This window comes from Toxorhynchites rutilus, chromosome 3, assembly GCF_029784135.1.
Source record: "Toxorhynchites rutilus septentrionalis strain SRP chromosome 3, ASM2978413v1, whole genome shotgun sequence".
Taxonomy (NCBI): domain Eukaryota; kingdom Metazoa; phylum Arthropoda; class Insecta; order Diptera; family Culicidae; genus Toxorhynchites; species Toxorhynchites rutilus.
Genome location: NC_073746.1, coordinates 6,681,326 through 6,736,229, shown reverse-complemented (window position 1 = coordinate 6,736,229; position 54,904 = coordinate 6,681,326). Strand labels below are relative to the sequence as shown.

Genomic DNA, 54,904 nt, shown 5'->3' with positions numbered 1-54,904 from the left:
AACGTTGCCACGTTTGTTTTCTTTGTAATGAAATGAGCAATAATGGTTACGAATAGGCAAACCAACAGAAATAACGAGAATTCTAAACGCATTCATATTACACCGTTCAAGAATAAGCGAGGTAAAATGCCCATATGCGTGTCCAAAACGCACCACAACTACGAGTCAAAATGTCAAACAATATCGAAACGTTTATTTTGGATAACTCTTGATTCGCTGCTTATACCTTTCACTTCCATTACGTTCCTACCAGTTAGAATCATCATATGATTTCGAATTTTCGAGGCATTTTTGTTATCAAACGCAGAAAACGCCACAGAATTTTTAATCCAATATTTTTGTTTACAAGCGTAAGGTAAATGATTTTGGTTTGTCTAGGCGAAAATATGATCATGGTTTGCCCACACTTTTGAATTCTCTAATTCAGTGCTCCCTGTATCAAATAAGGGATTCGAATGTTTCAAAACATATAAATCAAATTATCTTTTTCATGATTTACAGCAGTTTTATAGTTAACTAGCTAACCCGGCAAACTTCGTCCCGCCCATTTACTTGATTAATTCTCGAGTAATGCAGAAATTTGTGTTTTATTTGTATGGCAGCCACCCCTAAGAGAGGGGGGAGGGGTATCTAACCACCATAGAAACATTCATTGCACCCTAAAGTTTCCATATGCCTAATTTGGTTTAATTTGCTTGATTAATTCTCGGGTAATGCAAAAATTTGTGTTTCATTTGTACGGCAGCCCCCTCTAAGAGAGAGGGAAGGAGTATCTTAACACCATAGAAACATTTATTGCATCCTAAAACCTCCACATGCCAAATTTGGTTTCATTTGCTTGATTAATTCTCGAGTAATGCAGAAATTTGTGTTTCATTTGTATGGCAGCCCCTCCTTAGAGAGGGGGGAGGGGTCTCAAAATATCACGAAAACCTTCCCCGGCCCCAAAAACCCCTACATACCAATTTTCATGTCGATCGGTTCCGTAGTTTCCGAGTCTATAAGAATCAGACAGACAGACAGACATCACTCCATTTTTATATATATAGATTTTTACGGAATCGCATGTTTTAAAGGATTATAAAATACACCTTCTATTTGTGTCAATGCACCCCTCATTCGAGCCAACATTTAATCGATCACCAGATGATTATTTGGCACGTATTCAGACATTTCCTGGATTATAATACTTACGAATATTGTAAACATCATGCTTACACCCCATTTGTATCAGATTTACATAGCTAAACCAATAAATCAACGCATTTTGATGAACTCAATTCTGATCATGAGTTGTCCAATTCAATAATGTTATGTTGTCCACATGATTTCTACGGCAACCGCTGGGCTCACTGCAGATTGTTTTTTGTGTCCTTCGCACAAAGCAGAAATAAAGTTTCTCTGTGTTGAGTGTGTTGAGGGTAACATTTTTAAAATGCCCAAGAAAAAGCAATATTCTGAAGAAAGCCTAAATTATGAATGGATCAATATGATGACAGTAAACTCAAGCAATGATAAATGCAACATCTACTTGTGAATTCGAATGTTTTCATTCAAAAATGGTGATTTCTAAAACCGGACAAACCATGATCATTTTTGCCCAACCCATGATCGGAGGTGGTCAAACCAAGATCATAATTCCTCTTTAAGGAAAATCGTTAAAAAACATAAATATTTGAATAATTTCAACACCTTATGGAAGTACAAGCAACTAGAGATTTGGGGCTTTTCAACAAACCCAAACTCGTGTCGATTATGTGTGATTTTCATGAAGAAAAATCGATTTGCATTTACTAGTTGCGTAAAAACGCTCCAATTCGAACAAACCAAGATCATTTACCCAAACTCAATTGATAGATCTGGTAACGTTTGAGAATGTATTGGAGTTTGCAAAATTTAAATAAGTTTTAAGTTGAAAGGAGCGAACCAAAAATGCAGGTTTTCGTGACAGTCAAGACTATTTTGGAATCGAATTCACAAACAGAAGTGCATGGAAAAAACATTCTTCCGTACATTGAAGCTTATAATGGACATGAAAAGTTTTGGTCTGATTTGGCAAGCTGCCACGGAAAATTACGTGCTGTATTGGTATCGAGACAAGGGCGATAATTTCTTCCAAAAGAACATCAATCCACCAATTCCGCCCAATTTAGAAATATAGGACAAATGTTAAACCTAGGTTGAGAAAGAGTGAAAAGGTGACTCAGGATGCGACAGAGATCAACAAACAAGGATGCTCAGCTTTGCTAACAGAATATCCCAAATATGATTTTATAAGAAGTTATTTTAGTGTCCTTATCATCCTGCAAGTATCTCTTGAAATCCCTTAAAAACAGTATGAACGCTTTAGCACAAGAACACCTTCATTTGCTTTATTACGGCTTCTTTGGCCGGCCTTGGAAAGTCCCCTCGGCGAGAGCAGTGGACCATTTGGATGGGCCATCATGATAAACAGTGGTAAGGAAATTCGGAAACAATAGGAAGGAATTAAATATCAAAATAATTAATCAAAAGTAAATAAGCTTAAATAAAGAAATTATATGAAAGCGAATTTATTGGGAAACTGTAAAACATAAAAATCAATTATCTCTTTTGCTACTATATCGACTATAAATAGTCTAAATTACGTATAATTGAGCGATTGAATTAATTAAATTAAAAAAGAGAAATTAAGGTCATAAAAGGAAGAAATTGTTGGTTAGATAGAACGGATACGAAGTATGAGTAGACAGAGGTTAGATCGTAAAAGAATTATTAAATGAAGAATAAATTGATAGCCTTCAGATGTGCCCAACAAAGTATTGTGAGCTGCTAAAAAGATCCTGAAAATCTCGCCAACATGCTTCTTGATAAATATGTGCAAAGGGATAGAAGTAGTAAAGGACTCCCACGACATTTCGTACGATTGGTAACGGTTTGTCTCATATTCCGAACAGTCTCAAATTCCAAACACTTCATTTTTAAATGTTAATTTACTAAACTTTTATGTTATAAATAAATGAATAATGAAAACACAGACTTTATTTGAGGTATAGGCTTCATTTTGACATTATTTACAGGTATCAATACAGCCTAAAATTTATAATATTAGACATTTACATAAAAATGACAGTCAAAACCAAAGATAAAATGTTTGCGTTAGCAAATTCCGTAAAAAACAAGCATCGTTCATTTTACAGTTTTTGTAGTTGTTTGAACTATTTTGTTTGTCGTTTCTATGTGCTGGAGAATGTATGAGCCTACAACAAATGGGTGGAAAAAATAGTATTTTATGCAGAAGTCTTCATTAAAATTGATATTGAAGTAGTGTTCGGAATATGAATCAAGTTTCTGCGTATAACTCAAATTCCGAACACGTAATTTTCAAATGTAAATTTACTGAACATTAATGTTATAAAATAATTCAATATTCAAAACCCTGACATTCTTTGGGTTATACACTTCATTTCAACAATACTTACAGGTATCGATACCGATATAGCGCCCTTGGTCCCGAAACCATGTAACCTATAAGAAACAAATATAATCAATAATTACATAAACAAAATCCAATTCTTTTGCGAGCATAACATTTTTACAAATAAGACTAGCTAATTGTCTTTAATTTGATATATCGATCATATGAATCGGTCCAGTAGTTTAGAAGTCATGATTTAAAAAAAAAATGCATTTTTGCTGTTCGGAATTTGAGACAAAAGTGATTAAACATATTTTTAGTTTTTCACCATGAATTTTTCACCATATTTGCAAATCAATTTTATTGTAGTCAAATGAAAAAGAAGGCTCTATTGTATCCACAAATGAAATTGATTTCGCGGAAGAGTACCATTTTAAGTAATGAGACACTGTTTAATGGCCATCAAAGCTTAAGTGTTCGGAATATGAGACAACGTTATCCGCGGAATTGAGTGTTAAGTTTACCATGGATAACGAAAATTGCGGGTAATGCTATAAAAGACAATGGGGTACCAACTCGAAAAAAATATGTCAGCATGATTTTTTTTTATTAATACCGAACTCATTAAACTATCCATATGTAAGGTAACGTACACTAGTGATCAGATAATGTGAAAACCACGAGGAAGAGCCTTCTTCAGTTTCCGGGAAGACCTATAGAATTACTATGGAACTCGCTTTCGCGGATAATCGATCTTCTACTATTTTAAATTCGATCGCCACATTCCATTCATGTCAAACATAGACGTAGATTTTTTGAACATAGGAGTACAGATTTAATCGGCTCATCCTACAAATAGAATCAAGGAAAATTGTTTAGGGGGGGTTCATACTGGCTAATCCCATTAACGTTACTGCAAGCTACAACGAAGCTAGCTGACTACATTTCAATCGCTCCCTATCTTCATTTCAGAAAGCTCAATTGTTACGTTGAATGTTATCAGTGAATGTCATCCAATGTTTTATTTCCATCTCATCGTGGCTCCCACAGTAACAATTACCTGTATTTAAGTAAGCCATTGATTCTTGTCATTGAAAGTCAACATCCCAACACTACGCACTGATAACACCTATTTATAGTCACGTCATCCATCTATCAGATTACAATATAGAACATATAATGGAAGTAACAAGATGCATGAGTTTGAACAATTGGGCATGGAAACAGCTTTTGGATGGACAGGATCGTGGGGGATTTTATTTTTAAATATGTCAATCAAAGATGTCTGATTAACCCAATTATTTTCGGTTTGGGTCAGTTACAGATAACGTGAATACGTTTTCGAATACGCCACTTTTACAAGCCAGTAGCATGTCATTAGCGATTAACAGTCGGGGTTCTCAAATTTCACTAATGGTAAGATTCGCGGTTACTACTACTGAAAATACAGTAATGCCTCATAACACATGATCATACGGTCCGCTTCTTTGGATAATTAAGAGTCATCAGTACTATTCAACTCTATAATTTGCACGACAACATCCAGCCTAGAACATTGTGATCAATCGCAAATAAATTCGGAATTAATTTTCCTCGGATAGCCTTGAATGCGCCATCAGCCCATGATCTACAAAAGGGTAAACACCTGCTCTTGTTTACCATCATTCCTTGCGAACGTGCGCCACCTCTACTCGACACAAATAACGCTGCTTTTATGTACTCGTAGAAAATACAAAAATATTATCGCAAATACACTTCAATGAATATACAAGTGCTGATAAAAAATCAACATTTGCAATGCGTTTTCTTTTTCACGGTCTAACGAGGCTGAACCCACTTTTCATTGGCTTCGGTCGGGGTTCAACGGTCGGTTCGATCGGGTCCTATCAAACGAATAAGAGCACCCTTTTTCGTGACGCATTTTTATTATGAATCGTCATGCACATTCCAACTAGGGAAACAAAATTTGAACAAACATTGTTCATATAACATTATTTAGTTCATGTTGTTTCTATTTCGGAAAGTGAACCAGAGAAACGGGTGACCACATTTGAACAGCAGGGTTGGGAGTGGTATGAACCAGCGTCGCTTTCAAACACCATATACTGATAATGACATTAAAAAGACACACACTGTGTGTATGATAACAGAGTAGAATGTGTTTCCGTCTGGTCACTGAGCACGGGACTAACAGCTGATAGCAACGTTGCAAAATTTCGCATGGCGTCATTGACCTGAATTTGAAAACAAAGATTTCTCTGTAACTTGTATTCAGTATCAGCACTAGTGTTTTTCTAATATCCAATCGAAATATAGAATAGACTAGAATGAATCAATCGTAGATAGTGTAGATAGATTTCGAAAACTTCACAATGAAGTGAAACTATCATATTCGTCTAAAATTATAAAGGTGGTGCAGTTATAAAAAAACAATGCGTTCAGGTGTACTATTTGATATTTTAACTCCATAAACTTATATTTATTTGTGTTTCAATCATGAAATTCAAAGCAGTAGTTATTAGGTAGCATTAAACGAACAGTGAACACATATAATGGGAAATACCAATTCTAACCTAACCGGTACATTGTCTTATCAGATTGGGGTCATCGCAATAAAATGAAAACAACCAAACATACGTTATCATTTGTCTATACAGAAAAAATGTTTATTTGTGCTCGTGGTTTTATCACTTGGGTAATGGATCGAACTGAGCATTTTACGATACAGCTGGAAAAAAGTCAACTTGATGTAGTCCGATCACGATACTCAACTTTATCCGAGACGGTGATGTGCATTTCGAGGTACATTTACGTTGCTTGAGTTAATGAGAGAAATTCTAGCAATAAAAAATTTAAGAAATCAAACTGGAATAGAAATAAAACTATATGATCATTTTGTCTAATGTCATCTCACATTCATTTGGGTCAATTCCAGCGGCTCTGAGGTCTCATTAATTGCAACTAGTGGCCCATTGAACTCCTGTCCTGATCTGAATGGTTCGATTGGCGCAGTGGCTTCCAACCGATGGTTCACGGCCGATGGAGGGATGCGAGGGTCCTAATCTCCGGGAGCTGAGATTGTTGCAGGGGAAAAGAGAGCTATAATTCAACGATATTCACGAAGATGTGACCCCTTTGTGATCGAATATCTGCTCTCAGCCTCCAAAAATTTTTTACTGTGCAGGTCGTAAGTCTCAGCCACCACTATAACTATAATAGTCATAATAATACATTCTTCAACAATGTAACAGTTCACACTTTTCCAAACGAATCGTATCGCCTTGTCAGCCTGTGGACGAATCAAAACGATGCTCCTATGAATGAGAAAGAAGGTACTCAGTATAAACAAAAGATATGAACAACATTTGAGAAAGGACTTAACAGAAATTTTAAGTATTGCGGCGCTATTTAGATGTAAATAGCAAAGGTAAATGAAATCTTATTTAGATGTAAAATTTTAGAGTAAATGAAATCTAATGTTCCCAAAAAATAAATATTTTTTTGTTTATATTTGGTCGTTGTAAAGTCAGAGGGGACCAAGTCGCAAAAATTAAAATTTCGGTCTACCAGTCGCCCTAGATGCCCGCTAACTGTTCTAGGATATTGTCACTTCCAAACGCGATCTATGAAATATCGCTCACCTTTTGCCGTGATCCTTTTTTAAGGTGTTTATGCAAACTTAATCAAACATATTACACCCATACCTCGCTATACGGCCGCTCTTTATACGGCATTTCGCTATAACGGCCCTCTTCAATTCAGGCACATTTTCGATTTATGGCCTAAAATGTTTCGTTATAACGGCAAAAAAAATCGAGGATTGGTTCAAACACCACTTTTGTACAGAAGTGAAAAAATATTTGCGAGACAATAACTTATGCAACATATAAATTAGGTATGTATACATACACATATTCCATATAACATGAAGTTTTTTCATTTTTATTTAAAGATTATTGTTGGTTTTTATATATGTATGTTGTATGTATTGTATGTTTTTTGTTTATGTTATGTATGTGTTTTCTATTTACATGAATTTAATTTTTTATTAAAATGAAATAAAAATAAAAAGATAAAATGCATTTTGAATGAAAAACCATGTTACATATTTAACAAATTTGGAACCGATCTGATTGAATTTGTATGAATTTGTATTAGAATAATTGATTCCTTATACGGCTTTTCGCTTTGCGGCCGAATTTCGTGGAACGTAAGAGTAGGTATTTCATTAGATTTTCCGTTTGAATATTTTTATTCAGATTGTTAGTTATTTCATATATTTTTTCGATCATAACTTGTAAAAAAACAAAAAATTATCACCATGAACAATTTCAATAGTGTTTCACGTCATTCACGTTTTCTTACTATACGATATTACGGAAACATCAAATGGACTAACAGCACTTGTCACTATGTAATTATAGAACATATGGAAATTCGTCAATTTCGAATCTGCCCTTTTTCATTCAGAGTTTCCCGAAAATTTTCAATTGTCATGTTTGGTTTGAATATTTGTGGTTGAAATATGTGTAATATTTTTATGGGACCCCTCTCCATTCCAGAGGAGGGAGGGGAGTCATACCATCATAGAAACATTTCTCGTACCCAAAAACCCTCACATCCCAAATTGTGCTTGATTTGTTCTCGAGTTATGCAGAAATTTGTGTTTTATTTGTATGATAGCTCACCCTTAGAGAGCGGGACGAGTGTCCAACCACCATGGAAACTTTTATTGCATCCTGAAACCTCCACATGCTAAATTTGGTTTCGTTTGCTTGATTAATTCTCGAGTAATGCAGAAATTTGTGTTTCATTTGTATGCCAGCCCCCCTTAGAGAAGGGGGTGGAGAGTCTAACCACCATAGAATCATTTATTGCACTCTAAAACCTCCATATGCCAAATTTAGTTTCATTTGCTTGATTAATTCTCGAGTAATGTAGAAATTTGTGTTTAATTTTTATGGCAGACAAATGACCTATTTTTTTCCTTCAATTAACCCTTCTATATTAGCGCATACGCTCTCACAGACCGAGAATAAATAATTTCGTTTTGAGGAAGCTGAATTGAATAACTATTGAAACTGAATAAAGTTGAAGAAAATATACTGTCTGGAAGTTTTTTTATTTCATTATATATTATTACTTTGAATGAATACGAATAAGGGGCTGTCCATATACCGTTCGGAATCATATTTCGGACGCTTAAGGCATATGATGCAGAAAACAGATCTAAACTTTATGCACAGGTATTATTTGGTAGATATTTTTAATAAATTAGCTCAATATGCTTTTAAGCTTTCTACTTTGGTACCTATTTGATTGAAAACATAAGAAAATCATTCGAATAAAATGCTTTTCAAATGAAGCGAATAAGACAGATTGAATTCAAATTTCGGACACTTTGTTTTATAATTTTATGGACGAAAATTACATAACACTTGATTATATTTTATAATCAACTGCGAAACACTTACCAAGCAATCACAGTAAACTGTTAACGTCGATGAGAACTGATGAAACACGGAAGAAATTTATACATTTATGAACGGGTAAATTCTACGTGCTCACGCTGAGGAAACGTCAAACACAAACGATAATGAGTAGTGTTGTAAGATTTCTGCCAATTATGTTATAATTCTAATGTAGTTCTCATGTGAAATGATAGTGAAACCAAGGGATTACTCTAAAGAAACAATTGTGATATTAATTTGATAGTTATATCATCAGTGCATCAAGCATTTCAAGATATTAGAACAAAGTGTTCGAAATATGATGTTGTCCGAAATATGATTCAGAACGGTACCACGTGGACAGAAAAAGCATTATTTTAGATTCCCCTCCCCCCTCTGTGGGGGCATGGCCATTTACTATACCCCTCCCAGGTTGTCCACGTGGACATTCTTTATTTTTTTGTATAAAAAAAATCAAGTATGTTCAAAATCAAGAAATTAATTGGATTGCGCAATTCAATTTTGAGTCCCTTTTATTTCATAGCAAGGTACAGTTTTTGTCAAACAAATAAACTAAATGATAATGGACAGCAAATACTGATATCTAGTATTTCAATTCTTCTGTCGATGGAGAGTTTGCTCACTGAGAATATTTTTAATCACGGGGAAGAGCGGTTCATCGGCATTCTCGATTTTCGATTCTCCTTCCTCAACTGCGTCCTTTTCCATATTTCAGTTAGTATTTTGAAAAAATAAACATTACAAGACCTTATTGACCATTCGACCATTGACTATCTAGATGAGTTCTAAGATGCTCATGGAACAAAAATCATACCAGATAACTCAGTGGGGTCAACTTCTTCGAGGTGTTGCCTCATATTGCTTTGTTTTCAGGGCCCGTAACGTTATTCTAGGTTTGATCTGATTAAAATTTTAATCAAATGATTTATGAAAAATATCAATGATTAATTAATGTTATCAATATTTTGTGAAAAAGTGAAAAAAGAAGAATTTTATTCAAAAATTGGTCCTATCAGGAAACTTGTTTTTTCATTTCTTTGATTTTTCCTCAAACAGCGGCCGGGAATTCTTCAGTATCTTACAATTTTCTAAGAGTCTCGCCTAAATTACACGTTTTACGCTTACGTATATTAAAAATTCTAACTTTTTTGTAAATAATTTTTTGGGCATCACGATATGCATTTTTTAAAACTCGATATCATAAAAAATGTCACATGGCCTGGTTTATTATGTTACATGTCAATATAACTGCTCTTTCAAGTAAAAATAATTCCGACCAGTAAAGCAGTCATGTTCAGATTAACCGCAAAAAATACAATACGACCACACACGGTTGAAGAAGAGTTCTTTTCTGGGAGTACTGTCGAACCTGATGACATCAGGGCAAAAATCGATATATTTTTAAATCGAGTTGCTAACTATGGTAAAAATTCGCTGTAGTTAGTATTGACGGCGCTCGACATTTCAGTAAAAAGTTAATAAGTGTTCGGATATTCGTTAAAAAAAACTTGAAAATCTCGTAGCAGCTCATGGTTGTACAGCTCAAACTGCAATATGTGTTTTTATTATGAGCAAGTTTCCAATAAACAACTTAATTCTTATTACAAATTATAGTTTTTCTATACGATAGAACTTGTTTTGATTTTCAGCTGTGGCGTCTATGCAAGTCCTAATAAAGAATGTGCCTCTAGAATGATAATGCGCGTTTGACAGTTGTCAGTTTTAGCTGCATTGGCATCGTACCTTGTGCCCAGCGGTTTTAACAATAAACGTTATCATTGTATTTATGGTTAATCAATACGTTAACTACATCAAATCAAGAACTCTGAATACTCGTGTATTCAATGAACTTCTCAACGAAACAAATTCTGATCACGAAGCTCTTTTTTTCAGCACTCTAACGATAAAATATCATCATAATTATGTTTGATTGACAGAATTGGTCAGAATTATACGCTGTTGATGTTGGTTGACAACTGACAAAGCCATTTCTGGTGAACCTACTTCATATTAGTAAAAGTAGTATTTATTGAAGCATGCTAATGGCTATGAAGGGTCCTGAAGAATTTCTCATTTGTATCGATATAGATAATCATATGAAAAATCGATATGAAAAATGATTCTTCGGTTCTGATTTGGAAGATGGAAACAATTTGAAGGTTTTTCATGTATGAGTTATACTCCATAGTCACCTTGGAGATCTGTATTCCGCATAGTTCTCCTTTTTTCATCTCAAGATCAAGGAAAGGAGACTAAGAGCCTATTAGTATCTCAAATGCTAGTACAACAGTTGCATTGAATCAGTTGTTCCTCTTTATTCTGCGCGGCAAATGACGTAAGATACCAAGGTTTCTCGTTTTATTGTAGAAACCACCATATAAGTATTTTTACCCCCTAAAACATTTGCTTGATTAGCAAACGTTTGCAAACGTGAAAACCATATAAGTGGAAAGTATAACAGCAAAATTATAGCGAAGATCATTAAATGGGTGCCACAATTTAATTACGATCTCATCTGATCAGGGTAATTTCTACAGAAAAAATATTATCGCCGGTTTTGTGTAAACTCTCTTGACAGCATATCGCTTGAGGGATTCCATTTATTTAACGATCGGAATGACACTCATTTTTTGGGATTGTGCTAACGTAAGAACTAATGTACACAACACTATACGCGGGACGTGACAGGACACAACACTTATTGTTCTTACAAACGTAAAAAGGATGTTAAATTTACCTTTTTAGTCGACCGGTTTCGGGCTCGATGTTGCCCATCTACAGGACGAGGTCCGAGGGTCGGACATCATGTAAAATGATCATGGTTTGTACGGTTTTGGAAATCGCTGTTTTTGAATGAAAAAATTCGAATTTTCAAGTAGATGTTACATGTCTTATTGCTTGAGTTGACTGTCATCATATTGATCCATTAATAATTTAGGCTTTCTTCAGAATATTGCCTATTCTTGGGCCTTTAAAGGTGAACATAACTCAACACAGAAGAACTTTATTCATGCTACACACGAAGGACAACATAAACAAACTGCAGCGCTCCTAGCGACTGCCATAGTAACAACCCAGTTTCCTATATTTTCGAGCGGTTATAGGTACAAAGTGGACCGAGCGGCGGGAAGTGCTACAAAAGTGCTGGAACCGTACCCCGCCATGCCTCCCCACAGGCAGCACTGTCTACACTTTCAACTATAATTGTATGCGATTATTTATACTGAGCGAGAAGGCATCACTGCAGCGATAGCTTTTCTCTTACTTGTTGAACTGCCAAAACACGAAACATGAAAGTGTTAAAGAAACAGTCGCCAATATCAGCTGGTTTTAGAGATTCTATTCTCAATTGGAATACTTCTCGGTGCAGTAAAACAACATAAAGAAAACTTCCAATCGAAGTATGGACAGGTAACAGAAGTACTTTGTTTCATTGCTTTCGATCTACAGAACATTTTACCTCTATCTCATATTTTTCAGAAACACTTAAACGCTAAATGGCACAGCAATATTCCGTTGCAATCGATACGGACGATCGAAGGAAACTTTATGTGCAGTTTTCATCAAATTCTTCAAACGGCAGACATCATCTCGTAGAAGTGATGTGAGGACGGAGAAGGTGGTTTCGATGGAGACAAAAACTCGATCTGTGTCAATGCGGAAACATTATGCAGTAGCTGCAACCATCCATCCACTGAAATCCCAATGGGCGATGATGAATTCTCCTGTAGAGCACCAGATGCGACGAAAACAATTAAGCTGAGAGTGGATAATGATCCGAAGAAAATTCGCACCTGTCGGGGATTTGCTGGTGACAACATGAACGCTGCAAATGTTTGCTTTGAAGTTTAGTGGCATTGTATTAAGTTTGAAAGCATTGTATAAAAAATAAATGTTTGTAAACAACGCAATTTTTTTTTTATTCCTAGAAAACTTTAAACTTTCTTCAAAACAAATACCACCATGATAAGGTTCGAGCAGTTTTTCAATCGGTCGACACGGTGACAGATTGGCACAGGTTTGGCTCGTAATTGGTTGTCGAATATGAAGGGTAGGTCGACATAATTATTGCAAAATGGCACGATATCGGCACCGTTGTCGACACCACTTGTTGGGACCGATTTGGCACAACAATGTAGAGCATTGAAAGAACCATGATCAGAATGAAATGACAGCTTCTTTCCACTCTGGGAATTTCCATTTTTTCAATTTAATATTTATGAATTCAATCTCTGGACGGGTTTTCTCTAATGATAACATATCACATATCTTCATAATTATGTTCGATTTACAGTAGGGTAGGGCGGGGCTAGTTGGTTATTTTTGAATAAATTTGGCTATAACTTTGTAGTACGAAGTTTCGCGTTAGAATGTTATGTACCAAAATGAAGCTTACCTTTTACCCTTTCATTGAAAAATAACCAGAGGATCATTTATTTGCCATTATTCTTTTATTTAACGTCTTTATATTTGAGAATAAATTGACCAACTAACCCCAAACACGTCAATAATAGGCATGTTCTTTTTGAGCAAATGATACGCGGTTTTCCAATAGAATTTTCCTTCATTATAAATAAATTAATTAAAACAAAACAAAAACAGTTAACAAATATCATGTAGCAAGTGAAAAAACAAACTAATGAAAATTTAAAATTATCATCGTTGTTGGTAATTAGTCAGGCAATCTTTTCTAGCGATTTCGTCTCTCTTCCACTTTGTGGTGCACCAGAGATGCCAGGTTAGAAGATAAGACTTCATTTTGAAGACAGTATTCAGTACGATAGCGTACGTGGATTTTTAAAAGATATTATTTCCATTAAATTCTTACTATTGGCCGAAAATATCGGAAAAAAGTAGGGCTTTAGTCTCAGCTTACGAACGGTATCGTCTTTGGAAGACATTAGTTCATTTGCGCTCGAGAATTCGAATGATTGTGACATTGCATTACTATTATTTTGGGCCGATACTATACAATAGATTAACCTAGATCTTTCAAACGACCACTTCAAAAATCGAAGGTTTTCCGGTTACATACTGTTTATGATACACTATGCAAGCATTTGCATAGCCCATGCAGCAAATTAAAATCTCGCCCGATTAAGGGATAATAACCCACCCAGTCTGGCAACACTGCATTTTCGCCGCTGATTTGTATTGACGTTTTGTTGGAATAAACATTCAGTTCGCAAACAGATTCAACAGAATAGGACGTGTTTTGAAAGGAGAAATAAAACAGTGGAAAAAGGAAAAGTTTTTGTAATGGTTGGAAAGTGAACTAGAAAGAAAGTGAAGTGAGCGGAAAACAACAAAGAAGGACAACACAACGTAGGAAACGAAAGGTACGGATTCAACATATAAAAGTGGTGCCGTGACCAGGATCTTTCGGCTCAACGTGACTACGGGAGACGCCATCACGATACACTGGACGGTACGAGGACCTATTGGAGGCGCCATTGCTGTTCGGACATCGTGAGTCTGATTGTTCGAGAAGCTTCGAAAGCTTTTATTGATAGTTTCAAGGCTCGTTCAATCGGAAATCAGGTAATTACCTGTCCGATTTATTCTGCGTAGCCTCACAGGTACGCTTTAGATCTCCGTTTCTCTTTTTTGCATACTCTACGCGGTTCCTGGACATTCGGGGACAATCGATTACCGCCATCCTTGATTGGGGTACATCGCAACGGCCATCCGGCGCCATTTCGAGGTGCTAATTGTGTGTAGCACAATAAGGAGTTGTTCCTATTCAGCCCAGAGGAACTATTGAGGCATTCAGTCCCAAACCGAAACGCATCGGACGTTTTTTGTGCAGCTCAGGTCGAGCTTCGAGTATTTTTTGATTTTTTCAAGGCTCGCTTAGCCTTGGAATAGTTATACCATTCCTTTCTGCATGATGGCGGAAACGGACTCGACATCGAGGGTCAACGCGCCTGCTGGTGTCTCTAGTGGTGCTACCGGACAGAATAGCCGTACGCACCGAGTACTACTGACACGGAGGACCACACTCCTTGCAGCACTGGGTCGGGCCGAGGCATTTTTGGCGGACTACGATGCTGTGAGGGACGCGACGAAGGTGCAGGTGCGGCTGGACCACATCGAGAACGTTTGGAAGAACTTAGAGGAGGTGCAAACGGAATTGGAGTGTGCTGAGGAAAGTGAAGAAGGTATGGAATTGCATGAAGAAGCACGTGCCAGCTTTGAAGAACGATTGCTAATAATAAAAGCAGAATTAACATCCAAACTTCCTGTTATTCCTATTGACTCTCAAATCCTTCAAACTGTACACCCTACTTCCGCTCTCTCTGGTTTGAAACTGCCGACTATTTCTCTTGCTGAATTCGACGGGGACTATATGCAATGGTTGGGTTTCCATGACACGTTCTTAGCTCTGATTCATTCGAACACCGATGTGCCAGCGATTCAGAAGTTCCACTATCTGAAAGCAGCTTTGAAAGGGGAGGCTGCCCAGCTAATTGAATCGATTGCGATTAGCGCAGCAAATTATAATTTGGCTTGGGATGCTCTGGTGGGACGTTATGCGAATGATTATCTCTTGAAAAAGCGACACTTACAGGCTCTTTTCGACGTTCATCCAATGAAGAAGGAAACCGCAGTGACACTCCACGCGTTGGTGGACGAGTTTGAACGTCATGTGAAGACTCTGCAGCAGATGGGCGAACCGACGGCGCAGTGGAGCAGCATTCTTGAGCACCTACTGTGCACACGTCTACACGATGACACGCTCAAAGCGTGGGAGGACCATGCCTCCACCGTGGAGGATCCGAACTATTCGTGTCTCATCGATTTTCTCCAACGTCGGATGCGTGTTTTGGAATCAATTTCCGTCAATAACCATGCGTCTCCTTGCTATGGGAATTCGGCGAATAGTAACTTGAAAAGGTCAACTCAGTTTCGTCTTTCTTCGAATGCTGCCACTACTAATTCTGGCAGTAAGTGCCCTGCGTGCGGCCAGGAGCATTTCATCACCCGGTGTCAGAAATTCAACGGTTTTTCAGTTGCTCAGCGACGGCAACTGGTGTTCAAGAAGCGACTGTGTAACAACTGCTTGAAGGGTGATCACATGGCGAAGGATTGCACTTCAAATTTCAATTGTAGGCATTGCAATATGCGACACCATTCTTTCCTCCATTCTGCGTCGTACGAGGGTTCTCAGAGGTCCGCTCCCGAGACTCATTTCTCCAGTACCCCAGCTGTAGTGCAGATTGCTCCGCCCTTGGTGGGCAAGCCTAGTGTGCAATCGACGGTTGCAGCCACCGAAAACATCCTTGATTGTGAGGTGAGTGCTCCAGTGCAGCAGCCGCGGGGAAACGTTTTTCTTCAGACGGTACTGGTGAAGATTGTCGATGCTTTTGGGCAGGATCATCTAGCACGTGCTCTTCTCGACAGCGCATCGCAGCCCAACCTAATCACTGAGCGGCTGGCACGCCTGCTACGACTAAGAAGAAGCAACGTGAACGTGACTATCCATGGGGCCGGTCAGCTTCAGCAAACGGTGCGCAACTCTATCGTGGCCCAAGTCCAGTCGCGAGGCGGCAATTTCGATTTAGGGATCAGCTTTCTAGTGATAGACAAGGTCACTGCAGACCTTCCGGCGCAGGATATTACCATCGCGGACTGGCAGATTCCCGACGAACTTCCCCTGGCCGATCCTGCGTTCAACATGAGGCAACGCATTGACATGGTTCTGGGGGCGAAACATTACCATTCGTTCTTCCCCAGTGCAGCTCGCATTCAGCTCGGTGAGCAGCTCCCACATCTAATGAAGAGCGTGTTTGGATGGGTCGTAACAGGTTCCGCTTCACTACAACAGCTTACGCAACCGTCCACTTCCACTGTCAGTTCCTACAACACCGTAACTGTATCCATGATTTCGTTGGAGGACAGCATCGAGCGCTTTTGGAAGATCGAAGACTTGCAGATGAGTGATAACTATTCGGTCGAGGAACGTCACTGCGAATCTTTGTTCCAATCGACGGTGGCACGGACAGCTGATGGACGCTACATGGTCCGGCTGCCTCGAAAGCCAGATTTCGACGCCATGATGGGAGAATCCAGAGCCTCTTCGTCGGTACGAAATGCTTGAGCGCAGACTGGAAAGGAACTCAACGCTCAAGGAGGAGTATCACAAGTTCCTACAGGAGTACCTGTCCCTCGGCCATATGCGGCTGGTCGAGCCGGGCAGCAAAGTTACCGGCGCTGCTTATTATTTACCACATCATCCGGTTCTGAAGGAGTCAAGCACGACGACGAAACTTCGGGTGGTCTTCGACGGCTCTGCTAAAACGTCCACTGGTTATTCCCTCAATGAAGCGCTCTGTGTGGGACCGGTCGTTCAAGACGACTTGCTGTCCATTGTTTTACGGTTTCGTACCTACCAGGTTGCCTTCGTCGGAGACATCGCGAAGATGTATAGGCAGGTCCTGGTACACCCTGACTTTTCAACGATTAGTTTCATGAATATGGTTTAAGTTACAATCAAAACTTCAAAGCTGAAATAAATGAATAGAGTTATCACAGTTCCGTTTTTGTGTGAAGAACTCTCCTCCGATATTATTTGTTTTGATGACATTTGTACCGTTCGCCCCAAAGTATATAGAAATAACCTCCAGGTATGCTACATTACTCGATGAAGTATTGTGAGTTCTGATATTCAATGTGAGCGTTTATGATATTTAATGAAAAATATTGCAAATATTGCGAATATTGCAAGTGGTTTGTGAGGTGGTTGGTATCAGGTTGTCTCGTTTCAAATACACTGGGTTTAGCAGTAAAACATATGCTTTCTATATTTGTTTATAGCTGGCGTAATGAAACGCGGCATACCTGAAAATTCTATATGCGTTGCTCTCAAATGAGCAGTTTGTGTGACCAACTAGCCCCTCTATATATGAAAAAGAATATTATTGAAAATTCAATAAAAATTATTTTATAAGTGATTTCCATTAACATTTAAAAATAATACACACAATAAACTTTTGTTTTATGTTAGAACCGATTTTTTCGTGATTGTTTACTATTTTCAGAACCAATTTTATAATACGCAAACATTGAATGATTTTAGGAAAAATCGGCACCATGTTCGTATTTTTTAACCTACTTATTAAAAAGTTTTTCCAATTTGCTCATATTATTGCATCAGCAATTCGCTATTTTTCATCCATAGATCGCTAATGTTTGGACGCTCAGATTCCAAGATATCGTCACTGACCAACTTTCCCCTATGACCAATCAGCCCCGCCCTACCCTACTGGTTAGAATTATACGCTTTTGGTTGATATTGGTGACAACTGACAACATCAACAGCCGCGAAATTCAAAGACGCATAATCAATGCAAGTTGTGTACTATGGGTTCGTACAATCGAAAAGAAGCAAAATATTAAGAAGAGTGAAAAAAGAAAGCAAAAAGTTCAAGAACTGGAATACAAGTAAAAATTCTTAAGGATCCTTCATAACCATTAGCATGCATCAATAAATACTAATTTTTACTAATATGAAGTAGGTCTACCAGAAATGTCCTTCCTTTTTCTAGAATGAAACAAAATAATAAATTCTTCAAACTTTGAATGATCCGCTCAACGAATAATTTCAATTTAAAATGGTCATGATTGATTCAATTCAGCAAATCATATAATATTGAACATAAGGCCAAAATTACTCAGGAAGTTAGGATCGCACAAATTATGTTCAATGCTACTGCAGCAAATCATCAAGCTATCCTTCAGGCACTATCATTTCTTGAACGAGACTATCATTATATTGATAGTCCGATCGTCGGTTATTATCGACTGAACCTTGAGTTTGAGGCAGTTCGCACAAGTGGACACATAGTGAAGGTCAATCCGCTCCAAGAGGCCACACTACAGGGCATATAGCAAAACATTTTGTTTTCGTTACACAATTGCACGGAATATGCCTTTGCGAACGTTCCCTAGTGAATGAAACAGTAAATATATAAATGGCTGGAGTAAATTCGTATCCGATTACACACTCACTCAACTTCTCTTCGTTGTGCAGAAAATATGTTAACGAACAGTGAAGCTATTCGGGGCCGTTCGAATTTATCCTCATTCATATACAGTTGGAAAGAATTATTGATTCACTGTTGCGCTGTTAAACAACAAAAGTCGTTATTTTCAAGTGTTGGCACATAGGACTGTATTTGCCTGTAACCATTGGATTGTTATTCCTAATAAATTCACTTTCTACCACACCCCGAACGGTAATGTGTTTACAAGCAAGCCGACTAGTATTTACAATGTTTCATCAACCAATCGTCTGTAAAGTAAGATGCAGACGAATGCAGAAAGAATGGGACACGAACAACAACTATTCGCGTTTGAATGGGGATTAAATGTGATAAATGTGCTTATCAAATGCGGAGACATGCAAATGTCATTGGTTGAGAATCGCGCAAACGAATTCCTAATACGACTATTAACAATCGCCTTTGGCATCTCCATCCGGTGACGCTGTTATCGGTTGAGCGTGATAGAATCGGTGTTATTGTCAGTACATTGTATTGCAAAATAGAATTTGCATTCTAAACATCTTGTTTCTCCCCGCAATCGTGTATTTGAACTATGATCCCAACCCATACAGATAGTCGACTTGAACGCATTTCCCGCTTGCAGCAAACAAAAGCGAAAATGCTTTCACTCCTCCGTAATTTGCAACATATTTAATGACACTTCCAAGGCGTGCAGTTCATTATACCGCAAACTGGGGCCTCCCATCCAACCAACAGCATCGTAAAACTGCTCGCCAACACGCATATCGTAAATATTTGTTTCAGCGGAACTAACCTACCCCAAGGCCACCGCAGAGAAGCATACGTCAACTCATATCATCCGGCGATAACCCCGTCATCGGAAGCTTTCTGTGGCGCGATGCATCATAGTGTAAGCTTTCGTTGATTGGTTCGCTTAACAGCCCGCGTGCGCTATCTATAAGCTAGCACTTGAACTAGCCGCTCATTGGAAGCTTGTTTATGTATCTATGTCAAATGACAGATATGATATTAGGAACACGCAAAAATTAGTACTCATCTATCTTCTATCTATGTATATAAAAATTGATTTCTGTCTGTCTGTCTGTCTGATTCTTATGGACTCGGAAACTACTGAACCGATCGACATGAAAATTGTTTATGTTTTTGGCTTGTTGGGGTCGGGGAAGGTTCTTATTATAGTGTGAGACCCCTCCAACAAATTTCTGCGTTACTCGAGAATTAATCAAGCAAATGAAACGAAATTTGGCATATCGAGGTTTTAGGGTGCAATAAATGTTTCTATGGTGGATAGACACTCCACCCCCCCTTTAAGGGGGGGCTGCCATACAAATGAAACTCAAACTTCCGCATAACTCGAGAACTAATCAAGCAAATGGAGCCACACTTGAGATGAGAGAGTTTTTGGGTACGAGAAATGTTTCTATGATGGTATGACACTCCTTCCTCCTCTGGAAACGAAAAGGGGGTCCCATAAAAATAATGCACATCTCTCAAACAAACATATTGGAATATCAAACATGACAATTGAAAATTTTCGGAAAACTTCGAAGGAAAATGGGAAAATTCGAAAAACTCAATTCGCATGTGCTCTACAATTACATATTGACAAGCGTTGTTAGTTCGTTTGATGGTTGCGGTAACGAAATAGATCTTCGTTCGAAAGTGGAAATGATTTTTAATGGGATAAAACGCACTCCTATATCTTCTTCTATCTACGAGGGTCGTTCAAAAAATAAGTTTCAGTGCCTCAGAAATCGCGGAAAAATAAAGTTAGGACAAAAAACAAGGTGATTTTCGTAATCTACGTTTTATTTTCTATTTTTCTACATAATCGACGTAGCGTTCGAGGTATTTTTCAAAGCGTGGCACGAGTTTTTCTATTCCGAGCGCGAAGTGCGTAGCGTCCAACTTTTTGAAGTACGATGTAACTGCGTCACGAATTTCTTCAGTGTTATCGAATCGTTGACCGCCGAACGCCTGTTTCATTACCGTACTATTGTGAAGTTTTGGACCGATTAAGAACCGCGATTAAGAACAAAAGGCCAGATTTATTGACGAAAGGAGTGTTCCTCATCCACGGTAATGCGCGCATTCTGTTCGCGTAACTCAAGAGCAATTGAAAAAAATCAAATGGACTGTGTTCGAGCGTCCTCCTTACTCCCCAGACCTCGCCCCTAGCGACTATCACTTATTCCCGGTGATGAAACAGATGCTCGGCGGTCAACGATTCGATAACACTGACATGAAAACACATTGTTCAAAGAATACATATTTGAAGTTCATACCCATATCCAAATTTACCACGACCGCAAAGGATTAATAAAACTTGCTTCATTTTTGATATTTGTAATTCAACATATTCCATAGTATAAACTGACCAGACGTCCCGCATTTCAACACAATGTCCCGCGTAGGATTCCGTCCCGCGAAACGTCCCGCATTTGGCAATAGAAACGAAAATGTCCCGCGATATCAATATATTTCAATATCACAATTTGATCATGTTGATTTTCTTAAATGGATGAACCTGAAAAAAAAAAGACGGGTGGGTAATGTCGGGGACATAACCGGAGTGACGTAGGACTATACAAAGGGGACAGCTTTTGTTAAATATATATTTTAAATATATTGTTTTATTTTCTTCTCCTACGTGAATACCTACCTATATACCTTAAAAATGGATTAGTTTACTGTTTACTCTTCATGAATATGTTGATGGTTCTGAAAAGAACCTTTGGTGTTGTGTTTTTGTTATCACTCGATATTCCCATCTTGTTCGGTTAAACCTTCCTGTTTAGCTATTGCGTTTGCCACTCGCCACAGCTTTCACAGTTGGAAAATTTCTTCCCATCCAGCTTGTGACATGTTGTTCAGTAAATTACATTTGATGCGACGTGCCGGAAAAACACTTTGCCACTCACTGAAACTAATTGTTGCCTTGATGAGCGCCGAACCGAAGCTGCTCTGTTCTTGATGCGGGTTTTCTGATTGTCGTGAGCAGCTTTGCAAGCCAACTCGAGCACTCCGACGGCCGAAACTCTATAATCGCTGTTAGATATACTGGTGCTCCGGCACCAATCCGTTCGACCCTTGCGGAGCAATCAGTCAATGCGACCAACAGGGAACTGGAGACTTGCACGGTTCGAGTGAGACTTTGCCTTTCCCTTAACTTGTCCTCCTTTGTTACGTCCACGATGCCGATGCCGTACAACCACACGGGTTTACGGTTTGAAAGAAAACAAGATATTTTTTTGGGGTCCGCGTGTTTTATACTCTAGCGGTACACACTCACAGGATAGAGACAAATCGGCGGACTCAGCCAGAGGGGCGAGTCCAACGAGACGAACGAATGAGCGTTAAAAGGGAGCGATGGCAAAAAAATACATCACGGCGCTTTTGGATCTCGGACTGGAACGTCACCCTCTGGCGCCTTGGAAGGAGTTTGCAGATTTTACCTGTTTTTTCACACCTAAAAAACTAACTTTTGCTTCTAGCAGCCTTTCTGAAGGCTAAGTTAGTCCTCAATATAGTTTTAGTTTACAGATTTACTGCAGCAGACGACATCCGTTTACTTCGACCGCAGTGAGCGGTGCTTACCGGCGTGCCGGAAAAGCGCGCGCTTTTCGGCGTCACCAACGCCACGCCCCCTTTTTTCTTTTGGGCAGTGTTGGCAGTTTATTTGTAGCGATTAGTGATTTTAAATATAAAATATAATTTAAAAAGAAGACGTGCGCTTACGGACAGTGAAGTGACTGGTGAAAACAATTTCAAAAGCTTATACGCGATATTGGTGGTTTTACAAGTGCTCTGGTTAAAAAAGTGTGAATTTCTGGGCACATATCCCTAAGTATAAAGCCCCCATAAATATTATATAGTGTTTTAACCCGAAGAAAACCCCAGTCATCGGCTATACCTAGGGTGTAGCCAGACAACAGCATGGCTTCAAGTAGCTCCGGGCCTCCGGGAGGCCGAGCTACAAACATGTACGAGGGTAAACCTACCCAACGTACCGCTCCAAGGTGGGCCGACCCACTAAACGGAAATCTTCAAATCCTGCTACTTCGTGCAACAGGAGAGAACATAATCCCGACTAAACCGTTCGTAGTAAGTAAGACGATCGCTAACGCTGTAGGAAAAAAATATTACACAGCGCGACCGCAACGAGACGACAAGAAGAGGACTCAATATATCCTTACGGCCAAGGATGAGGATATCATCGGCAAGCTCCTTTTAATTAATCAACTGATTGATGAAACCCCTATCGAAGTAATTTACCACCCTACTCTAAATCAACGTAAATGCGTTGTTACTTGCCGTGATGTCATGGACATTAAGGAATCCGAACTGGTTACAGAGCTTTCCGATCAAGGTGTGATCGATGTCAAGCGCATAACCAGGAAGGAGAATAATATTGTTGTGCCAACTGCCACTCTCATTTTAACTATTCGTGGAACTGTTGTTCCAGACTTTATTAATTTCGGATTTATTCGGGCTGGGACTAGAAATTTCTATCCCAACCCAATGCAATGCTTTAAATGCTACAAATTTGGGCATACAAGCAAACGATGCAAACGCGATAACCCGCTTTGCAGAAATTGCGGTCAAGAACATCCAGAACAAAAGGATGGAACTAAAACCTGCAACGCTTCAGCATTTTGCGTGAATTGCCAAGGGGACCATTCCTCTTCGAACAGGAAATGCCCTGTATGGCAATGCGAAAATAATATTACCAAAATCCGAGTCGACTATGGTATCTCCTATAAAGAGGCAAAGGACAAATACAATGAACAAATTAATGGACCAACATATGCAAGTGTCTTGCAAGACAAACTCTCCAACTTGCAAAAATCAGTAACCAGCTGCAACTGTAAATGCAACTGCGCTGCAACTGCCTCGGCCGTTTCGGCCTCTTCCAGCCGCGAAAGCACCCCTTCAATTGATACTACACTCGACACTACCATGACAGATTCGACAACTGATAGTTCAACAGCTGAATCTGAGAGCGAATCAGTCATCTCCATGGATACTTCCGATGTTCCAAACAAAAATAAAAATAAAAGAAAGATTGCCAAAGGCTCATCTTCAGATTCAGATCAAAAATCCGAAGATGAAACCCTAACTAATAAAGACAAGAAAAGAACAAGAAATGAACAAAAACAGACACCAACAACAAATAACAATACAACCCCAACAGAAAACAACAACAACAACAACACTCATCAAACAAAAAACAACAATAACAACAACAGCAACGCACATTCAACAAAAAACAACACAAACACAACAAACACTCCAAAGACTTCTACACCAACCAAAAACAACACCAATACCACAAAGAAAGCTTCTCTTTCCAAGGGTAAAGGACCATCAAACTAATTCTCTTTGAATAGTTCAAACATACACACAATCAAGACTTAGGAATTAGAGTTAAAAACACCAACACATTCACTCCAATACAGAAATTCGGGATACAATGGAACATCAGAAGTATCCGACAAAATATTTTAGAACTAAAAATTCTTATTTCGAGCTCTAATCCCACAGTCATAGCCCTTCAAGAAACTATGACACCAAACAATTTCAACAAACACTTCATCCCAAAGTATATCACATACTTCAAAGAGGGTCCCAACCCCTCAAAGCACGGAGTTGCAATCGCAATCAAGGATGGCATTCCACATGATCTTCTTGCAATTACCACCGACCTTCAGGCAGTGGTAGTACGGATTAAACACCCCTTTCCAATCACTGTCGTCAGCATCTACATCACTAATAATTCTAATCCGGCCACTCTACGAGGCCAACTGGACCATCTGTTCTCCCAACTTCCCCCCCCAATCATACTTATGGGTGATTTCAACGCCCACTCATACGCCTGGGGAGGCGCATAACTCGATCAAAAAGGATCTATAATCGAACATTTTATCTCCGACCATTCCCTACTCCTTCTAAACAACGGCCAACACACCAGAATTCATCATACTGGTACTACTTCGGCCATTGATCTTACTATGGTATCACACAAACTCTCTTCAAAACTTTCATGGAACATTCACGATGATACCTGCGGCAGCGATCATTTTCCAATTCTCATCTCCTTCGGCCAATCTTCTCCAGAGTTTCCAACAAGGCCAAGATGGAAATTTGAATATGCTGACTGGGCTGGCTATCAATTTGATATTGAAAACCGCCTTTCCGCTAAACAAGACTGGACAGCCGAGGAATTCTCCAAAGTTGTCCTTGAGGTTGCAATGTTGCACATCCCTAGAACCAGTGGCATCCCTGGCAGGAAATGCGTCCCATGGTGGTCGCCTGAGGTGAAGGCAGCGATTAAAGGTCGACGTAAGGCCTTACGCAAACTCAGAAAGGCCCATCCGGATAACCCCCATAAGCCCACTCTGCTCACAGAGTTCCAAAGGGCTCGCAACGAAGCTCGAACTGCCATTAATTCAACCAAACACAATAGTTGGGCTAAATTCGTCAGCGAAATTAACCCTAACACGTCGACAAAGGAGTTATGGAGTAAGATTGGTAGGCTTCATGGCAAGAAAAGAAGCAAAGAGTATAATCTTCTTATTAACGGTCAATACACCAATGACCGGAAAATCATCGCCGAGGCGTTCGGAGATTTCTTTGCATCTGCCTCCTCCAATCAAAATTACGACCAAACCTTTCAAACCCACAAAACGGAATGCGAAAAAATTCCCATCGATTTTCATACCGATGTGGAATTTGACTTCAACAAAAACCTCTCCCTCAAAGAACTCGATTGGGTACTGAACAAAGTCAAACAAGGATCCACCGGACCCGATGACATCAGCTACCCGATGCTAAAGAAACTACCACATCTCGGGAAAAAAGCACTTCTGAAGCTCCTCAACAAAGTCTGGGACAGTGGAACCCTCCCCAGTTGCTGGAAAGAGGGTTTAATGATCTGTATCCCGAAACCAGACATGAACAATCATCTTCTCGACAATTTCCGCCCCATCACTCTTCTAAGTTGTGTTGGGAAAGTCATGGAAAAAATAATAAATCGACGCTTAACGACCTTTCTCGAGTCAAATAAGCTGATTGATTCCAGACAATTCGCATTCCGCCCGGGAAAAGGTACAGAAGATTGCCTCGTAGCAATCGAAAAAATCCTAGACGACGCAACTGAAAAATTACAGAACATAGATATCGTTTCACTTGACCTATCCAAGGCCTTCGATCGGGCATGGAGATACCCAGTGCTGAAAAGCCTTTTCAACTGGGGGATTCGTGGGAGGTTAGGCCTCTTCATAAAAAGTTTCCTTGAAAACCGGTCTTTCAAAACCATCATCAACAACCATAGGTCTTCTTTAAAAATCCCTGAAAACGGTTTCCCCCAAGGCTCAGCACTTTCACCTACCCTTTTCAACATTGCTATGCAATCCATCTTCGAACTAATTCCCGATCACATAAAGATCATAGTCTATGCAGATGACATAACTCTTATCTCTACGAGCTGCTTCGGCTTAAATCAGAGAAAGAGGCTTCAAAAAACCTTAGACTCCATCCAAAACTGGGCTCTAAAAACAGGTTTTAAAATTTCCCCGGAGAAATCCAAGCACATGTACATTGGAAAACATCTCAGTAGGAGAACCTATCTTCAACTTAACAAAATCCCGATCCCCACAACGAGGACATTGAAAATACTAGGAGTTACTTTTGATAAGAAACTCAACTTCTTACCACATTCCCAAAAGACCAAAATAGCCACCAGAATGAAGCTGAACATCATCAAGGCTATTGCAGGCAACCTAGCCTTTGGTCACAGAAAAACACTGCTGAATATTGTAAACGTTTGGTTGGTCCCAAAAATCCTATACGGAATAGGCACCTTCAGCCGCGGAGGGGACGGTGTGTTAAACACCATTCAACCTGTCGCCGCACGGATCATGCCTTTAGAGCGTGATTCATGGCGAGAACGATAGAGCGGATGCTTAGATCGCGCTCTATCCTAAATACACAGAATAGCTTGCGCAGTGGCTTTATCGTAACTAATGAGGTTTTTCCGAAGTGCGATTATTGCTAGCTGAAAACCTAAATATCATAAAACTCCTCCGGCCAGCGATAACCCGCCGGGAAGGAGAACAAAACAAAAATAAGCAAAACGACGTAATGTGTTTACGATCAGAGCCTATCTCCGATCGTAAATACCGAAGGACGGGAGAAATCCCAAAAAGAGAGCACTATGGGTGCTATAAACGGAGCCTATCTCCGAGCTAGGACAATAAGTAATAAAACGGAGAGGAAAAGATAACACGCCTGCGAGCGTGTTAATAATCATCCCTCGTTCGCCCGTCTGGCTTAGAATAAATAATTGTAATTTTCTCTCTCTTATGCTACGCCCTTCTGGGGTAGATAAGAAGGCAATGTCTGTATATAAGAGAAAACTTGAACAGAATAAACGCACTCTCAACTGGACACTCTCAACCATACCACGGACGTAGGAGCGTCGTGGCGAAGTACCGAACCCCTCTTTTTTGTCATAAACGTATCACAACCCTGGACATCGCCCGAGCATCCTGGACACCATCGGGAGCACCCTGGACATCATCGCCGGCAGATCCCAGCGCAACAAGCGCTGGTAAGTATTGAACACCCCTCCTCCAAAGATCCGAAATTCCAACCACCCTTCCTCTCCCTTTTCCTTCCCTTGGCTCCGCCCGGCCAAACTCCCAAGTGACGCGGTACTACCGGATCGCACCAGTAGGCGCATACTCGTTATGCGCTCTACGTGATCTGGCCTACCACATAGCGTCCAGTAAAGGGCTTTCCCTTCGTGTCATCAGCACGATCTCGAACTGCAGCCACATTTGGTGGCTCCAGAGAGGATCTTTCCTCCAGCGTAATCAGCACGATACCCTGCAGCCACATTTGGTGGCTCCAGAGAGGAGTCTTTTCCTAAAGACACTGTACGAACTCACAACACGCTCGGTTGAGTTGAGAATCCTGTTAAATTGATTTGCGCCCGTCGTTGAACGGAGAGGTTCGGTCTTGTAAAGACGAACAAGGTGAGGTTGTCTGTGGACATCACCATTTAGCCAAGAGGCAAATTGCGCATTTCAAGAAACAGAAATTAGGTCCTGAAAGACGGACAAATTAGGCCGTAGAAATCGGCATCTTGTTGAAACAAGTCCAGCTTTATAAACAGACCGATCGCCAGTCAGGCATAGTTGGACGAAGGCAACCAGGCGCCTCGTCAACATCAACTGTAATCCGGTCACGAGGGCCGGAAGACGAATATTGTGCAACGTTTGAAATCAGCGTAGGCAACTAGGCGCCACGCTTGGTTTAAGACAAGGCGAAGGCAACCAGGCGCCTCGCCACTTGCGCATTATAACACAGTTTAAACATCGAGTGACGGCAACCAGGCTCCTCACTCAGGAATAATGATATCAAGCTTTACGAGATCATCACGCCCGTGCTGTGATGCATGTGGCAAGAAAATTGAACTAGACAATCTGGTCCAATGCAGACAGTGCAAAAGGAATTATCATCATTCCTGTGTAGGACATACACCCACTGAAGAGGAAACCTATTTAGTATGCTCGCTTTGTTCCCCTACCAAAACAAACGAAAGTGAGGGAAAGGCACAGGCACCTGCAGCGTCTCATCCCTCAACTAATTCGAGGGAACAAAAACAGATAGAGGAGCTGACGAATCTAGTTACACAACTAGCTGAGATGCATGTTAGCGAACGCAACAACATAACCACATTAAAAAAGGAAATAGTAACAATGCAGGCATCACTCAACGCTTTAGTCGTGGGCGCAACGACAATAGCAACACAGCGACAAACAGAATTACCATGCTCTCCGGCGCAAGCGCAGTCAACTGAACCCCTAATCAATATCTCCGGGCAACAACGTGACCGAGCAACGATTCAAACACCACTACCAATGAGATCCGGTCCATCAATTGGCTGGGAGCAGAGTGCAATGATGCCAGCTCCACAGCATGGAGATTTTACGATTCTAATGAAGAGGCAAGCTTTGACTCCCTTGCCAAAATTCAGCGGGTCGCCCAAAGATTGGGCTAAATTCAAAAGGATCTACGAAGTCAGCACGAGAGAATGTGCGTTTTCCAATCATGAAAATCTCTCCAGACTTGAAGCTGCCCTTGAAGGACGCGCAGCTAGAAGCGTGCAGCAACTATTTATAAACTCGGAAAATGTTCCGAGTATAATAGAGAGACTAGAGGAAAATTTCGGAAACCCTAAATTCATATATGAGGAACTACTGCACGATCTACAGAAGCTTAAAAGAGAAAGTAGATCAATAATAATCGAAATGTCAGATGCTTTAGAAAATATGGTGGCAAACATGACGATCATAAATCAAAGAGGTTACCTACTAGATGCGAGGTTAATAGAAGACCTAGTTAAGAGACTACCTTACAACCTGCAAATAGAATGGACACGCCATAGAATGATGACTGGTGATGCCCCATCTTTAGAAGAAATGAGTAACTGGCTGAAACCTCACGCCAAAATAATGAGGAATATGGCTTCTCCTCTACCTTCTACAGTTAGAAGCCAGATACACGTCCATCAAGAAATGCCACGCATGAAGTGTCCGGTTTGCTCGAATATACATAAAATCTTCGATTGCACGGAATTTAAGAAATCCAACATCCAAAAAAGATGTCGATTGGCAGTACAATGTAAAATATGTTTCGGATGTCTAGGCACCGGACATATGGTTAAAGATTGCAGACGATCTAGGAGGTGCGGCTTGAGTGGATGTAACAAGCACCACCACAGAATGTTACACTCGAATCCAGACATGGAACCAACACCTCGTAATACGTCCGCTACAGTTCCGCTTGAAGCCAACTACAATATTCACAAGTCCTCAGCAAACGAGATATACTACCAGGTGATTCCAGTAACACTTCAACACGGAAGGCATTCAGTCGATACATATGCCTTCCTAGACACAGGGTCTTCCCTGACATTGCTAGATGAGGAAATGGCAAACTCCTTGGACCTATACGGCAGAGAAGAACCACTACAATTAAAATGGACACAGGACGTGTCTCGAAACGAGCTGAACAGTAGAAAAGTACAAGTTCGCATTCAGGGGTCGTCCAGAAGGTCGTACCGACTTGACGGTGTAAGAACCATTAAAAACTTACAACTTCCGACTCAGACAATGAACTACAAAGCAATGGCTACAAAATATCCGCATTTGGAAAACCTTCCGATCGAAAGCTACGAGCTTGCAAGGCCAACAATTCTCATAGGGCTGAATCAAAGCCATTTGCTTACCGCCATGGAAACAAGAAGGGGAAGTGACAATGACCCAATAGCAGTCCGAAGTAAGCTTGGATGGTTTATTTTCGGTAATGTCAGATCAATTTATCAAAACGATCATGAACTATTGCAACACGATAAAGAACTACGAGATATGATGGCTGCGCACTTCTCAATCGATGAATTTAGCATCAGACAACCAATAAGAGTCAACGACAACCCCTTGCCCTTAGAACCGGTCAACAAGTATACCACCGCGAGTTCTAACAACGTAATGCTGATAACCTCGACCGAAGATAAATCAAAAAAATCAACGCGAAAAAAAAGACGTAGAAATAAGACTACAACAAAAGGCATTTCTAAATCTTGGTTCAACATCTCACGTATATTGAAAATAATGATGTTGTTCGTAATGTCGTTCACGTTGATCAACGCTATATCCATAAAACCCGTTGACAAAGACGGTCTAATGTTCGACCACGAAGGAACGTGCTTATTACATAGAGGCATATGGCAAACGAATATACAAACCAACGTAGTGCCCGATGAAGACATTGAAGTAATTAACTCGATACGGAATAATGTGACAGTAGCGATGAAAGACATGGAGTTTGTCATCGAAGACTCTCTCCTAGAGCAAATTGCAACATCTGTTGAACGTTTATGCGATGATGCGATTGATGAGATCAAGCAGACAACGAGAACTAAACGAAGCAAAGGGTTCTTCGGTTTTTTGGCGGACTTAATATTTGGTAGCGACGATATGGAAAACGAGCTACAGGCAATGAGGGTTCATGAAGACGAAAAAATTCACCAAATATCGGAGTCAATGGTAAAAATGAATACCAAGGCGTCCAAAATGGGAGAACAGCTTAACGAGAGATACTATAAATTGTACAAAGACATGACTCAATTAAAACAATTATATTCTGCGGATAAGGTTCAAAGGTTACGAACAACGATGTTAGAAACCACGATATTGGCACGAGAAGTTATCGATGGAACATTGAATAGATATAGGAAAGTTCGAACGTTTCCTTTGTCCGTCGACGAACTAGCCCAAACCAGAAAAAACATTTCACAAGCGTTGCCAACTGGTTACATTGTCCTGGATCACCCATCAGCCGTAAAATACAACACGCGTGTAGTCAACGGCTCCCTCATAATTACCATGACGAGTGTTGTCATCAACAAAGTTGAGTTCGAGGTATTTAAGATAATACCGATCCCACGGGCTGAGAATGGCTCAATTATTGTAACAGAACATGATCGCATCGCGGTAGGCCACAACCAAGACTTCTTCTACCCATCGATCGAACTAACAAAACTGAATGATACGCATTTAATTACGGTTCAACCAGAACTGAGTAAGGAAGTGGATTGCGTAGCGGCTGTCATACTGCATATCGCAAGTACCCGCAAATGTGCAACAAAACTGTTAACCACGCCTTACGCTATGATGGAGACACTGTCCACTCCTAATACCGTTTTATACTATGCATCCGATACAAAGGCAATAGTTATACATTGCGACAACGTGGTAATGTCACCACCTTATGAGGCAGCAGTAGTAACTCTCCAGCCAGATTGCCGTATACAATCCAACAACAAAACGATACATGCAAGTTTAAATGGCATGAACAAGAAGATTGCAACATACTTCAAATCTAAATACCAGGTGGCCGATCACCTATTGGACGAATTCAATGACACCGTAAAAGATGTGGTGGAGCCGAAGCCCGATAATCCCTACGATAACAACGCTATGATAACCGTGTACAACAGTTTGGATCCCTTCCATCCGAAATCGAAGTATCTTTGGAGGAACGCCGCCCTTTTCGTAAGCATACTAATGATTATAATCGGGATCATTTATCTACGTTGCTGCAGACGAAGATGCTGCACCAGATCCAGAGCCACAGCAGGACCCGATGTCCATATCCGAATGGACAACCTATTGAACCGGCAACAATTAGAAGACACAGCGCTTTAAAACCAAGCATTGGAGGGACGTTCAATGAAGCAAGGCGGCATGCCGAAGAATTGAAGAGAAAAAGTGATTTAAAACTCTGTTAGACCATAAGTACACAAAATGTAAAATAGAAGAAAATAATTGAATATGAAATAATTGTAGTCAAAATGAGGAATCTGACAATGAATAAGAAATATAAGCAACAAAGGGTTGCATAAACTGACGAGAAGATATGTCGTCTAATGTAATAGTAAAAAAAAATATAATTTGTTCAGTGAAAGAAGCAATTAGGCGCCGTTGTATGGCTATTAAAGTACATAAAGTTGAAGACTCTTCTATGGATAGAAGAAGTATTGAATTTGAAAATTGAATACTCCTGCGAGAGTAAAATGAAGTGTAACACAAAGCTAAAATGAATAGGATTTGCATTGTAAATGAATCTGAAGGCAAAGTGGCTAATAAATTGTAACGAAGCAAAGAATGAATTTATAACACACCATGTATGAAGAATAAACGGAAGTCATCCGCTCATAGCAAACGAATTGCATTGTATAACTTCAGGTTAGGAAATTGAATGTAAGAAAAACATAATATTGAAAAGAGAATATAAGATGAAACAATTGCGAATTATACAGTAATAAAAGATACAGCATCAGAAGCATAGAAGAAAAAATTATTAGAAACAGATGCGGCGTAGCTCAATTGGTAAATCTGCCTTACGCGATTTACGAGGGCCGGTATGTCGCCGCACGGATCATGCCTTTAGAGCGTGATTCATGGCGAGAACGATAGAGCGGATGCTTAGATCGCGCTCTATCCTAAATACACAGAATAGCTTGCGCAGTGGCTTTATCGTAACTAATGAGGTTTTTCCGAAGTGCGATTATTGCTAGCTGAAAACCTAAATATCATAAAACTCCTCCGGCCAGCGATAACCCGCCGGGAAGGAGAACAAAACAAAAATAAGCAAAACGACGTAATGTGTTTACGATCAGAGCCTATCTCCGATCGTAAATACCGAAGGACGGGAGAAATCCCAAAAAGAGAGCACTATGGGTGCTATAAACGGAGCCTATCTCCGAGCTAGGACAATAAGTAATAAAACGGAGAGGAAAAGATAACACGCCTGCGAGCGTGTTAATAATCATCCCTCGTTCGCCCGTCTGGCTTAGAATAAATAATTGTAATTTTCTCTCTCTTATGCTACGCCCTTCTGGGGTAGATAAGAAGGCAATGTCTGTATATAAGAGAAAACTTGAACAGAATAAACGCACCCATAAACCCTCTTAAAGCCAAAAAGAAGAAGAAGAAGAAGAATAAACGCACTCTCAACTGGACACTCTCAACCATACCACGGACGTAGGAGCGTCGTGGCGAAGTACCGAACCCCTCTTTTTTGTCATAAACGTATCACAACCCTGGACATCGCCCGAGCATCCTGGACACCATCGGGAGCACCCTGGACATCATCGCCGGCAGATCCCAGCGCAACAAGCGCTGGTAAGTATTGAACACCCCTCCTCCAAAGATCCGAAATTCCAACCACCCTTCCTCTCCCTTTTCCTTCCCTTGGCTCCGCCCGGCCAAACTCCCAAGTGACGCGGTACTACCGGATCGCACCAGTAGGCGCATACTCGTTATGCGCTCTACGTGATCTGGCCTACCACATAGCGTCCAGTAAAGGGCTTTCCCTTCGTGTCATCAGCACGATCTCGAACTGCAGCCACATTTGGTGGCTCCAGAGAGGATCTTTCCTCCAGCGTAATCAGCACGATACCCTGCAGCCACACAACCAGTTTACAATAAAGCAGTCAGGATTGCAATCGGAGCTTTTCCCACTAGCCCCACTCTTGCCGTAATGGCTGAAAGTGGTCAACTTCCCTTCAAACACCTGGCGACAAAAGCCATCACAAATAAAGCCATCCGTCACCTGTCACTTCCCGACAGTGACCACAATGTCCCACTAATACGCAGGGCCAAAACATCATTCAACAACCTCACAAACAAAGACCTCCCCAATATTTGTGAACGGCCATCTGCTACGGGAAGAAATTGGAACGTCAAACCGCCGAACATTAACCTTGATCTTCTTAAGGCTGTCCGAGCGGGAGACCCTTCTCCAAAAATCAAAGCTTGCTTCAATAACCTCATTGCATCCAATTTTCAAATTAATCACCAGGTATATACAGATGGTTCAGTCAATGCCGATGGAGTTGGATGTGGAATTTTTGAGAGTAGATACATAGGTAGCTTTTCTCTTCCACCGCAATGCTCCATCTTCAGTGCGGAAGCTTTCGCTCTTTTAATAGCTACCCAAGAATGCACCCATGATTTCCTTCCTACCACAATATTCTCCGACTCAGCTAGCTGTCTCCATGACCTTCTAAGTGGAAACAGCAAACACCCATGGATAATACAAACAGAAGAGGCTGCTTCAGATAAAAACATCTCCTTCTGCTGGGTTCCTGGTCTCTCAGGAATCCGCGGAAACACAGCCGCCGACATATTGGCCGGCAAGGGCAGCAAAATGGAACCCCCAGACATGCCCTGTCCTCCATCTGACATTGTCCGCTGGGTAAAACAGCAAGTCCGTGAAAGTTGGGACATAGACTGGATAAACAGCCGTCCCACTCATCTTCATCAAATCAAAAATTCCACTCTCCCTTGGGAGGACCGTCTCAATAGTAGGGAAAGGCAAGTCCTTACCCGTCTTCGAATTGGGCACACTAACTTCACCCACTCACACTTGTTCTACAGAGCCGAAAAACCCCAATGTGCTTGCAACGTAGCACCCGTTTCCGTTAGCTATCTTCTATTAGAATGCCAACATACCAAAGATGCTCGAGCCCGACACAATATAGGTCAGAGTCTCCGAGATATCCTCAGTAGAGACGAGACCCAAGAAACCAATCTTATTGCGTTTCTGAAAGAAACCGACTTCTTTGGTAAAATCTAAATCGAAATACTAAGTACTTTTGAAATTGTTTATTTATTATAGTTCGCCACTTCACGGTCATGTATGCGTGTTCATGTGTGTATATACATGTATGTAACTACATACATATATATACACGCATCTATTAATACATATTCTCACATATATATTCCATTTATTACATTACTTAACTGATTTCCTAACTTTACAGCCACACTCACCAAGGAGGATAAATTCATTAAATAAACCTCTCCATTTTTCAGCTCTACTATATACCATTATGTGCTCCCTTGGCCACTCGCCACAGCTTTCACAGTTGGAAAATTTCTTCCCATCCAGCTTGTGACATATTTTACATTATATTACATTCAATGGCACGTCGCATTACCACCACTCAGTATCGGATTGGAGGATTTTAACCTGTAATTGAACATTTGCGATGACAGTGGTACAGTGTCGACCTTCAATGTGGGGTCATAATTTGGACCCCGAACTCTATGTTTACAAAAATGTCCAACTAAATATGTCGCATTACTGGTCCGTCCAATTAGCTAAATGTCGAGATAAGTGTAAATTACTGTACTTTCAATCTAGAAGCAATTTAAGAATTGGTGAAAATCAATAAGCTCAGAACAACTGCCAAATTCACATACTTATCATATCCTGGCAAACAAATTATGAAAAAATTAATTTGTGTTTTATTATTATTTTGGATATTGTTTTAGAAAGCATTGAACTGTATTTCCTAAACTCTTTTTTGGAAGGTTTAACGGCCCTGAAAAGCGCCTTGTTTTATGGAATGGTTCCAATTTAGAAAACTTAGCACATAGTGCATTTTGACAATGCTTGATATTTCACAATTATTCAATTATTTCATTCAATTAAATATCTCAAAATGAAATGTTATTCGTTATGATAGATGCGTAGATATATTTCCTATCAATTGATGCAAAAACCTTTGCGATCTATTGAGAAATGCTCGAGTTATAAGCGTTCCAAATCTTGCATTTTTTCCTACTTGTTCAGTGCCTAGATTCCCATTTCACCCCCTATATCTTCCGGTTAGACGTAGTCCTACGTCAAAATTTTTGTTTGGCAGACTGTTCAAGAGCGCTCCTAATGCATTCAAAGATGAATACGTTGAGCTGGTTTCATCGCACCAACATTGGGCTTTTTGTTTAGAGAGTGTCAACTGGAAGCGACAGCAACAAAATTGGAAAATGATTTTTATAAAAGTCCCCTATTGATCCGCAGGGACCAACGTGAGTCATACTAAAAGTTCATCTTTGGTCCCCTAGCTCGGTCAGGGCTTAACGTTTTAAATAAGCCGGAAGAACTAGTGTGGCCGATGGCCGATGAAAAGATGTATATCGGCGTGTTATTTTACCTATTACCTATTACCTACGTCTCTCTATTTGGTCATTCGCCCAAAAGTTTTCTATCGGGCGCAGCTGGGGAATGTTGGGAAGGTTGGTGGTCTTCGCGACGATGTTTATCTACAGTCGATCCATCCTCCAGTGATCTTTTGGCATAATAGGCTGATACCAGGTTCGGCAAAAGACCACATCACCTTCCCGACTCCGACAAGCACTTGGTACTATATATCTCCCTGTTCACCATATGACTCGAAAGAAGAGCGGCTTGGACATTCCCTTCACGTCTGTCAGAGAAGGACCTTCTTCGAGAACTTGATGTGAATGATATATTTGACGTCATCGCTTACCTGTGCTCCCTTGGCCGAGTGGTTAGCGTCATAACTAACATGCCGGGGTTCGGGTTCGATTCCCGTTCTGGTCGGGGGGATTTTTCGTCAAAGAAATTTCCTCCGACTTGTACTGTGATCACGCGTATTCTAGAGCTTGCCACTCAAAATGCATTCAAGGCGTGTTATTTGGCATAGAAATCTCAACTAAGTACTAATAAAAATGACGCAAGTAATACTACGTTGAGACGGCGAAGTTCCTCTAGGAACGTTAGTGCCATTGAAGAAGAAGAAGAAGCTTACCTGGGGAACGTAAAGTACCCGGTCACCTGTCATTCGTAGAATTCATCATCAAGCATCAAGTATGTTTCGTCTTTCATTATGAGTACGAAAAGGAATTTTTCACTCCTTTCGCCGGAAATAAGTTTTTCATCAGCACCTCAAGCTACTCCTTCTGGGTAATCGCCTGCTGCTCAGATACGGCAAGTCTCGTCTGACGCTTCCGCATAAAAATGTTCATTTTGGCTAGATTCTTCTCCACCGTTTGGCCGGTCGCTTCGAGCTCCCGGCTTAAGGAGCGGCAAAGAGATGATATTGTAAATACCAGATCGGCTATATATGGCGGACACAAAGTGCCTCAGGATGTCCAACTCCTTCGCTGTGGGGTGGAGCTTGCAGTATGGAAAAATCATCAAGTTGCTGCTGCGAATCAACAGCCTTGAATCATTTCTGTTGTAGACCTCATAAACGTAAGATTTAAAGAAAATTTGTTCCTATAAATTATCTTTCATCGCCATCCGAAATTAGTCCATTTTTTGGAATGCATACGTTAACACTAAAATCGATGAAAAATTCGGTAATTTGAAGAAAATTGTAGAATTTGAATCGTGCTTGCCAGGCGTAAATGTTCTGATTGAACGAGCGATTTTCGGGCGTAAACAAAATCTAAACCACCGAAAAATCCCAACTGAGTGCCGTTACTCAGAAAGAAATAATACTGATCAGTTTAGACTCGCTAAAGTATGATTTATGTTCACATAATGTATATACCTAACGTTTTGTTTTTTGTGTCCCGCGTTAGACCTCTGACCATCTGGTCACATTACCATAGTAGCAACACTGGGTGAAAAGAATTAGATTTTTGTTCATTTTGCATACATTAATTTCTAAAGGGTGTTACGATTAAAATTTGGGCGACTTAATGGGAATTTGAATTTTGCAGCTGCCAAATCAGGTATGGAATTTGTGATATCAAATAATGAGGGTAGCTGATACCTTGAAAACGTATGTGATGTATTGTAAGAAGTATATCGAGAAATGTTTCCAAACTTACAAAAATATAGAAAAAAAAGTGAAAAGGTTGTTGAAGTTTTTGGTTGAACACATTTTATTATTGCTTCCAGACTAGCACTTTTTGAGCGAATTTTGAAACAGTGCACTCTCCACAACCGATTTAGTGTAAAACTGAAGCCCCGGGAACGTTCTAGAGTCGTCTTTGTCATATGTCTACGTCCACTTCTCGGTAGATCCTCCAGGGAACACTCATTGCCAAACATTGACAAATTTTGATCCTTTTCGCGATTTGTTTGTATGTAACACCCTTCTCGGTGCACCAAATGTGCAAATCTTTTTTTGACCTAGGATAACGTCTTTCGAAGACATATTGTGAGTACGAATTGAGAAACGAAAATCGATCGCATCGTGAAAAAAATATCCAATTTCAAACGCTTATTGGTCAATCATTTCATAATGGATTGATGAGATTTTTTCGTCAATCTGTTTCGGCACTCCATAACAATTTTGTTTACATTGAATATAAAAAAATATGCCATGAAACTAACTTTCGAACAATTAAAAAAACTCAACCGTTATACAAACGGAAATATTGGGTTGGGGAAAAAGAAATGTGGTATATTGTCAATATATGGCAACACTTAAACATATCTTGTGTCGCATATCGCATCGGGTCATACTATACGGCTATTTAAAGACGACAATCTGTGCTACAAGTGTCGTTTTGACAGTGTTGTGATTGTCCTTTTCAGTCTCAAGTTATAGCGCGTCAAAGATGGAGTTCACCAAGCAAGAAATTCGCCATACTTTACGTTTTTACTACCTGCGAGGTAAAACTGCAACGAAGGCGGCCGAAAAAATTCGTGTAGTTTATGGACCCGATACTGTAACGATTCGCACAGCACAGCGTTGGTTTGATCGATTTCGTTCTGGTTTAGTGGCTGTCGAAGATACATCCCGTACTGATAGGCCAATCGTCGTGGAAACCGATAAAATCGTTGAAATCATCCAAGTAGACCGGCATGTGAGCACTCGCTCGATTGGCCAAAGGATAATGAAGTTGCCTTCTAAATTGCAACAAGTTTGCGAACAAAACGGCGCATATTTGACTTAAATTGGATAATTTTGGGTATGTTAAATAAGGCATCAAATTTCGATTAGAAATACGATATTTCTTTTCCCCAACCCTATACCTCGTTCTGATTGGTCGAAATCTAAAACACAAGCTTCCTCTTATACTCGGCCATTTTCTGATAGATTTACGTGTGTTTTGTATCAATCGTTTTGGGCACTCTATAACAATTCATTACAGTGAAAATGAATAAAATAATATAGTTTATGAAACTACTAACTTCTGGGGAAATCATAAATAAAAACCAATCTGTGTTCCCGCTCGAGAATAGATAGTCCGATTTAAGCTGTTATTTTTTTTTTGTGTTTATCTTAACCCAAGGAAAGCTCATGTGGCAAAAAATTGGAAAAGTGAAAAATTATTCGAAAAAAGTTATTTCCCATATCATCTACATACTATATTTGGTGCTGTTAGTCCAATTGAAATACGCATTGAGGCTTATGGCATCGTGTTCCGCTGGGTTTGAAGCGAAAATTCAAATGGGTTGAATAATTATCAGAAAGTAAAATTATAAAAGAAAATTACCTTTTCCGTTTAAAATGTGTTTTCTCTATAATAATGTAACATGATTTTTGTGGTGAGAAAAAATGATAATTGTGTTCGATAATGATAGTAATATTATATTACATCGGTTTTTTTTATTTCATTCCCACAAAACACAGGAGCCATTTCGTCCAGGGCCACAGAGGGCGGTTTTCATCACATCTAACTCCACTTCGACATCCAACGACTAATCACCATCCTTCTGTCATCAATACCCGATTGTAAACACTGGTGGAGTGAACAAACAATACCTAACACCCAATCAAAACGGCCCTTTTCAGGGCCACCAAGCCATTATCAAAGAGTTTAACGATGTAATCCAAATCGATTCGCAGCATCATGAAAATAACTTTGCAAGCGTAAACAAGTGACTTACTGTTATATTTTTGACAAGTTAACTAAACATGCTGTGAATACACGTTCAGAAGACATGCACCCGGTTGTGAGTAATTAGGTAAGGAGTTATTACTTTTCACGATTGAAAATGTTGAAAATTGTCCAAGAAGCTTTTTCGGGAAGTTTCATCCTAACAAAAACACAGTGTGGGTGATCGAAAAAGGAGCTCGATGCTTTGGACAGTCTAAAAAAAAGTTTGAAGGCAACAAATGGAGAAGTCCTGATCGAGTACAAGATTCTTCAAATTCAAAAAGATCCAAACAACAATTTCCACCGGCTACCAATGGAATTTATCCAAGGAATCCAAGGAAAATATAATGCTACATGGTCTGAGGCCCAGATGGCGTCGTCTTTGCATTGCTCAAAGATTTTCGAGCTCTGATATTGTTTCTGAGAACGAATAATGGATTAATTTCGCTTATCGAAAATTATTGTATTTTGGGAAAAAAATCTTTCTAAGAAAAAAACAATTTCTGTATATACCGCATAAACTGGGTCGGAATCGTTGACGGTGACGCGATTGCATCAGCCGATCGTTCCAACACGCGTTGACAGTTGAAGTGACGCGACGCAAAACGTGACATTCTGAGTTAAATATTTCTAAACAGCTTTATGTTACACATGGTGTTCTCATGTTTTTGTATATTGCAATAATTGAGTAACAACCGTAAATTCAATAATCATGCAGACTATAATCATATATTCTACTTGAAATTATTGCATGAATTTTCTAATCATCACTATTGTTTATCTTCAATTATAGTTATATCTTGATTACATATCACTGCATCAAAGTTTTGAACATCGAACAACTGAATAAAATCATACATCATAAATCTTCTTCGGTTCATAACATTATGTGCTTTGGCTGCAAACCTGTAATATATAGATCTTTGAAACATCACATCATAACTTTGTTTCAGTATTCTTCGAGAGGGTTCCCTCTAGCAACAATATAATGCACGGTTCCAACTGGTCGTTTGTTCTAGGATCAAAATGTTGATATCATACTGCAGTATCTTTTATTTATGACTATTGGCTGAATCATAGCTTACACACGGGAGAGTGATGCCTCCATTCGCCGCCAGATTAGATCCACTCACGTTTGCTGTATACTTTCACCACCTGCCGCAGCTTATCAAAGTAATCATCTTCTACAATGTTGTCATCGGAGAATAAATCCGAGTCCTGCTCGCTTTGTTCAGGAATGAATTCTTTTTTGGCCATTACCACCCTCAGCATGCTGACTATGTGATAGAATTCGCGCGGTGCGATGCAATTGATTTCATCTAGAAAGCTTTTGATAAGATATTTATGAATGAATTTCAGCGCTTACGAGTATATAACCATAGTACTTTTGATAACTGAATTGACTTGTGTTGGGGCATCTCAGCTTAATCAAATGGCTCCGTAAACTTCCGAAATATAACTCGAAATATTGTTCCATATCACTCTCCAGGTCCGCATCAGAAACACTGGTAAGCAGAAAAAATAGAACATCCCGCACAAGAGAATCCAACTGAATTAACTGAAAGTCCACCAATTTTAATCCACTTGGTTTTCCACTGTCATCTGTGAATTATTAATAACAGCAGCGTAATGTTTTGCCGTTCGCCGCTGGAAGTTTCCAATTAATTTACACCCTTACCATATCTTATCATGATGTTGTTAACCCACAGATCATTGTGTAGTATTGAGCAGAATTGATTCACCTCATCTGATACCAAATTCGCTTGTCGCTGGCGGCAATCTTTAATCAGAATCATCAGTTTTTTAACTATTTCCTCCGCAACTCCCGCCTTGATAATATCGGCATGAATTACATCGACCAGCCTCTCAATGGCTCCCTCTTTCAAACCAGCATCTATATCAATTTTGACTAAGTGTTTGCGAACGTTTCCTTCAAATGTGTTTGGTTTTAGGTAGCGCATCGCAATCGGAATGGCGTGGAAAAGGCTGAGTTTCTGTGGAATACAAAAAAAAAGTTCTATGAAACGTGTACCTCTTTTGAATATGGTCGGGAGTACCTTCAAAATGAAACCTGCCACAGCTCGGTTAAAGCCTTTCCGCCGATCCGCGGTAATGTAGCCCGCCAGCTTTAAATTCTCGAAAAGCATCACCCCATCCGCGTCCACCTTGATGCTGTGCGGATCCAGCGAAACTCTCGTGTTATAGCACCGACAGAACACGTCGATCATCTCCTCCGCCGGAAACTGCATTTCTCTCTGTAGGCTCACCATTGCCGGGATGATTTGCGAGTAAACGGCTGCCTCCTTGACAAACGTTACGTCTATTTGGAAAATATCGAAAAACTCCTCACTGGTGGGCCTCATTTTTGCCACCAGCTGTAGCTGTTTCGGCTGAAAATTAAATCAAATAAGGCGAAATTATATCACGGACCAGTTAGTTTAAATGCGATGCTGTTAACCTTTCCAGCTAATTTGCCCTGTGAATTTGTGTCTTTAATAATAATCAGATTCTGAAAAAGTTTTAATTTAATTGTACTCTAACGGAGGACCTTATTTCAATTAGAACTTGACAATAATTATGACAATAATTGGGTTGTTTGAAAATATAGTTCTATTAAGTAACACTTCTGTCGCATTATTTTCCGGCTTAAACAGCAAAGCTGGTTTGCGAAAATTTTGCATGATTTTGTTCAATAGCTTTCGTTTGATGCCCTTGAAAGTATGGGCACAGGACAGTTGTACACTTTTAATTCAAACAATAAAAAAGAACTGTTTGATATGAATGTATCGACAAAACACCAGTGCCAAAACCAAAAAAAAATTCCACATGCAAACTTAGTTACGCCAATTTTTATAACGGGTATTCCAATAGGGATGCTACAAAAGTAGACCGATAGGGACAGTAAACGACGCCATATTGTTTCCCGCTCTCTTGACATTACTCTTCAGTAAGGTTTGCCATTTCATAAGGGAAAGATATACGATCCAACACCGAGTCGCGATTGTTAAAATTTTCTACCGAAATTCGGAGTCAATGGCCTCAACTTTGAGAGCGCTACGTCCAATTTATGGTCGTCATAATCGTCCTGCCAAATCAACAATTGAACGCTTAGTGGAAAAATTTGAATCCACAGGCACAGTACAAAATATTCCCGTGCCAGTGGAACAAAGAAGTGCCCGTAGTATATCGAGAATATTGCTGCCGCTAGAGCATCAATTGAGGAAGACCCAAATCAGTCTCTCCCACGTCGTTCTCAAGTGTTGGGCATCTCTGTGACGTCGTTGTGGCGAATTTTTTCGAAAAGATCTTGGCCTACAAATTGACGCAAAAACTGAAGCCGCTTGACCACCAGAAGCGTCGTATGTTCGTGAATTGGTCTGAGCAACAAATTGAAAATGATCCGGATTTTCATCGAAAAATCATCTTCAGCGATGAGGCTCATTTCTGGCTCAATGGCTTCGTCAATAAGCAAAATATGCGTTTTTGGTCAGGCAACAATCTACAAGTACTCCATGAGTCACCGTTGCAACCGAAAAAATTACGGTTTGGTGCGGTTTATGGCCCGGCGGCGTCTTTGGGCCGTACTTCTTCCGTGATGATCAAGACCGGCACGTTACTGTGAATGGGGATCGCTACCGCTCAATGATAACCGAATATTTTCATGATTTAGGGGTGCCTGAAAGCACTCAAAGTTTTGATTTTTTGGCCACTCAGACTAAGTCCCAAAAGGTCGATTTTCGGCTTTTTTTTTGAGATGACACCAGATCTTGAAGTATCATGCATTTTTATGTCTCAAAGTTGCCTCAAAGTACATCCATCTGCAAGATGATCATCCATATCATTAATATAGAAATTATACAGAAGAGGACTTAAGCAAGAACCTTGAGGGAGACCTATGTAGCTAGAGTCCTAGAAACGGCACAATTTCCATGAGAAAAGTGCATGTGCTTTTCGGATAACTGATTAAACAAAAAGTTGTTTAAAATTGGTGAAAATCCATGGTTGTGAAATTTATCGGATAAAATTCTTATAGATACTGAGTCAAACGCCCCTTTAATGTCTAAGAAAACAGAAGCCATCTGTTTTTTATTACCAAAGGTCGTCTGAATTTCGGAAGCAAGCAACGCGAGACAATCATTTGTCCCTTTGCCCTTCGTCTAAACGTCGGAGTATCATTTTTTCCAATAACTTACGGATGCAAGATAGCATGGCTATTGGTCTGTATGAGTTATGGTGGGAAGCTAGCTTATTCGGTCTTTGAATAGCTATTACTCTCACTTGTCTCCACTCGATAGGGACAATATTTTGCTCAATAAACTTATTAAATAACCATGGATGCAGATTATATTGATATAAATTCAACATGAATCGGTTCAGTAGAACTTGAGATATTGTGTACTCAGTTTGAAAAAACTAGTTTCGAGAAAAACGCGTTTGAAGTTAATTGTTATGGCCGCACCAGGTTGGATACCGCATCGCTAAAATGGCTCTAACTTGTTAAATAATATGATTTTCGATAAATCCTTTCTAGAGTATATTCTTGAATGCCTTAACTACAGAAATACAAAGAAAAAAAAATTTCGAACCCACTGCCGTTCTACGCATAGTTGTCCCATGTTCCAAAATCAGCAACTGAGAAAAACGTAATCAAAGTTTTCTAACATATTTGGCTACCAGAAGCTTCAAGCATTTCAGTTTAGCAATAAACCGGGTTTTTTATGAGCAGTAAATTATTGTCTAATGAAATGTGAAAAGTACCCCTCACTTGAATCAACCAAGCTCGATTATAATTATAAAAATTCATGGTGGGACAGCTATCCCTTGAATATCAACATGGAACAATTGAACTTGATGTTGTTTTTTGAAATACCGGGAACAAACAATAAGTTTTTTGATGTTTTCCGAAAGATTATGCATGAAAACATCGTTTTATGAAGAAGGGAGTGATCTGCAACACCTTTGCAGAATATAAATCACATTGTTGTTAGGCATTCACTAACAAGATGTACATGTGTTCTGTTAAACTTTTTTTTTATTTTTTTTTGAGAATTAGTTTGTTCTTCCAAACCAGAAATGAATGCATTAGCCCTGCTGAAAGTGTGGCATTGAATTCTTGTACTTGAACCAATTTATTTATTATGGATCTACAAAAGTACATGGCGAGACTGTTATGCTTAGAATATCAACATGCGACAATTGAGCTTGGTGTTGTTTTTTTTAAAGCTGGGAACAAACAATAACTTTTTTTGTGTTTTTCCAGATGATTAGGCCTAAAAACATCGTTTTATGAAGAAAGGTGAAATTTGTCAAAAACAATATGGGACAACTATGCGTAGAACGGCAGCCTAGCTCTGTGTATTCTAAGGTATCAATTCTATTAATCATTTACTTAATTGAGATAAGAAAAGGTCGACACTGCATTGCTTGAGTACGCGTCAAGAATGGCACCAGCATGAGAAAGTACGCCATATTTTACAGTTTTACTTCGAAAATGGCGATAATGCACATGTATCAGCTAAAAATGTGGATAGTGTATATGGGAGAGATACTCCCCTTTATTCCGCGCGGCGAGTGACGGCGAGTGATAGTTCGTCACTAGGTGAGATTTGAAGTCGTGTCCTCATTTGTAATCGATTTGGGTGTCAGCTAAAAAGTAAGGTGGTTTAAGTATAAAGTGATAAACTTTGCTATCTCACGTCACTCGCCGCGCGGAATAAAGGGGACTATAACAGGCAATCGCGATTTCGGATTCGTCGAGCGCAACCGTTATGTAGACATTGTTTCCATTGCTCTGAAGCTAAGTACTGCACAAAAACAATATTTGGAACTATCTGAATGAAGCTGTAAATAAAAATAAGTTCGAGTTATGAGTGCCACACGAATAAACGCAAAAAAAAACTTATGAACCTTATTTTTATCAGGGAATTTCCACAGGATCGCAACAAAATCGACTATACAAGTAAGTAATTCCCAAATAACTTCCGAAATGTTTCCATATTATTGCAGAAATTGTCGATAAATATCTTACTTCATTAGATACAATCTAATGTACCGCCAGTCGGGGTGACATTGGGCCTGGGGGGTAACATTGGGCCAAAACCAAAAATTTTTCATGTTGATTTTTTTTTGAACACGCTTGATGAGATAATTAAAACTTTATGTAGAGTGAAAGATTACGTATTTCTCTAATTGTTAGAGGAAGCCATACACAACATAACTATTTTGATTCGTTTCACCATTGCCTTGAAGATAGTCACCATGGATACCACAATAAATCGTTGCCGAAAATTGTACTCTATAAACCGTCGCACACACGAGATTGGCTAAATCTGACAAATGGAAGGTGCATTGAGGCTCCATTAAAAATAATCTAATCACTTATTTGGAGTTGTGCTGTTTTTCCCTCAGACAAGAATGTTTTCCGAATGTTGTAATTTTTGAGCTTGTTTGGGGTGACTTTGGGCCAAACTAAAACCATTCCACCAACACACGAATAATTATCTGTAAGCACCAATACACTCGCATTGTTTACTATCAAACTCCGCATTGTAACCGTTTGTTACAGTTTCGTTAGTCTTTTTTTTATTGATTGTTTATGTTTTTGAATATATTGTCACCTTTTTGTAAACTTTTTTAGTAGGGAATATATTTTGTTAAGTAGGGAAGTAAATTAAATCAGTATGTAAATATGTTTGTAATGTAATTGAGCGAGAATGGTGGCAAGTCGGTATGGTAGGATACGGCAAGAATTGCGAGAGAAGGTTGGCGATAGCGCATATAAAATGGACGCTGTACCACGAAAAATAGAATGAGAAGGCTTGAGGAAGAATCCGCGATCAAAGACGGGGCTTGTTGGATTCAGGCGTGGTGTGTGACGGACGTTCGTCCAAGAGTTCGGTCGAATAGTTTGGACTGAGTTTCCTCGACGAACTCCCGGTTGACCGGCACACCATTCGGCCTAGTGGACCACCACTACGCCTAACCGTAAAGGACCAGCGAGCACCCTCTGGTCAGGTTGACCATAAACGTTAAGGAGGGCCCCTCTCGGCAGTGCCACTTCGGTATCGTCCTGGGCCTGTCGATTGCCGTCAAGGAGGGAAGACCCCGAGCAACGGTCAACTGTCCACGTGTCAACCTGCCGTGGACTCCGGCGCCGCCTGGTTTGCAGCAGTACGATCAACCACAGTAGCATCCGCCATCCGCCTCTCTCTCGCCAGTGTAGAACAACCGAGGCAAGCCGGAATCGTCAGCAAATAAAACAGAAGTTGTTTAAAAAGAAGGTGAGATATTGTCTTTTTATTTGATCGCGATCCAATTACCCAGTAGTAAGCCGACCCTGAGACCCAGCTCGAGGGGTCTTTTGCTACTGAGCTTTTTCCGGGAAGACACGAGTGAAGAGGTACAGCATGTTTGTTGCAAGATTTGATTTCATCATTCTTGGCTCGCGGACTGAAGAGTATCGTAAGTAAGATATTCAATAAAGGGTAATTTTTGTTAAATTTTTTGGCATTTTTCCTCATTTTAGGACATTTTAGCACGTAGTGTGGGGTGATCAATGGGGCATTCAATTCTATGCAGGGGGTTTCCACGCCCATTCACACAAAAGTGCGTTAACACGTGTTGTTCAGTAAAAAATGCGATGCATCATGTTGAAAAAAATAAGCGTTTTTTTTTTTTTTTCCAGAATATATATTTTTATCAAGGCTCATATGGCGTTAGCCTCACGGGGCCGGGAGTTCAAAACTTTGACAATTTTTCTTATTATCTATGTTAGTAATATGTAACCGATTACTCGCGGTTGGCTCGAGGTTAGTATTACAAGTGTTTTCGTAATTCGGATGTTGCTGTCTCCAATGCTCTGTACGTGTGCCCGATACGGGATACTTCCTTTTGGGATGCAGCTGACCCTTAATCAAAAAACCCTTTGGGATTGTCACCACGGGAAAATAAGCGTTGTAAGTTGCTGTTTGCTCTCTGCTTCGAATGGCTTCTCCCAGTGATCAATTAGCTCCTTTAGGTAGAAAGGTTATCACAAGCTAACGCAGTTTTATGTGAATAGACGTGGAATTCTCCACATAATTTACGCAAAGAGGCTACGTTGTGAGTTTACTCACGTGTACGAATGATAGTTACATGATATTTACACCTTTTAGATAGCCTTGTCCATAAGTTTGATACCTGGCCCAATGTCACCCCCCTTAAGGGGTGTCATTGGGCCAATTTTTGAACAACTCCTGTGAAGCGAGTTTTCATTATAATTCAACCATTCTTGCATCAGCTGTAAACTTAACTATGATGATTATAACAACGTGCTTCAACATGATGTTGGTGGCAAAATATGGTTGTTACGAGGTGGCTAACTGAAACATATAGTTTTTTGGCCCAATGACACCCCCACTGACGATAGCCAAAATATTCTAATGACAATGTTTATTTCGAAGAAAAATAATACGCATTGTTTTTTTTCGTTATTATCCCAGAACATTCATGCCCAAACTAATTAGCTTCGAGGGCCACGATTCGTTTCCTGTGAATAGCAATGCTCGTAATCCGCTCTGCAATGATACAAAACCGAAAGCATGATCCCAACCCTTCATATACACATACTGGTTCAAGCCAGTAATAGTTTTTGTCGTTTGATTATAGCCACTTTAGAAGCTAATAATCATTTATTACTTGCAGAGGTTGAAATTTGAACTCAATGGCATCTGACTCTAAAGAAGAGTGTCACCCATTGCGCTCCGATTGTTTTCATCCGATAAAAGTGAACGATCGGAAAAAAAAACAACATTTCGCAACTATAATTTTTCGCCCTTGAAAATTGAACCTATTGATCAACCACTGTCACGCTTCATTCGTTTTTCCAAACTATGATTTCCTTATTCACACGTTGTGAGAGCAGCAAACAAAAGGAAAACTATAAAATTTGGTGTCTTCCTCTTTGTAAAATTTCCTTATTTCGATATCTTTATTGAATCAAGGCCACTCAACAACGTGTGCAGACGTCTTTCGCTGAAACGATCCATCGGATGTGAAATATTGTTGTTGTTGTTATCGTTATCGTTACGAGTCGTTGAACTCAAACCGCACACAAATTTCAATCTACATTTTGGTATTGAAAGTTATGGGGTAATTGTTGTGCTAATTTATGAATGTGATGAACTTTTACGAAACAATCATCGTCCATCATGCAAAGCAGTATGAACATTGACCGAAAGAGTGCTTGCAGTAAATCAAAATTGAATTTTGCGTCATTCATTCTCAGAACTTTCTCCTGTGAAACTGTAATTTTTGCAAATGAAGGAATCTTTCTCACACATTTATCACTGCATAACGTTTGTAAAACATCACTCTCAATCATTCGAGTTATCCACTTGAACAGATTATGAGAAGTCACATAAAATCCTCAATGTTCTGTCGTAAGTTGCCTCAAATCATCACATGCAAGCATACGTATAACACCAAATCTGTTGCCCTGGACCTACACTAAACAATCATACAGCGATCTGACTGCAGTCACCAAATCATACCTCATTATTAGCATCTGCTATATCCACTGTCAATGCAAGCATCGTGCTTCCGTAGTTATCTCCCGGAACAGTCAAAAACTTCGACCGGTAATTTAATACCGTCGTTCCCGAATCCAGAACAGGCTCGAGAAACTCCTTCAAGTTTCTAATAACTGGTGGCTGAGACATATTCTAACACAAAACAAAATCCTTCCTCCCTTCGATTGATGGAAAATCCTCCGAAGGCCAATTTGGGATTGTCACCACGGGGGAAATAATCTGTCACCCCTCAGGTGAACACTATTGGACACAGGTTTCGCGCGCGCCTTTCACAGACTCGTATACTGTCCGCTTCAAAGTTAGTTGCATGCAAACCGACGGAGAGGAAAACAGCAACTGACGAGAATGTTATAAGTTCACCAAAGGCCTCTGCCAGGCACTCTCCAGCGAGCGCGCAAAGTGCGGGTGTAAGTACGGGCAGTGGAGTTGTACATAGTAGAAGGAGCATCGCAACAGTATATAGAGCAAATAGGGCTGCTGGAGTGTTTTGATGAGCAGAGAAATGTTTTCAAATGATCGTCTACTTTACCACACAAGTATTAAAACTAAATAATAGCAGAATGCATTCTTCCGATTTCAAACTGTTTTTATATTTTCGAAGAATAACTCCCATACATGGGCATACACATGCCACATGCAAACCTATTCAGATACTTTCAATTTCAGTTTAAGGCAGTATTCTAGTTTAGAAATTTGAAAAAAATCATTTTTTCCCTTCATATTTCTGTAGTTTAGGCATTCCAGAATATACCCTAGAAAGGACTTATCAGAAATCCTATTATTTACCGAGTTAGAGCCATTTTGGTGATGCGGTATCTCACCTGGTACGGCCATAACAATGAACTTCAAACGCGTTTTTAATTAAACTAGCGTAGGGGAAGGCGAGGGAAGACGGCCACCCGGGGTAAGATGGGCACTCTCTGGGTTATTGGAACAATCAATTATTGGACAGTTATAATAAATTATTTTAGTGTATTGCATTGCCTTCAATTATGTATACCCATTGTGACGTGTGTATAGGATAAATATTATGATAGAACAACAAAAATAAACTTTTCGGATGGCGACGAACATCGATTTATTATTTTGCTCGCTAGAAATTTAGTGTTTTAGTGGTGACAATGTAGGGGTAGTGGGGGTAAATTGGTCATGGGGGGCAAAGTGGTCATCTGCTTGTTTGGTAGTATAATTATTGAGATGCCGTATTGATAATCACCTTATGCTTGAAGAATTTAATGACTTTTGAGTCATCCTGTACTTCAGTAGAGCTGTCGCATGTCAAAATATAAATAAAAACAGAAATTGCTCTCTTGATAGCCATTCGGCCGTAGTTCTGTGAGCATGGTATCTAGGGAATTTCTCGTGAAATTCAGTTTAGTCAATCTGATATGTTGGACAAATCATCAGTTTAGGCGACTATTCACATATTCTAGGGGAGGTGAACAGATATTCTTTTATATACTATGTTCTGTTTACTAAAGCGGATATACCTCATCACATTCTACTCTTGAAGAGGTTCCTTTTGTGGCTTTGACCCTGGAAAAATATGCCACTCCAACTAAACCAAGCCTCATTATGCGGAACGTTATGTGTTTCTTACTAGTTTTTGTATGCATGAGAAAATTTAAATTGAGATTCTAGGTAAATAGACCAAGCTTATTTCATACATGTACCTACTATATCAAATATGATTTGAGCAAATTTGGACGAACTAAACGCTTAAATCTATCCCATTTAGCTTGATATGCGCGTGTGACCACTTTGCCCCCACTAGGTGACCACTTTACCTCCAAGCAAAAAAAATGTTCGATTTTTCACTTTTTTTTCTAATGATGAAAAATGTACCATTTTTTTTTCAAAAAAGATGTTTTTAGTCTGTCCGAGGTTCATGCGATAGCGGCATCTTTACTGATTCAGAATCTGTTCAATTTTTTTTGCTTCAGATAACCAGAAGGGCTGGAATCGAGTACGCCATGGCACAACTTTTTTTTTAACATTCTCACTTCATCAGCCCTATTCTATTCTAGTTGCGAATATTTTTTCTCCGTTCAATTTTTGTTCTATTGTTAAAAGATAGATGAACAAATAATGATATAACGGATACTAAAAATATTCTTTACTTTATTTTTTCGGAGCTCGAAAAAACGTGTCTCTCCGAAATGCGTGTCACTACACTAGAATACCCCCCTTAAATCAGTTTAAATACTATTACTAATATCTATCTGTTGTAAATTCATTCATTAAATATGAAATTCTGGTCAGGCAGATAGGTATCGGAAGGTGCCAAGTCTGACAAATAAGCCACGTGTGAAAAAATTCCCCAACGGAATGACTGAATCGTTCCCTTAATCGGTTTTGCAGTGTGTGGTGGAGTATTATCATATAACAAAGTCAATTTGTGCTGCCTTGTTGAACTATTTTTACTGCGAACGGATTTTGACGATTTGCATATCAATCGAATTGGAAATTCTCTAGGATTTGTTTGATATGCTATACATTACAATCCCATAGTCTGGGAATGGATTAAATTGATGAAAATTGGAAGCATGTCAGTTTTCCCATTCATTTGTTCTGACCATTTGTGTGCTTACCCAACCGTGCCGCTACACTGCTCTATTCGACACGTTTAAGAATTGAAATATATCGTTTACACTCATTCCGGCGCGAACAAAATTGACTATAGAACAATGAATATCCTCCTGTTTCTCTCTCCATGACAACTGTTATTTATTTACGGATACCTAGAACCGTTGGCTATCCATTGCTGCCAAATTTGTTGTAATCGTACTACACAGGGCCGAAGAATGCACCGAAACGCACCGCACCGAAACTTTCTAATAAAGAGTGATTTATGAAATATCTTCGCAATCATAAATGATATCCGAAATGATAAACAAATTAAATAAAACGAATGCATAGTCCTACGTCCTAAGCGGTCGTGTCTTATGCTTATGACAGACATACAGCTGTACTAGCGTTGTACTTCGAAAATTGTATGTCTGTCACTATGTACAGCGACACTTGGTATACATTCTTTTCATTGACTTTCTTTTGAGTTAATAACTCAGATTGGAAACATATTTGTTGTGTTTGATAGTTTAGACGTAAATAAAAACCTTTTTCATTGAAATAATGGTGAAAATACAATGCAATGAATTCAATTTGTCAGTTTGACATGCGGTACAATGCGCAACCAAAGTATATGTGTCATGCTATCGTGGTACCTATACAATGCTGTACACGTACAACGCTAGTACAGTTTTATGTCTGTCTATGGTATTAGATATAACCCCCCATAAGTTTTGGCACTTTGGTCGTTTTTCTCCCAAAGCTCGATTCTAATTTATTATTTGTTGTCGGCAGGGGATTCGCTAGGTTCGAGTAGCTAATATTAAATCAAACCCTTCTGATTCAACCAAACACAGAGCATTGTCTTCCGTCAATGGTGATTTTGCACGGCTGTACCGATGTTCATGGTTCCATCGCAAAGATGATGTTCACCTCATACCCTGATGGGGACATGGGAAAGAGGAATCCAGCGAGCGAGGTGGTTGGACCCGGTGGAGCAAAACTTGTGAAGAACTGGTGTCGTCCGGAGTTGGAAGACTGCAGCCACGGACCGGGTTTATTGACCAAACGATGTGAAGAAGATCTAATCTCAATAGGATGTAGAATCAATGTAAGGTTCGATTTTGTTAGAATCCAGAATCACTGTTCATTTTATAACAGCAGTCGTAGTAGGCGTATCTGAAATCTTTTGACAGCGAATTGTTTGGAAAACCTGTATTTTTTAACATTTCACGTTGATCCGTTTTGTTTTGAAAAAGTTGTGCAGGGTAGAAGCCGAGAAAAGAAATTTGATTTTGGACACCCACATTAAAAATCCGGCGTTGTCAGGTACTAAAATCGCGAAATCACTGTGGCTAAGTCGACCGTGCTGAAACGTTTCCGTGCACGTACAATCGTTGTTCGGATGAATCAGAGAAAGCGTCGCAGTTGAACATACGATCGGAAGTCGATATTGAAGGTATTGAGAACTATTAAGGCGAACCCAGGACTACACCATCACCAAAAAAACCAATTCCAACCATAGTCCGGAGTATCCGTATCCGAGATGATTGTCGTGATTTCCGTGCATGCAAGCATCCAAACAGGGAACTGAAGCAAAATGTGGTGGTAACATCCGTACCTCTCACGCTAAAGGTCACAAGTTCTATTCTCACTCCCGAAATGGAAGTAAAGTGACGAACCAGCTAAAGTTTTGAAATTCACTGTAATACAGAAATAAAAAAGATACATGCTGATGGATGATGAAACGTACCTGAAGATGGATTTTGGACAGCTCCCAGGCCTGAGATTCTATAAGATCACTGCCAAAGAAGTTTTCCCCAGCAAATTTGAGTTTGTTTTCGCGAATAAATTTGCCAGGAAGTTTTTGATTCGACAAGGGATTTGCAGCTGAGGACAGAAAACCAAGGTTCTCAACACACACAAGGCAATAGACTCGAAAATGTATAGGGAAGAACGCCTGCACAAATGTCTCCTTCCGTTTATTAAGGCTTACAAAGGTCCGGTGAAGTTTTGGCCAGATTTAGCAACCTGCCAATACAGCTGAGAGTTGCTAAAGTGGTACCGTGATAATGGGGTCGATTACATTAAAAAGTGGCCTCAATCCTCTCAATTGCCATCAAATCCGCTCAATCAAAAAATATTGAGCAACTGTCAAACGGAAATTTTAAGAAGGATGCCAATGTGACTCAGTGTACTGCAGGCATGAACAGATTTTGGATTAAAATCACCGCTCAGGTTGACCAACATAAAGTCCAAACTTTGATGGAGGGTATCCGAAGAAAATAATCAATACAGGAAAACCTGCTTTTGTGCGGTTGCTTTTTGTGCGATTTCTCATTTGTGTGACTGTTTAGGTGCGATTTTATTATTTGTGCGATTAGTTTGTGTGATTCAAGACCCGATGTCAAAATAGAATCGCACAAAAAGAGTCGCACAAACGAGGAATCACGCGAAAAGGGACCGCACAAAAACAGGTTTGCCTGTATTCATCAAAGCTGTACCGGAGAATTTCAATCAATATTTTTTACTAAAAGGAATATTAAATTATCTTCCTTTTTTTTTAAGTTTTAGCCACTGCGTGTCACTAAGAGTTCAAAAAGGGTGCACTGAATTATATGACATCACTGAAAATAATGCCGATCTG

The 54,904-nt window shown here is 39.7% G+C and overlaps 2 protein-coding genes and 2 pseudogenes across 2 annotated transcripts; 3 read left to right on the top strand and 1 right to left on the bottom strand.

The window, feature by feature from the left end:
• Positions 1 to 14,758: 14,758 nt before the first annotated feature.
• On the top strand, positions 14,759 to 16,969 carry LOC129780070 (uncharacterized). The gene has a single exon (XM_055787975.1). The coding sequence runs from the start codon at positions 14,759 to 14,761 to the stop codon at positions 16,967 to 16,969; it is 2,211 nt and encodes a 736-aa protein (XP_055643950.1).
• A 9,922-nt stretch (positions 16,970 to 26,891) lies between these two features.
• LOC129780779 (U4 spliceosomal RNA) lies at positions 26,892 to 27,020 on the top strand (annotated as a pseudogene).
• A 5,961-nt stretch (positions 27,021 to 32,981) lies between these two features.
• LOC129780778 (U4 spliceosomal RNA) lies at positions 32,982 to 33,110 on the top strand (annotated as a pseudogene).
• A 7,409-nt stretch (positions 33,111 to 40,519) lies between these two features.
• LOC129776362 (uncharacterized) lies at positions 40,520 to 50,045 on the bottom strand. The gene is made up of 5 exons (XM_055781952.1): positions 49,651 to 50,045; positions 42,178 to 42,510; positions 41,799 to 42,114; positions 41,506 to 41,722; positions 40,520 to 41,447 (listed from the first exon to the last, which is right to left on the bottom strand). Exons 1-5 carry the CDS (start codon positions 49,816 to 49,818, stop codon positions 41,240 to 41,242), a joined length of 1,242 nt encoding a protein of 413 aa, XP_055637927.1. The 5' UTR covers positions 49,819 to 50,045; the 3' UTR covers positions 40,520 to 41,239.
• Positions 50,046 to 54,904: the final 4,859 nt, after the last annotated feature.

Bases quoted from the DNA above. Each gene is read 5' to 3' on its own strand.
- LOC129780070 (XM_055787975.1), top strand. From the start codon at position 14,759: ATGGCGGAAACGGACTCGACATCGAGGGTCAACGCGCCTGCTGGTGTC.
- LOC129776362 (XM_055781952.1), bottom strand. From the start codon at position 49,818: ATGTCTCAGCCACCAGTTATTAGAAACTTGAAGGAGTTTCTCGAGCCT. The intron at 42,511-49,650 runs GTATGATTTGGT...TTTAATTTTCAG, and splicing joins TAGCAGATGCTAATAATGAG to CCGAAACAGCTACAGCTGGT. The intron at 42,115-42,177 runs GTACTCCCGACC...TGTATTCCACAG, and splicing joins TGGCAGGTTTCATTTTGAAG to AAACTCAGCCTTTTCCACGC.